Source organism: Meriones unguiculatus, chromosome 4 (genome assembly GCF_030254825.1).
Source record: "Meriones unguiculatus strain TT.TT164.6M chromosome 4, Bangor_MerUng_6.1, whole genome shotgun sequence".
Lineage (NCBI taxonomy): Eukaryota > Metazoa > Chordata > Mammalia > Rodentia > Muridae > Meriones > Meriones unguiculatus.
The window spans coordinates 68,465,154-68,537,242 of NC_083352.1; the positions used below are offsets into that span (position 1 = coordinate 68,465,154).

Consider the following 72,089-nt stretch of genomic DNA (forward strand, 5'->3'; position numbering starts at 1 on the left):
CCCTAACCCTGCCTAACACTAACCCTAACTCTAAAACCCTAACCTTAACCCTAACCCTATTCCTAAACCTGACTAACCTTAACCCTAAAGGTAACCCTACACCCTAAACCCCAATCCCAAACTCTAACCCTAACCCTTTACCTAAACCACACCCTAACCTTAATCATAACCCTAACCCTAACCCTAAAACCCTAACAGTAACCCTAATCCTGCCTAACCCTAACTCTAACTCTAAAACCTAACAATAACCATAGCCCTATGCCTAATCAACCCTAACAATAACCCTAACACTAACCCTAAACCCTAAACCCTAACTCCAACCCCTAACCCTAACCCTATCCCTAACCGAAACCTTAACCTTAACCATAACCCTAACAATAAACTGAACCATAACCATAATCCTATCTCTAAACTTGCCTAACTAACCCTAATGGTAACTCTAACCCTAACCTTAAACCCTAAACCCCAAACCCTAAACCCTAACCCCAACCTCTAACCCTAACACTATCCCTAACCCAAACCCTAACCTTAACCATAACCCTAACCCTAACTCTAACCCTAACACTAACCCTAACACTAACCCTACCTAACCCTAACTCTATCTCTAACCCTAACTCTGACACTAACCCTAACAATAACCTTAACCCTAACCCTAACCCTAAATTCCTAACCCTAACCCTGCCTAACCTTAACCCTAAACCTAAAACTAACCCTAACCTTAAGCCCTAACCCTCACCCTAACCCTAACCTTAACCCTAACTACCCTAACCCTAACCTTAATCCTGGCTAACCCTAATCCTAACCCCAACCTTTACTCCAACCCTAACTCTAACCCTAATCTAACCCTGACCCTAAAACCCTAACACTAACTCTAACTCCTAACCCTAACCCTAAAACCCTAACCCTAAGGCTGCCTAACCTTAACTCTAACCCTAACCCCTAGCCCTAACCCTAACTTTAACCCTAACCCTAAACCAAACCCTAACTATAACCCTAACAAACCCTAACCCTAATCCTAACCCTAAACATAACCCTTCTGGCTTTCATAGTCTCTGTTGAGAAGTCGGGTGTGATTCTCATGTGTTTGCCATTATATGTTACTTGACCTTTATTCCTTTTAGCTTTTACTATTTTTTTCTTTGTTCTGTATACTTACTGTTTTGATTATATGTTTCAGGAGGATTTTCTTTTCTGGTCTAATTTATTGGGTGTTCTGTAAGCTTCTTGTATGCTTGTGGGCCTTTCCTTTAAATTGGATAAATTTTCTTCTATGATTTTTGGAAAATATTCTGGGCCTTGGAGATGGTAATCTTTTTCCTCTATTCTTATTATTCTTAGATTTTTGTCTTTTCATGTTGTCTTGGATTTCTTGGATAATTTGTGTCAGGAATTTTTTAGATTTATTATTTTCTTTGACAGATACATCAATTTCTTCCATTGTATCTTCCACACCTGAGATTCTTTCTTCCATCTCTTGTAGTCTGTTATGCTTACCTCTGTAGTTCCTTTTTTCTTCCCTAAGTTCTTCCTCTCCATGATTGCCTCTCCATTTGTGTTTTCTTTAATTTTTTCAATTCTATCTTCAGATCTTGAACCACTTTGTTGATTTCCTTCACCTGTCTGTATTTTCCTGCTTTTCCTTCAATTCCTTCACCTATTTGTTTGAACATTTCTGTTTCTTTTATTTCTTTCAGTGATTTAATTATTTTCACTATGAAGGCTACAAACTGGCTGCATCTTCCTGTGTGTCTTTACAGATGGCCATAATCTGTTTGACTTTATCTTCTTCTATTTCTTTATGCATTTTATTTGTTTCCTCTATTGTCCTCTTCATAAGCAGAGTTGTAAGATTATCTTCTTGTATTTCAGTTATGATAGGGTGTCCAGGGCTAATTGCCCCTGGATAACTGGGTTCTGGAAATGTCATATTGCTTTGGCTTTTGTTGGTTGTTTACACTGGCCTCTACCCATCTGGATATCTCAGATATTGGCTGTTAGTTTCTGGTGCCTGCTGGAATCCTGGGGTGGGGAGAATCACCCTGGAAGGAAGATGGCTGTTCCTGAAGGAAGCTCCCTTAGTCTTTTGGGTATGGTCACCAAGTTGCTGGTGCTTCTCAGGGAATTGCCACAGCTCACCTCAGGTATATGGACTTGTGGTGTTCTGGGGTTGTTGGTAGTCCGGGGGCTTCTCTTCTCACCAGAAGTCCTGGAGACAGCTGCTCTGACACTGTGTTTCTTCCTCTGAATTTAATGAGCTGCTGCTGTCTGTCTTACACTGTGTTTGTTGTACGCTGCCCTCTTGAAGAACCAGGGAGTCCCAAGGCTTGGTCAGTTTAGTTAGGGAGACAGGTTGCACTTTTGAATGTTATGCCAGGATCACGAGGCCCTCTGAAACCACCAAGAGATGACTCAATGCAAGAGCAAGAGAGCTTTATTACGAGAGTGATCAAACTCGGAACCCAAGTCTCATTTACGCAGCAGTAGAGAAGTGGGACCTCGAGCCCTGGGTGAACAGGGATTTTAATGGGAAAAAATCGCAAGCAGGGGATTTCCATGACTGCAAGCAAGGAGGTTCATGCCTTAGCATTACAGGATTGGGTAAAAGTCATAGAGGCGAGGTAACCCTCTAGCTAAGGCACATAATCGCAATTACCATTCTTCTAAACTACATCTGGAACTTTGGGGAGAATTTTCCCAACTGATTCTCATTGATTGTTGACCACGTCTGGGATTAACTGAAACCCAAACCTAGAGAACATATCTGTGAGGGACTTCTCCTTAATTTGAAGTAGGCAGATCTACATCTAATCTGGATTTTTGAGCAGGAAATCTCACTTTAATCCAGGCCTTAATCTAGGTAGAATCTGCACCATGCCTTCTGCTGGAAGCCTATATAAGGACATGGAAGAAGGAAGCTGTTACTTTTTGCCTTCTTGCTCTCACCTTGCTAACAAGTCTATTTTCATTGGTATGAGAGCCAAGAACAACTGAGACATCCAGCCTAGTGGACTGAGCAACTTCTCGGTTCCATTCAGTCAGCCATTGTTGAATTAGTTGCATCACAACCTGTAAGTCATTCTAACAAATCCTTTTCTATATATAAAATGATTCATTCTGTAAGTTCTATTAGGGAACCCTAATACACCAGGCAGGTAGAAAAGACCTCTTAGAGCAGTTTGGGGCTCATAATAGTCTCAGCTCAGTTAAAAATTCCTAATAAAATGTAACTAATAAAAAAAATAAAATAAAAATTCCCAATAGCCACATTTCCTTAACCTGTTTCTCAGGTGATGCTCTGATGATAGAGGACTTAGTTTCTACAGCTTCTTGGAAACAAAATTAAAATAACAAAAGAAATTTCTCAAGTGAAATACACAGTAATATATTTATATGAGTTCATCAGATGGAGAGATTTTAGCATAACTGAAGAATGAGAAACTACATGAAAATCAGATGGCAATTTGTGGGTAGTTTATTCTCTCTTTTAACCATGTTGGTCCCAGGTTTGTAGTCTTGCGAAGAAGTTTCTTTACCTGTTGAGCCATCTCACCAGATGATCACTTCAGTCATAGAATTGAATAAACTCTATTGTCTGTATGGATGGTCAGTGTGTATATATATGTCCTTCATTTACAAAGAGTAGATTCTTTTTATTCTTGGTTTGACAGCAGGAGTCTCAGAAGTCAGATTCATTACAAGGAAGGTTCACAAGAATAAATCACTCATCTGGAAGAAACACTTCCTAATATACGCTAAGATCTGATGTTGTAAAAGGGCAGCATGAACTATCTGTCTCTCTTCTTAGCCCTGCACACACATTTTCTCCAGCAGAGACTCTGAAGCTTCTTTCCAACACTGCCTAACTGGAGCTTCAAGAGGGAGGCTTTATTGCATCTCTACCCCCAGGAAGGTCCTCTCAATTGTGCATTTGATCAAGTGGGCCTACTCTGCATTGTCATCCAGGATGAGATGTGAGGTATTTGTTCTGACACTGATAGTAACAGATACTGAGGCATGATCCTGAACCCACAAATGCCCTGCATGGATGCCTGGTAGCCTAAGCAAGTTAGTATGCCTCCACTTGTATGTGTCTCTCTGGGTCTCCAGAAACTTATTTCTTTGGTTGGGGGTTGGGGATTGGTCTGATGTGTGTTACAGGCCTTCAAAATCTAGGCACACCTATCCTTGTTGTGTAAACCTACCTGTTTGGCTGATTAAATGGCCTACACCTAAGACAGGGCAGAAGGGTGTATGTGTGGCAAAGTTTCCTTCCTAGGCTTTTGAGGACAGGAGAACCACATGAGACAGACAGTTGGGAAAAGAGGGGAAAGGAGGATGCCACAATGGGTTAGCATGGAGAAGAAACCACATGGGCCAAGAGAAAGGGCTCCAACAATGATGTGGAAGAAATACAAGCAAAGTAACTTGGGGTTATGGATGGAAGGTAGCCCAGATTAGGATGATTAAGGCAGATGGCATTGGATGAGGACTGGTTATTGAGACAGCATAAGTGAAATATCGTCCAGCCAAAAGTAAATAAGGCAATTATAAAATCTAACAGGTATCTGTGTCTTATTATTTGTGATAGCAGTTTAGATAATACTGCCATGATAATCTTAGGGCTAATAAGACATCATATAGCCTAACATCTATTTTATTTTTAACAACTGTTCGGGATGATCCAGTCCAACTAATAAGGTCCAAAAAATGATGGAAGGACAAAATTCAAGCAGGGAGGTGGGGGAGATGTATCATACATTTTGACCATTTGTTTCTCAGAGAACCCACAGGAAGCTGTAAATTCAAATCCAGGTAGAATCCAGTGCCTTCTTTTGCCTCTGGAGGAATTGCATGTATGTGTTGCACAGCCCTAGAGAGGGAAAACACCCATACAAATAAAAGAACAATCTAAACAAACAAACAAACAAAAAACAAATGGTGCCAAATATATAGTCAATGCCAACAGCACAAAAATCATCATAAACAACAAAAATAAACATATGAAAAAACCTTGTGCCAACACATCTTGGAATTCATTGTCTCTGCTGTGCAGTTATCAGTGATAATATATTTCAAGGAAACCAGAGGCAGATAGCTCCAGGTTTCCTGATTTCTTTTATACTTCCTCAGTGCATGTTTTCATTTCCTGAGAGTCTTTAGAGCAATACTCCTGTGTTGCTCATTAATTTGCTCCACATGCTTATCTACAGAGTACCATATTTTAGGGGTAGCTAAATAAATGACCACTAGAAAACAGTGCAGATCCTTTTTCCATCTTGAAGTCGGCATTCACAACATTGTCCACAGTATCCACATCAAAATCACAATCCTCCTGTCTGGGCTTGGCTGGCTGGGAGCTCACTATATGGCCCTAAACCCCTGCAGCTTGCAGAGATCCATCTCTGCCTGTGAGTTCTTTAGTTCCAGGAATGTGACACCAAACTTGACTAACGAAGGGTCTTAAGAGTGAAAAGTTGAAGATCATATTTTTATTCAAAAACTACATTCATTTCAATCACTAGGTACATAAAAAGGGAGTTCATTAAAATCATGTATTAGCCTTAGCAAAATAGCAAATCAATAAGAACAAAAGAAATTACAAATAAATAACAAAATCTCAAAGCAAACACATTTCAAATAAAAGACCAAACAAAAAATTAAGCTAATCAGCATTATTTTGCTGCAGAATTAGCAGCACAGACCCACAGCCTGTGGCTGGCCTTGGAAACACGGTAGAAAGGCAGGCACTGATTGTAATAATCTTTTAAAAATGACAGAAGCCATGCCTCTTCTGGGACTTTGTACATCAAACCCTCCCAAGGCCCCCAAGGTCAAAGTCTTTCAAATTCTCTTGACTGATCTTCACTAAAGTATTCTTAATGACCCATCAGGACAAGGACCAGTTTACCAATTTGCTCCTGGATGCCCAGCAACTCTTGATGCGTCTCAGCACTTCTCTGAAGCTCTGTTAGTGCATGTTCAGCAAGAGGGAAATCCCAGCCTCTTCATGGAAATCCACTTCCCTTGCCTACCTGGACCACAGCATTTACTCAGCTCAAATCGTTCCAATGCTAAAGATATAAACATTTCAAGGTTCATCTCCTTGATGTGTACCAATCATTTTGTAGCATAAAATTTCTAGCAGCCAAAGTCTTCCTGATGCCTTTTCCCAGAAGCCCAGGGCTTTTTCATTTTACTAACACAGCTGTGCATAGCAGTTCTTGTTTCTTATCTCTGAACCGAGCAGCTAAATCTTACCCACTTAACGCTTTATGCATTCTTAAGTCTGAGCTTTTAACTTAAGCTACTGACAGTGAAGTTTCTTCTGGTCTCAGCTTGAAGAATTGTCAAAGCTCTTACTGTCCCTACACAGGTATGTCCAATAACCTGGTCCAACTCTACAACCTTAACACCTGAGCAACTGCAGCCACACAGGGTCAAAACTGAGCCAGTAGACATCTCTGAAATGCTTTGTTACAGTGGGATTCACTTGTTACTGTTTTCAGGTCATGCCTCTTAAACTTTAAAATCATTCACAGAACACCTTATCAACAGAGGAATAGGAATCCTGAATTTTCTCTGTGATATTGAGTTTAACTTACTTGTGGAGTATAGAATTTACATCCCGGATAAACCCTGTATGCCACATAGAACAAAGAGCACTTCATGGATTTATAGGGTATATGTGGATGTATAGATGAGTCCATGGTAACTCATGTTCCTTGTGTTAGGAACACATATCTTTCACATAGTTACTGCCCAAAAATTACAGCATTTGCTCACAGCTCTGGGGTATAGGTTAACCAAATAATATCCGGCATTATTCTTCCACTGGGATTCAGTGCTGCATGTAGGGTCCTCAGTTATTTTTGCCCAAACTCAGCAAATGTTGATTGTTCTGAAAACTCAAATCTTGGTATTTAGGCCATCTGAGTGTCATGCGAAAACCTCATCAGCTGGAGGCACATCACTGATGACAGCTCAGGCCATGCTCACTGAAGGTCATGTTTACTTTTACTACATAGTTGTTGTATTGTCATACAATATACAAGTGATTCCCATATAGCTTTCTTTTATACTCAGAATCAATAGGCTGTGAGTGAAGGTCTTTGTGCAAGATGTAGGTCACCATACCACCCCTGGATAGTTTTGGAATGGCATCCTCTATACCCGTGCTTTTAGCTGATTTCACATTATCAAGCAACTTTTGACAAAGCTTTTGAGCATCACATCATCTGAAGTTTCCCAGACAAATGACTGTTAGTACCTACTGGCCATAGGCCTATCAGTGTGTGGTAGTTCCTAAAGCACTCTTTGTGGCCCTAAGAAATGCTTCTTGATAAATTATCACCCACTACTGGTGTAATATATACAGCCTATGATACACAGCCTTGACCTGTGAAAAAGAATAAAGTGTACAGCAGGCTGATCCAATTGGCCACTACGTGTGAGTGCTTATCCAAGATCCAACAAATCCATGGAGAGCATCTGCCTGCCCCAAAACATCAAGATGACTCAGACATCCACTATATAATTCCATTCTCCATTCTCAGGACCAGTCTCTTCAGTCCAGCCTTTGAAACTGAAGGAAACCCAGTCGTTTTCCCTATGGAAGAACAACTGACTAACACAAGGATTGAGGGACAGTTGTCATCTCTGTAGAGCATTAACTTAAGCATCACATGTGTGTGACATGTGTAGCTTCAACACTGCACTAGGGAAGGACTAAGATACTTTTCATTGGTCTGTCTGGATAACAGTGTGACATCTACACAGTCTTCCATAACGTATTTCTCACCACATATGGAGGGCTGAGGACTCAATCAGCTTTTCAAAGCCCCTAGCAGAGTAACTCTTTTTCACCAACATATTCTTCATGTTGTTGTGTTTCACACTGGGACCACGTGTTGATGGGTGTATGGATTCTAAGTAATCCTTTGTCTTATTTTTCTGCATCTCAATATTATTTTTGATGCTATCTTTTCTCCTGGAATAAAGTGAGTCAACAAACATTTTGATAAGATTGGAGCTGCATTACCTGAAGGTCAATTGGTATTTGCAATATAGGTGAGCACAGTTTAAAGGAGGTGTCTTTTTCTGAGGAGGCCTTGAACCTAGTGCAAAGAATGTTGTGTTCAGGTTGTCTGTGGCTTTTTTTGGCCTCCTCGGTTCTCTCAAGTGTGCTGTCAGTGAAGGAAAGGCAATCAGCCAGACCCAGAAGCACCCTTGCTGTGCCAGAGGCTAGACAAAATCAGGGCCTGTTTACATATAGGAAACCAAAGTCAAGGAAGAAACCCCACCCCAGGATTGCTATAGTTGCTGGGGATGGCATGGAATGCTGGCTCACTTGCCTGGAACACTCAGTGACCCTGCAGCAGCAGCTCTGTTTGCAGGGAGCTCACATCCTGGGTTGTGGCATGTTCCTACTCATTCTGGAGTTTTTGAGACCTAGGGGAGGATGGAACACAGGCTTGGTGAGTGTCTGCCATGTCAGTTGTTGAGCTCGCATGAGCTCTATTCACCTGGTCAATTAAGCATGATTTCTCCGCTGAGGTCATTCCATGAATCCCCAAGGGAGAAGGGTCAGAGAGCACCTGAGCCTAGAATTTTTTTCTCAGCTTTTAAAAACTGCAGGATGCTAGGCTAAGCACTGCACTCAGGGTCAGCCGCTTTGGACCCAGAGAAGAGCATGTCTGGTTGCATGCGGGTTGATGCCCCAGGTCCCGCCTCTGAGAAAAAGGTATCGGACGGGTCTGATGCTCTTTGGGTGGATGACACCCAAACGAACATCGGTACAAAGTCCCAATTTATTTCTAATATCAGAGATCAGACCTCTACTCTTGCCTGATGCATCTAAAACAAAAAGGGGGAACTGTAGAGAGCTGCAGAATGCTATGCCTTAAAGATGGAGCTGGTTTCCGCCTTCCACCTTCCCGATGGTGAGTGCTCTCTGTCACGAACAATTCCACATTTGGCTAAGGCTGAGGATCTGGCTTGCTTCCATGTATGTGGACCTATCTGCATTGCCCACATGGCATGCCTGGGTTGGCTACCCAGAGGCTAGCTGTGGGCTGGCTTTCCCCAGGGTCCGAGGATTGTTCAAGGTTTCTGAATAAACTGCATTGAAAAAAAAAAAAACTGCTGGAAGCTGAACTGAAAACTACACACTGTGAATGACTAGAAAAAAAAATGACACATTTCTCCAATAGTCCAGATGCATTATTTTGAAAAAAAAAATAGTTTACCAGCAATCTGGTAGACTATATAAAGCCCTGTAGGAAGCCTGCACAGGACTCAGTGAAAGCTCAGATTATTTCTTCAGGGCAGAGACCTGCTTGGATTCAACTTGTCAACCCCTAAACCTCCTTATAAACAGAGAATCCATCTCAAAGGAATTAGATGCACACCTCAGAGAACCTTTATCAGCAGGTGTGTCCTATATGCAAATCTGCCCAAGAGTAGGACCTGACCTTTAAAGGTGATGTTCCTGAAGGAAAACAAAGAGGCAGAGGACTCACTGTCTTCTACAAGTAATACTCCTCCTGCTAGGTTTGGGACAACCATAGGAGAGTTTGTGAGGAGACCTAAGGGACAAGGTACTTAGATCATACCAAAGAGCACAGAAGGTAGAAAGGGGTACATAATCCTCAGAAATACTAAAGATCAAACATTGTTTCCTGGACAGAAGTTCTTGGTGACTGAACCAGCACAATAATCTGAGGTGTTCTTTTCCTGGTTGTGGCTGAGAGCCAGGCAGATACCTAGAATCCCATAAAGGATAGAGATACAGGTACAGGGAGCCCACTTGGCTCCACCGCCTCCTCCCATCCTAGGCTCCAACTCATCTGAGAGACATTGAAGTGATGGTGCATCTTTTCTGCCAAGTCCCTTTGCTGGGTGACCAGTTGTTTCTGCTTCAGTGGGTCCTCCACTCTTTCCTCCAATCCTTCCTATTCCTGTTCATTAGAAGAGTGTGTTCTCAGTGGAGTGGTGAGGGTTTGTGTGCATGTTCATGCGCTCACATGTTCTCTCTCTCTCTCTTTCCTGGATGCACAAAAATACATGATGTTGACACACACACAAGCATCCTGCACTGCAGTAACTTGTTTAGCTTCCCAATTAATGCTAATATAAGAGATCACCAGGACACTATAGAGAAGAGATTTAACTTAATCTTGGATGGGATAAGGACATTGTGGTCATGAGATATAAACAGCTCAGTCAATGAAGTATACTTGTCCTGTAAACCTAATGGAGAGACAAGTGGAACCCCTAGTATCTTGGCCTGTTAGCCAAACCTGCTTAGCAAGTTCCCAGGGCTGTGCACTGGTTGGTAGTGGGCTAGCCATTTGTCCTGGCTCACTTTTTCCCAGTTGTTCCAACTTGAGCAGCTTTCTCCAATTGGAGCTTCCTTAACCACAGACTGCCACACTTCAGGCCTAGAGCAATGAGCCTGTGAAACTAGAAAATCTCCACAACAGAAACCAAAATAAATCCTTCTTCCTTGTAAGGTGATTGGGTCAAGTGTTTGTTTGTTTGTTTGTTTGTTTGTTTGTTTTTAGTAACAGAAGGCTAATTAACTTAAGGCCAAATGAATACATGTGTTATTTCATGAAGAACAATATTCCACTGAAGGGCTGGACAATTTTTTTTAATTTATTACAGTTTATTTACTTTATATCCCAGCTGTAGCCCCCTCCTTCGTCCCCTCCCAATGCTACCCTCCCTCTTCTTCTCCTAAGTCCCTTCCCCAGTCCAGTGATATGGCAGGTCCTCCTCCCCTTCCATCAGAACCTAGTCTATCAGGTCTCATCAGGAGTGGCCGCATTGTCTTCCTCTGTGGCCTGGTAAGGCTGCTCTCCCCTCAGGGGAGGTGTGAAGAATGGATACAGAAATTGTGGCACATTTACACAATGGAATACTACTCAGCAATTAAAAACAAGAAAATCATGAAATTTGCAGACAAATGGTGAGAACTAGAGAAGATCATCCTGATTGATGTATCCCAGAAGCAGAAAGACACACATACTTATAAGTAAGTATACTTATAAGTGAATGCACTTATACTCACTTATAAGTAGATAATAGACATATAATATAGGATAATCATACTAAAATCTGTACACCTAAAGAAACAAAGCAAGAAGGAGGATCCTGGGTAATATGAACAATCCTCACCCAGAAAGGCACACAGGATGGACATAGAAAGAGGGAGAAAACAGGGAACAGGACAGGAGCCTACCACAGAGGGACTCTGAAAGACCTCTATCCAGCAGGGTATCAAAGCAGATGCTGAAACTCATAGCCAAACTTTGGGCAGAGTGCAGGGAATCTTATGAAAGAAGGGGGAAATAGGAAGACCTAGAGGGGACAGGAGCTCCACAAATAGAGCAACAAAACCAAAAAATCTAGGCCCAGGGTTCTTTTCTAAGACTGATACTCCAAACAACGACAATGCATAGAGACAACCTAGAACCCCTGCTCAGATGTAGTCCATTGCAGCTCAGTATCCAAGAGGGTTCCCTAGTAATGGGAACAGGGACTGTCTCTGACATGAACGCAGGGGCTGGCTCTTTAATCACATTGTTCTTTTTTACCCATCAACTGATAAACATTTGGATACTCTCTACTTCAGGGATGCTTTGAGGAATGCTGCTATAATCCTGATGTCCCCTAGTTTCCCTGTGGAAACCTACTTCTTGTTCTGGAATTGCTGGGTCTCCTAAGGACTACCATTCAACTTTCTGAAAAATTGTGCATGGCTTCGCACAGGGCAACCCCCATATTACACCACCAGCAATGTCTGAGAGTCCTCATTTCTCCCAACCCTCCTTGAAGCTGAGTTTACCTCAGCGTGAATGAATTTGAATAAAAGCGTTTACTGAGTACTGCAGACACAGCACAGGGTGAGTGCTTTAGACCATCATGAGCTTAAGGGGGCTGTACTGAGACACACTGTTCTCACACTTCAGCATGTCTATGGGACTTCTGATAGACTGAGATGCAAACGCAAGTAACTCAGAATCTTGTAAAGAACAAAATCCAGGCCAAGGTCCAAGGCCACAGTTTACTGAACCAAGAATAGGCAAAGGTGGAAAGAAAATGGCTGCAGGCAATGATGATAACAAAACAGGATGCAGGAAAGACATATGGAGCCATCTGACTGAGCAGAAGCAGTCACTATTCACCAAGAGCAGAGCAGGGACACAGCCCCTTACCCAGCCTTTCCTGACTCTCAGGCACCATGATTTGCCACAGCAGCCTCCTCCTTCCTCGATGAACTCCATTCTTTTGGTTTCCTCCAAAGGACTTTTTTGAAAATAAATATTTTTGCCTCTATAAACACCTGAAAATCTTTGAGTTTCCAGCAAAATTTTGTGTTTTTTGTTCTAGAGAGTGAGGTGGTCAAGCAGAAAGATGGGCAGGTACATAAGATGTTTGATGGATTCAAATGAGCCGACACAGTACATTCTAAAGTAAGTCTCTATCATTGTTTAAGATAAGCAAGTGAACATACATACATGCAGAAACACATATACAAATGCACATATGCAAATGCATGCACACACTTGTACCGACAAACACCTACACTATCACTCACCACCCCTATACATACATGCAACGTTGGCACATACAATCACCCATACTTGGACACATGCACATACATACACACACAGTGACACTATTGTGTAAACAAGGGCCTGCATACATAAATAAGGACAGACACAAATATTCATACACATACATAAACACAAACACAAAGTACATATATAAGATCACACATAATCACACTTTCACACAGATGCACACAAATAACCACACACACATACACACTGCAGAAATCATTAGTGAGCAGAAAGCAATGAGGAGGACATCATACTGGATGGACAATTGAATTTTAGACAATGCAAACTTAAGTATTTCAAAGGTGACCCATGACTGCTATCCATCCCTTGGGGAGTAAAAATGCACACTGCTTAGTCAGCCAGGAGCAAGCCCCAGCCTGGGGTTAGGATATAGTTACTGCAGCAGAGGCAAACACACACAGAATCCTCTCCTGTATCTGCCTGACTCTTGTCACACTGATCTGCCATAGCAGACGACTCTACCTTAATGGCTTCCAAATACCCTGAAATACAGCACCTGCCTTCCACAATGCTTCATCTCAACCCACCCTTGACACATGGAGAGTGTTCAGGAAGGGAACTGGCCTATGAGACTTTGCCTAGCTGGTTCTCAAAGGTCAAGCTTGAGACTCCACCGCTATGGATGTCAAGTCTCCCATGTCTCTAGATGGAGGGAGTGTCTCAGTGGTCAGCTGTTTTCTTCTCCCTCCAGATACTTCAGTTGACCCATGAGACAGCCTCCTTAAACTTATACACAGCTGCACAGGATGTAGTTTTGCTTTAGGTCCTTCAAGTCTGGCCTCAGAAGCCAGGGAAAAATATCACTGTTTACTGAGATAATGTAGACATGCCAGGGCATTTCCTTCATGTCCTTGCATTCAAGTGCAGTCATGTATCATAGGTCATGCAAGTCTTTCTAGAAAGGGACCTTGTGGGAAGAACATTATGACTCTGCACCATTCAGAGTTCGCAGCTTTCTTACATAGACTTCCACAGGAGGTTATGAGCAAGGTGTCCCTAAACTTGTATGAAACTCTTCTCATTAACACACAGACACACACGCAAACACACACAGGCATATACATATGCACAAACATGCAAATGCACACACACAGGTTCACATACATGCACTCATACACACAAAGAAGGGAATGAGGAAGATGAGGAGATACAAGATGAAGAAAGGACAGGACAATGGACCTAGATGATAAGGTGTGAAAGATTGCCTTCAAATCTCAAAACTCAGACTCAAGGCTGGGAAAAAAAATTGTGTCCTTGTGCTTTCAGATAGGTTGGCTGTGTGAAAAATGAAGTGTGAGCACACATTCATGGCCTAACCTCCAGCTCAGAGAAGCACACAAAGATTCTTCTGCATGTAACTGCTGTTCAACACACTGCCCTGTCAGGAGAATGTTTAAGTGTCTCTCACAAACAGAGCTGTAGCAGCTGAGGAAAGCATCTTTTCCACACACTGCTTCATCACAGTCCAACCCTAGTGCACAAAAGGATGGTCAGGGAGTAAACTCACATTTGAGACATTGCTATGGCTGGTTCTGAAAGCTCAGAAAATGGTTGTCAACTTTTCTATATTTCTGTAGAGATGTGGATGCTGGTTTACTCTGACTCCCTTAGCACGTGCTTCAGGAGATCCAAGTGACATCCATTTTCACAGCTGCACAGGATGCAACTTGGTTTCAGAACACTGACTCCTGTCTTTTTAATTTTTTATTTTAATTTTTATTAATTACACTTATTCACTTTGTATCCCCCATAAACCCCTCCCTCATCCCCTTCTATTACTACCTTCCCTTCCCCTTCTCCACACATGACCTTCCCCAAGTCCACTGATAGGGGAGGTCTTCCTTTCCTTCCTTCTGCTCCTAGTCTATCAGATCTCATCAGGAGTGGCTGCATTGTCATTTTTTGTGGCCTCGAAAGGCTGCTCCCCCTTCAGGGGGAGGTGATCAAAGAGCAAGCCAATCAGTTTATGTCAGAGGCAGTCCCTCTTCCCATTACTATGGAACCCACTTGGACACTGAACTGCCACGGGCTACATCTGTGCAGGGGTTTTAGGTTATCTCCATGCATGGTACTTGGATGGAGTACGAGTCTCTGGAAAGATTCTTTGTTCAAATTTTTTGGTTCTGTTGCTCTCCTTGTGGAGCTCCTGTCCTCTCCAGATCTTACTATTTCCTACTTCTTTCCTAAGATTCCATCCACTCTGCCCAACAGTTGGCCATAAGTCTCAGCATCTGCTTTTGATAGTCTGCAAGGCAAAGCCTTTCAGAGGCCCTCTGTGGCAGGTTCCTAACTTGTTTCCTGTTTTTTTCTTCTTCTGATGTCCATCCTCTTTGCCTTTGAGGATGGGGATTGAGCATTTTAGCCAGAGTCCTCTCTCTTGATTAGTTTCTTTAGGTGTACAGATTTTAGTAGGTTTATCCTATATTATGTCTATATGAGTGAGTATATACCGTGTGTGTCTTTCTGCTTCTGGGATAGCTCACTCAGGATGATCCTTTCCAGGTCCCACCATTTACCTGAAAATTTCATGATTTCCTTGTTTTTCATTGTTGAGTAATATTCCATTGTGTAGATGTACCACAATTTCTGTATCCATTCTTCAGTTGAGGGGCATCTGGGTTGTTTTCATCTCCTGGCTATTACAAATAAAGCTACTACAAATATGATTGATCAAATGTTTTTATTGTGTACTTGAGTCTCTTTTGGATATATGCCTAGGAGTGGTATAGCTGGATCTTGAGGAAACGCTATTCCTACTTGTCTGAGAAAGTGCTAGATTGATTTCCAGAGTGGTTGTACAAGTTTATGTCGCGCGCAGCCTTTGCCGATAAGGATGACGCGGCAACAGAGGATTTGTCCAGCAGCAGTTTTATTGCGAAGCTCTTGAAAGTAGATGGAGAAGGACCCCAAACCCTGTGCGTGCTCTGCTTAAATAGCCAGCAGGGTGACTTGCTCGTCTGTGATTGGTGCTCTACACAAAACCCAATTAGCATGTGTTCTCCAATAGGGAGAACAACCAAACCTACATTAGCATAAAGTGGCGCATGCGTACATCACAAGACAACGTTTGGCAAGAAGAACCAGGAAGCAGGAAACCGGCGCCATCTTGTAATGGCAGGAGCGGCTCCCGACAAGTTTACATTCCCACCAGCAGTGGAAGAGGGTTCCCCTTTCTCCACAACCTCTCCAGCATGTGTTGTCACTTGAGTTTTTGACCTTGGCTGTTCTGATGGGTGTAAGGTGAAATCTCAGGGTCGTTTTGGTTTGCATTTCCCTGATGGCTAATGAGGTTGAGCATTTCCTTAAGTGTTTCTCTGCCATTCGATATTCCTCTATCGAGAATTCTCTGTTTAGCTCTGTTCCCCATTTTTTAATTGGATTACTTGGCTGGTTGCATTTTAGCTTCTTTAGTTCTTTATATATACTAGATATTATCCCTCTGTCAGTTTCATGAGGTCCCATTTATTGATTGTTGCTCTTAGACCCTGTTCTGTTCTGGAAGTTGTCTCCTGTACTAATGAGTTCTAGGGTCTTCTCCACTTTTTCTTCTAACCGATTTAATGTGTCTGGTTTTATGTTGAGTTCTTTGATCCACTTGGACTTTAGTTTTATGCAGGGTGAGAAGTATGGGTCTATTTACATTTTTCTACATGCAGACATCCAGTTAGACCAACACCGTTTGTTGAAGATGCTATCTTTTTTTTTTCCATTTTAAAACCATCTTTGGCATCTTTGTCAAAGATCAGGTATCCATAGGTGTGTGGGTTTATTTCTGGGTCTTCTGTTTGGTCCCATTGATCCACCATTCTGTTTCTATGCCAGTACCATGCAGTTTTTATTACTGTTGTTCAGCTTAAGATCAGGGTATTAAGATCAGGTATTAAGATCAGGTATCTATTACTGTTGTACACCTTAAAATCAGGGATGGAGATACCTCCAGAAGATCTTTTATTGTAGAGAATGGTTTTAGCAATTCTGGGTTTCTTATTATTCCATATGAAGTTGAGAATATTTCTTTCAAGGTTTGTAAAGAATTGTGTTGGTAATTTGATGGGAATTGCATTGATCTGTAGATTGCTTTTGGTAAGATGGCCATTTTTACTATGTTAATTCTGCCAAGCCATGAGCATGGGAGATATTTCCATCTTCTGATATCATCTTCTAATTCTTTCTTCAGAGACTGGCAATTTTTTTCATACATGTCTTTGACTTGCTTGGTTAGGGTTACACCAAGGTACTTTATGTCCTTTGTGGCTATTGTGAAGGGTGTTGTTTCCCTAATTTCTTTCTCAGCCATTTTGTCTTTTGTATACAAGAGTTAATTTTGTATCCAGCCACTTTGCTGAAGGTGTTTATCAGCTGTAGGAGTTCCCTGGTAGAGTTTTTGGGGTCACTCACGTCACTCATATCATCTGCAAATAGTGATAATTTGACTTCTTTCTTTCCAATTTGTATGGCCTTGATCTCCTTCAACTGTCTTATTGCTCTAGCAAGGACTTCCAGAACTATGTTGAAGAGATATGGAGAGAGTGGGCAGCCTTGCCTTGACCCTTATTTCAGTGGGATTTCTTTAAGTGTCTCTAACAGATGTCAAATAGACCTAACAGACATTTACAGAAACTAACACCCAAACACAAAAGAATTTACCTTCTTCTCAGCACCTCATGAAACCTTCTTCAAAATAGACCATATGGCTGGTCCCAAAGTGAGCCTCAACAGATACAAAGAAGATTGAAATAATGCCTTGTATCCTATCTGATTACCATGGAATAAAGCTGGACCTCAACAACAACAGAAATAACAAAAAGCCTACATACACATGGAAACTGAACAACTTGCTACTAAATGACAGCTGGGTCAGGGAAGAAATAAAGAAAGAAATTAAAGTCTTCCTACAATTCAATGAAAATGAAGGCACAACATACCTAAACTTGTGGGACACAATGAAAGCAGTGCCAAGAGGAAAGTTCATAGCACTAAGTGCCTTCAAGAAGAAATTCGAGACAGCTCATTCAAGCAACTTAATGGCTCACTTAAAAACCCTAGAAAAAAAAGAAGCAGACACACCAAAAAGGAGTAGACGGCTGGAAATAATCAAACTAAGGGCTGAAATCAATAAATTAGAAACAAATAAAACAATTCAAAGAACCAATGAAACCAAGAGCTAGTTCTTTGAGAAAATCAACAAGATAGACAAACCCTTAGCCAAGCTAAATAAAAGGCAACAAGACACCATCCAAATCAACAAAATCAGAAATGAAAAGGGGGACATAACTACAGATACTGAGGAAACCCAAACAATCATTAGGACTTACTTAAAAAGTCTCTATGCCACAAAATTTGAAAATTTAAATGAAATGGACAATTTTCTTCATTGATTCCATTTACCAAAGCTGAATCAAGACCAGGTAAATCAATTAAATAGTCCTATATCCTTTAAGGAAATAGAAGAGGTCATCAAAATCTCCCATCCAAAAAAAATCCCTGGACCAGATAGTTTCAGTGCAGAATTCTACCAGACCTTCAAAGAAGAGCTAACTCCAGTTCTCTTCAAACCATTCCACAAAATAGAAACAGAAGGAACACTACCAAACTCATTCTATGAAGCCACAGTCACCTTGGTACCTAAACCTCACAAAGACCCAACAAAGAAAGAGAATTTCAGGCCAATCTCCTTTATGAACATTGATGCAAAAATATTCAACAAAATACTTGCAAACCGAATACAAGAACACATCAAAGATATCATCCACTATGACCAAGTAGGCTTTATCCCAGGTATGCAGGGGTGGTTCAATATACAGAAATCCATCAATGTGATTCACCATATTAACAAACTGGAAGAAAAAAACCCACATGATAATCTCCTTAGATGATGAAAAAGCATTTGAAAATCCAACATCCATTCATATTTAAAGTATTGGAGAGATTAGGGATACAAGGCACATATCTAAATATAGTAAAGGCAATATACAGCAAGCCTATAGCCGACATCAAACTGAACGGAGAGAAACTTAAAGCAATCCCACTGACCCCGGTCTTTTTAGAAGCCAGGAGAAAACCAGTAAAGTTCACAAGCACTCAGGTGCTGCAGAGATGCTCAGATCCCCTGCTAGGCCATTGTAGGCAAATGCCTGTGGACAGAGAAGCCATGTAGTGGTAGAATATGGTCAGTAGGTTCATCAAGTCACTCCACTGACAGCCTGGGACACCCAGAGATGGTAGAAAAAAGTCAGTCTCTGTCCTTTTAAACTGGCTATAACAGTTAAAAAAAACTGCCAACAACTACACCTGCTAACTCAAAAATCTATGGTGGCACTGTTAGGGAACGGTAGTCAGAGCAATTCTGCTGTACAGTCTGAGAACATAATGTCATGGCCAGGAGCACTTTTCTCTCCATGTTCGTAGTGTCAGATAGCCACTGTGCCTAAAGGATTTCACTAGGGCTGAAATGCAGTGATGCCTTGTCCTGTGCTGGGGACTTCCCTAGTCCTTGCATTCTTTCTGATCTTTCTTATGCCCCCAACTATAAGAGTAAAAGACACAAATTCCCAGGACAACAGCAGTGCCCTTTCCAGCTCCTGGCATATTAGCCAGACAAACTAATGTTCAAGAGTCTTTGACTTTCAGAAATATATAACAGAAAGAGAAGTTCAGTTGTTTCACAGAGGTTCCCATTTCCTGAGTCCCATTCCTGGAAAGCCCAGCTCAACTCTCCTCCTGCCCATTCACTGTCCAGTTCTCACTTCACCTTCTCAAGGATCATTTATTTCTTATTGTTTTGAATCAAGACCAAAGGCCAGATTCCTTCTGGCTCTCTCTGGTCTTTCCATCCCCTCCATTCTCTCTCTCAAAAAGCTTGCTTATCCTTAACAACATGTCTATAGTTGAACTCTATATTCATAGAAAGAATACCCCACAGGCACTTAATATTCCTATAGCACTAGTGACATTACAGAAGATGCTAAGACTCTCCAGGATATAAGCATTTGTGCAGAGAAGGAACTGCTGCCTATGGCACTGGGAGCTGCTCTAGCCTGCCTGCTAATTAGCTCTCCAACTTGACCAGAAGCCATAGCAGTCTTTCCTGGAGCCTCTACTGTGAAACAAGGGAAACCCTTCAGCACCTCCTCCTTCCAAAGCTAGAAGTTCTCTCTGCTTTATTAGAAGTCAAGTACTTTGTATGAATATAGGTGCTCAGTGCTTTGGCATGGGTAGACCTTTATTAAAACCCAAAGTCTGCCAAGAATGGTGGCATTTGCCAATAATCCCAGCACCCTGGGAGGTTGAGATGTAAAGATCTCTGTGAGTTTGAAGTCAGCCTTGTCTACAAAGAGAGTCCAGGGTAACCAATGCTGCCTTGAAAAACAAAAGCAACAAACAAAACAAAATAACATAAAACAAAACCCAAATATCTAGGGACCTGGGGGTGTGAGGTTCTTCTGGTTAGTAAATCTATCCCCCAGGTCCATACCTTTGACATACATAAAAAGCATACTATTAATAAGAACAGCAATGAAGTACCCAGGAGGAATCCTAAATACATACAAGACCTTTGAAGCTGATATTCTGAAAGACCTTAAAGACTTAAAATGAGTGAAAGCTTTTAAAGTTTTATGGATAAGAAAATAAAGATAAGCAGGGAGGCATGTTATATTAGAGAGAAACAAGTCTTTCTCCATATATATATATATATATATATATATATACATATATATGCATGTATATATACATATATACATATATATATATGCATGTATAATGTATGTGGTTGGCATAGTAGATATTACAAGTACCCAGAAACTTTGTACATTTGTTGGGAAAAAAAAAAGAGGTTACAGACCTGCTTGAGAAGGATGGGCTATCAAAGCGTTTCTTCAGAATATGGAGAGTATTTAAGTTAGCTTTCTATTGTTGTGATAAAAAAAAAAGTCAATCCAGGCAAATAAAGGGTTTATTCACCTCACAGGTTACAGTCTACCATCAAAGGAAGCCAAAGCAACAACCCAAGGCAGAGGCTTGAAACCACAGAGGAATGCTGCTTGCTTGTCTGCTCAGCTACCTATCCTCCATGACCCAAGCTCATTGGTCTAGGGAATGGCACCACCAAAATGGGCAGAGTCCTACATCAATTAACAATCGAGAAAAGATCACAGAATCATGCCTGCAAGCCAGTCTGATGGAGTCAATTCCTTAACTATGTGGCAAGTAGACAGGCAAGATCACAGCAAGCCATGAAGGAGAAAACATAAACCTCACCTTACTATATATAAAATTAACCCTTCATGAATAAAATTTGAAATTTCAATTGTAGGAAAAATAATTTTTAAAGAATTTTTCAGAAAATGAAACTATATTTAAAATAGTGACAATAAGCCCAAGCCACAAAGGAAAATTTGGTAAATTTGACTTCTTGCAACCCCCTTTTAAAGGCTGCAGGGTGGACCTGGGGAGTAGTTGTTGGCTGCCAGCATCTTTGACCATTCAGTGTTTTAGTGGAGGAGTTCCCTTCAGCAGCCCTACCACTTGCTAAAGAGGCTAGGCCCCAAATGCAAACCTGAGTTGGTCAATTGGTTGCCAGAGCTTGTGTGCTAAAGAAATGGAGGAGTCCTTTCTTCCACGATCTGGGGAAGGCTGCATCTCATTTTCAGAGCCATAGATGCTGCAAGCTTCTAAAGCAGCACCAGGCCCATTGTCTAACTCCATTGTTCTTGGCAGTGCCCACATTCATCATAGTAATTTCAATGGTGAGCTCTGGAGTATGATTTGTCCCTATTTCCTGGTGTTATTGCCTCCAACCCCTGCCTCCCTGATCCTAGAAGAAACTTCAAATCTTATAAAAACTGCTTTTGCTTTGAAAGCGATTGCATGCTTCTAGTTGTTTACAATGAAAAGTCCAGAGCGGTCTTCCCAGGGTTCACCTCTTTTAGGAGGAGTTTTGTCCTTCTCAGGATTCGTGGAGTGAGCAAGAAGTGGTCTGGAGGAGTTCAACTCCAAATTCACATGGCCTGGGTCATGGCAGGTCCAGTGTGTTTCTGTATTAGGCCTTTTCTCCTTTTTCATTAACAAATAACCATTTCCCTTCTCTTGGAGCCCGTTTCTGCCCAAATTACAAGCAGATACATCATAATTATTTGGATTTTAATTCTCCAATTGTAGAGAAAAACAAGATCTTTTTTTAATGGGTTTCTAACTACTTTCCTTCTTACTCAGGAAACCAGAGACAGGTATTTAGTCCTATCCTAGCCATCCATGGTCATAAAGACAAAGTAACCATGACCATGAGATATAGAGTTGACACATATTTTCATTATACTCAGTACTTTCAAATGGTACTCTTTAGAGTAACCATTTGCTCAAAAACATTGTAAAGAGGGGAATACAGCTGGGATGGTTGTCAATTTAACTACATCTGGAATGAATTAAAACCCAAAACTTTAAAGCACATCTGTTAGAGATTTCTCCTTAATTTGAATTAGGAAGATTGGAATCTACTTCTAATCTGGATCTTTGAGAGAGAAAATCACATCATTTTTTTTCCTTTTTTTTTTAAATTTTTCATCAATTACACTTTATTCATTCTGCATCCCCCATAAGCCCCTCCCTCCTCCCCTTCCAATCCCACCCTCCCTCCCCTCTCTGCATGCATGCCACTCCCCAAATCCACTGATAGGGGAGGTTCTCCTCTCCTTTCTGATCTTAGTCCATCAGTTCACATCAAAAGTGGCTGCATTGTCCTCTACTATGGCCTGGTAAGGCTACTCCCCCCCCAGGGGGAGGTGATCAAAGAGCAGGCCAGTCAGATTATGTCAGAGGCAGTCCCTCTTCACATTACTATGTAACCCACTTAGACACTGAACTGCCCTGGGCTACATCTGTGCAGGGGTTCTGGGTTATCTCCATGAATAGTCCTTGGTTGGAGTATGAGTCTCTGGGAAGTTCGCTGTGTTCAAATTTTCTTGTTCTGTTGCTCTCTTTGTGGAGACCCTGTCCTCTCCAGCTCTTACTATTTCCCAGTTCTTACATAAAATTCCATTCACTCTGCCCAACAGTTGCCCATCAGGCTCAGCATCTGCTTTGATAGTCTGTAGGGCAGAGGCTTTCAGAGGCCCTCTGTGATAGGTTCCTAGGTTGTTTCCTGTTTTCTTCTTCTTCTTCGGATGTCCATCCTCTTTGCCTTTCAGGATGGGGATTGACCGTTTTAGGTAGGGTCCTCTCTCTTGCTTAGTTTCTTTAAATGCACAGATTTTAGTGGGTTTGTCCTATGTTGTATGGCTATATGAGTGAGTATATACCGTGTGTGTCTTTTTGCTTCTGGGACAACTCACTCAGGATGATCCTTTCCAGGTCCCACCATTTACCTGCAAATTTTATGATTTCCATATTTTTCATTGCTGAGTAATATTCCATTGTATAGATGTACCACAATTTCTGCATCCATTCTTCAGTTGAGGGGCATCTAGGTTGTTTCCAGCTTCTGGCTATTACAAATAAAGCTGCTATAAACATGGTTGAGCAAATGTCCTTTTTGTGTACTTGAGCCTCTTTTGGATATATGCCCAGTAGTGGTATGGCTGGATCTTGACGAAGCACTATTCCTAGTTGTCTGAGAAAGCACTAGATTGATTTCCAGAGTGGTTGTACAAGTTTACATTCCCACCAGCAGTGGAGAAGGGTTCCCCTTTCTCCACATCCTCTCCATTATGTGTTGTCACTTGAGTTTTTGATCTTGGCCATTCTGATGGGTGTAAGGTGAAATCTCAGGGTTGTTTTGATTTGCATTTCCCTAATGGCTAATGAGGTTGACCATTTCTTTAAGTGCTTCTCTGCCATTCGATATTCCTCTATCGAGAATTCTGTTTACCTCTGCTCCCCATTTTTTAAGTGGATTACTCGGTTTGCTGCTTTTCAGCTTCTTTAGTTCTTTATATATACTGGATATGAGTCCTCTGTCAGATAAAGGGTTGGTGATGATTCTTTCCCAATCTGTAGGCAGTTGCTTTGCATTGATGACTGTGTCCTTTGCTTTGCAGAGCTTTTCAGTTTCATGAGGTCGCATTTATTGATTGTTGTTCTTAGAGCCTGTGCTGTTGGTGTTCTGTTCAGGAAGTTTTCTCTTGTACCAATGAGTTCTAGGGTAATCCCCACTTTTTTTCTAGCTGATTTAATGTGTCTGGTTTTATGTTGAGGTCTTTGATCCACTTGGACTTCAGTTTTGTGCAGGGTGATAAGTGTGGATCTATTTTCATTTTTCTACATGTGGACATCCAATTGGACCAGCACCATTTGTTGAAGATGCTATCTTTTTTCCATTGTATGGTTTTGGCGTCTTTGTCAAAGATCAGGTGTCCATAAGTGTGTGGGTTTATTTCTGGGTCCTCTGTTCGGTTCCATTGATCCACCATTCTGTTTCTATGCCAGTACCATGCAGTTTTTAAAACTGTTGCTCTATAGTACAACTTAAGGTCAGGGATGGAGATACCTCCACAATACCTTTTATTGTAGAGGATTGTTTTAGCAATTCTGGGTTTCTTGTTATTCCATATGAAGTTGAGAATATTTCTTTCAAGGTCTGTAAAGAATTGTGTTGGTAATTTGATGGGAATTGCATTGAATCTGTAGATTGCTTTTGGCAAGATGGCCATCTTTACTATGTTAATCCTGCCAAGCCATGAGCATGGGAGATCTTTCCATCTTCTCATATCTTCTTCTAATTCTTTCTTCAGAGACTTGAAGTTTTTTCATACAAGTCTTTGACTTCCTTGGTTAGGGTTACTCCGAGGTACCTATGTAATTTGTGGCTATTGTGAAGGGTGTTGTTTCCCTAATTTCTTTCTCAGTCCTTTTCTCTTTTGTATACAGGAGGCCTACTGATTTTTTTGAGTTAATTTTGTATCCGGCCACTTTGCTGAAGGTGTTTATCAGCTGTAGGGGTTCCCTGGTAGAGTTTTTGGGGTCACTCACATATACTATCATATCATCTGCAAATAGTGATAATTTGACTTCTTTCTTTCCAATTTGTGTGCCCTTGATCTCCTTCAACTGTCTTATTGCTCTAGCAAGGACTTCCAGAACTATGTTGAAGAGATATGGAGAGAGTGGGCAGCCTTGTCTTGTGTCTGATTTCAGTGGGATTGCTTTAAGTTTCTCTCCGTTCAGTTTGATGTTGGCTATAGGTTTGCTGTATATTGCCTTTACTATGTTTAGATATGTGCCTTGTATCCCTGATCTCTCCAATACTTTAAACATGAATGGATGTTGGACTTTGTCAAATGGTTTTTCATCATCTAGAGAGATTATCATGTGGTATTTTTTCTTTCAATTTGTTAATATGGTGGATCACATTGATGGATTTCCGTATATTGAACCACCCCTGCATACCTGGGATGAAGCCTACTTGGTCATGGTGGATGATATCTTTGATGTGTTCTTGTATTCGGTTTGTGAGTATTTTGTTGAGTATTTTTGCATCAATGTTCATAAGGGAGATTGGCCTGAAGTTCTCTTTTTTTGTTGGGTCTTTGTGAGGTTTAGGTACCAGGGTGACTGTGGCTTCATAGAATGAGTTTGGTAATGTTGCTTCTGTTTCGATTTTGTGGAATAGTTTGAAGAGAACTGGAGTTAGCTCTTTTTTGAATGTCTGGTAGAATTCTGCGCTGAAACCATCAGGTCCTGGGCTTTTGTTGGATGGGAGACTTTCGATGACTGCTTCTATTTCCTTGGGGGATATAGGACTATTTAATTGATTTACCTGGTCCTGATTTAGCTTTGGTAAGTGGAATCGATCAAGAAAATTGTCCATTTCATTTAAATTTTCAAATTTTGTTGCAGATAGACTTTTGAAGTAAGTCCTAATGATTGCTTGGATTTCCTCAGTGTCTGTAGTTATGTCCCCCTTTTCATTTCTGATTTTGTTGATTTGGATGGTGTCTTGCTGCCTTTTAGTTAGCTTGGCTAAGGGTTTGTCTATCTTGTTGATTTTCTCAAAGAACCAGCTCTTGGTTTCATTGATTCTTTGAATTGTTTTATTTGTTTCCAATTTATTGATTTCAGCCCTGAGTTTGATTATTTCCAGCCATCTACTCCTTCTTGGTGTGTCTGCTTCTTCTTTTTCTAGGGTTTTTAAGTGAGCCATTAAGTTGCTTGAATGTGCTGTCTCAGATTTCTTCTTGAAGGCACTTAGTGCTATGAACTTTCCTCTTAGCACTGCCTTCATTGTGTCCCATAAGTTTGGGTATGTTGTGTCTTCATTTTCATTGAGTTCTAGGAGATTTTAATTTCTTTCTTTATTTCTTCCCTGACCCAGCTGTCATTTAGTAGCAAGTTGTTCAGTTTCCGTGTATGTGTAGGCTTTTGCTATTTCTGTTGTTACTGAGGTCCAGCTTTATTCCGTGGTGATCAGACAGGATACAAGGGATTATTTCAATCTTCTTGTATCTGTTGAGGCTTGCTTTGTGACCAACTATGTGGTCTATTTTGGAGAAGGTTCCATGAGGTGCTGAGAAGAAGGTAAATTCTTTTGTGTTTGGGTGTAAGGTTCTGTAAATGTCTGTTAGGTCCATTTGATTCATGACCTCTGTTAGAGATATTGTTTCTTTGTTTAATTTCTGTTTTGTTGATCTGTCCTTTGTTGAGAGTGGGGTGTTGAAGTCTCCCACTATTAGTGTGTGTGGATCTATGTGTGGTTTAAGTTTTATCAATGTTTCTTTCACAAATGTGGCTGCCGTTGTATTTGGGGCATAGATGTTCAGGATTGTGATGTCTTCTTGGTGGGATTTTCCCTTGATGAGTATGAAGTGTCCTTCCCCATCTCTTTTGATTAATTTTGGTTGAACGTTTATTTTTATCAGATATTAGAATGGCTACTCCTGCTTGCTTCTTGCATCCATTTGCTTGAAAAGCCGTCTTCCATCCCTTTACCCTCAGGTAATGTCTATCTTTGTGACTTAGGTGTGTTTCTTGTATACAACAGATTGCTGGGTTTTGTTTATGCATCCATTCTGTTAGTCTGTGTCTTTTTATTGGAGAATTAAGTCCATTGATATTGAGAGAGATTAATGACCAGTGGCTGTTAGATCCTTTGAATTTGATGTTGGCTGTGGTCATACGGTTGTATGCTTGGTTGCTTTTTGTTTTACTGTAGTGGGGTTATTTATTTCCTGTGTTTTCTTGAATGTAGCTAGTTTTCTTGGGTTGTATTTTCCTTCCAGTGTCTTCTGTAATGCTGGATTTGTATGTAGGTATTGTTGAAATTTGTTTTTGTCATTGAATATCTTGTTTTCTCCGTCTATGAGGACTGAGAGTTTTGCAGGGTATAGTAGCCTGGGCTGACATCTGTGTTCTCTTAGGGTCTGCATGATATCAGTCCAGGCCCTTCTGGCTTTCATAGTCTCTGTTGAAAAGTCAGGTGTAATTCTAATAACATTATATGTTAGTTGGCCTTTTTCTCTTGCAGCTTTTAGTATTTTTTCTTTGTTCTGCATACTTACGGTTTTGATTATTATGTGGCGGGAGGATTTTCTTTTCTGGTCTAATTTATTGGGTGTTCTATAGGCCTCTTGTATTCTTATTGGCCTCTCCTTTAAGTTGGGGATATTTTCTTCAATGATTTTGTTGAAAATATTTTCTGGGGGGGAGCCAAGATGGCGGCGCCGGGTGAGTACTGTGGCTGAGAAGCAGGACAGCACTCTCCATGCAGTGACCAGGAGACTGAACTCTGGGCCCTGAAACCACAGCGGTCGTGTTTCCCAGGTGAGAGGAGGCTCCCACGGCGTGGGAATCGGTCAGGTCCACTCTCGACTGCCCAGCCAGAACCGGGAAGAGATCCCGGGTGGCGCGGGCTTTGGGTCTCCGGGCTGGTGCCTTAAGCCTGCTTGTCCCCATCACTTTCCCAGGCTGATCCGTGGGCACAAGGGTGCCTGAGGCTGGGAGTCCCAGTCGCAGGGGTACCCCACGGGGAAGCAAGGTTGCCAGTCTGATCGCGGGTCATCCAATCTTTCCCCAGAAGGTCTCCAGGACGGCAGTTGCCCGCCGCCATTTCAGCTGATCTCGGAGAGCTGTGCGCCCAGCTCAGCGGTACAGACAAGCTGCGTGCCCCAGTACAACAGGGACTGGGAACCCCTGTCCAGGGAGGACCCCACAGGGAAGGAAGAAACTGTGCTGCTGGGGTCACCTAGGGAAAGTCTAGCAGCCTGCAGATCACAAACAGGTGAGTATGCACAGCCATCACAGATATGGGCCCAAACAGGAGCACAGAGTGATTGGAAACTCAGCTCCCACAGACTAGCAGGTGGGCGGGCGCACGCTCCGCCAGCCCAGAGGCCTGCTTGGAACCAACTACACCTTACAGGCAGAACTGTGTGCCCCAAGGCACCAGAGCAGTACTCACCTGCCACAGATTACCTCTTGGGTTCTGGAGCACAGAGCTCCAACCTCAGACCTACAAAAGACCAGGAACCCTGAGATCAACCCCCAGATACTGCTCCAAGGTACAACCAGTTATCCCTAACAAAACCTACCAAACCACGGGACACACAGGTTACAGCAGCTGATCACTAAATTTATAGCAAGAAACCCAGAAGGAGGACAGCTGTCTCCAGGACTTCTCCCCGTGAGAGGAGAGCCCTCTTGACTAATCAGAACCACAGTTACTACCCAGGTCTCTATGCCTGAGGTAAGCTGTAGCAACTCCTGAAAAATACCGGACATCCAGTGACTATACCCAAAAAGCTGGGAAGGCTTCCTTCAGGAAAAACCATCTTCCTGCCAAAGAGATTCTCTCCACTACAAGAGTCCAGGAACAACCAGAAACTAAATTCAAACAACTAAGATAGCCCAATGGGTAGAGGACAGCATAAAAGTTCAACCAACAAAAGCCAGAGCAATATAGCATCTCCAGAACCCAGTTATCCAGGGGCAAATAGCCCTAGACACCCCAGCATAAATGAAATTCAAGGAGATGACCTAACATCTATGCTCATGAAGAAGATAACAGAGGAAACAAATAAAATATGAAAAGAATTAGAGGAAGATAAAAACAAACAGATCATGGCTATCCGTAAAGAAATGAAGGAAATTAAAGACAAGGAGATTATGGCCATCCATGAAGAAATACGGGAAGCTGCAGCCAAACAGTCTGTGGCCCTTAGAGAGGAAATGCTTAAATCACTGAATGAAATAAAAGAAACAGTGGATTGTTCAAACAAACAGCTGAAGGAATTGACAGAAAAACATGAAAATACAGTCAGACAGGGGAAGGAAACCAACAAAATAGCTCAAGACCTGAAGATAGAATTGGAAAAATTTAAAAAAAATACAAATGGAAGAAATTGTGGAGAGAAAGAACTTAGGGAAGAAAGCAGGAACTACAGAGGTTAGCATAACCAATAGGCTACAAGAAATGGAAGAAAGAATCTCAGGGGTGGAAGATACAATGGAAGAAATTGATGTATCTGTCAAAGAAAATGTTAAATCTAAAAAATTCCTGACACAGAGTGTCCAAGAAATTCAAGACAACATAAAAAGACAAAACCTAAGAATAATAGGAATAGAGGAAAAAGAAGATTCCCTGCACCAAGGCCCAGAAAATATTTTCAACAAAATCATTGAAGAAAATTTCCCCAACTTAAAGGAGAGGCCAATAAGAATACAAGAGGCCTATATAACACCCAATAAATTAGACCAGAAAAGAAAATCCTCCCACCACATAATAATCAAAACCGTAAGTATGCAGAACAAAGAAAAAATACTAAAAGCTGCAAGAGAAAAAGGCCAACTAACATATAATGTTATTAGAATTACACCTGACTTTTCAACAGAGACTATGAAAGCCAGAAGGGCCTGGACTGATATCATGCAGACCCTAAGAGAACACAGATGTCAGCCCAGGCTACTATACCCTGCAAAACTCTCAGTCCTCATAGACGGAGAAAACAAGATATTCAATGACAAAAACAAATTTCAACAATACCTACATACAAATCCAGCATTACAGAAGACACTGGAAGGAAAATACAACCCAAGAAAACTAGCTACATTCAAGAAAACACAGGAAATAAATAACCCCACTACAGTAAAACAAAAAGCAACCAAGCATACAACCGTATGACCACAGCCAACATCAAATTCAAAGGATCTAACAGCCACTGGTCATTAATCTCTCTCAATATCAATGGACTTAATTCTCCAATAAAAAGACACAGACTAACAGAATGGATGCATAAACAAAACCCAGCAATCTGTTGTATACAAGAAACACACCTAAGTCACAAAGATAGACATTACCTGAGGGTAAAGGGATGGAAGACGGCTTTTCAAGCAAATGGATGCAAGAAGCAAGCAGGAGTAGCCATTCTAATATCTGATAAAAATAAACGTTCAACCAAAATTAATCAAAAGAGATGGGGAAGGACACTTCATACTCATCAAGGGAAAATCCCACCAAGAAGACATCACAATCCTGAACATCTATGCCCCAAATACAACGGCAGCCACATTTGTGAAAGAAACATTGATAAAACTTAAACCACACATAGATCCACACACACTAATAGTGGGAGACTTCAACACCCCACTCTCAACAAAGGACAGATCAACAAAACAGAAATTAAACAAAGAAACAATATCTCTAACAGAGGTCATGAATCAAATGGACCTAACAGACATTTACAGAACCTTACACCCAAACACAAAAGAATTTACCTTCTTCTCAGCACCTCATGGAACCTTCTCCAAAATAGACCACATAGTTGGTCACAAAGCAAGCCTCAACAGATACAAGAAGATTGAAATAATCCCTTGTATCCTGTCTGATCACCACGGAATAAAGCTGGACCTCAGTAACAACAGAAATAGCAAAAGCCTACACATACACGGAAACTGAACAACTTGCTACTAAATGACAGCTGGGTCAGGGAAGAAATAAAGAAAGAAATTAAAATCTCCTAGAACTCAATGAAAATGAAGACACAACATACCCAAACTTATGGGACACAATGAAGGCAGTGCTAAGAGGAAAGTTCATAGCACTAAGTGCCTTCAAGAAGAAATCTGAGACAGCACATTCAAGCAACTTAATGGCTCACTTAAAAACCCTAGAAAAAGAAGAAGCAGACACACCAAGAAGGAGTAGATGGCTGGAAATAATCAAACTCAGGGCTGAAATCAATAAATTGGAAACAAATAAAACAATTCAAAGAATCAATGAAACCAAGAGCTGGTTCTTTGAGAAAATCAACAAGATAGACAAACCCTTAGCCAAGCTAACTAAAAGGCAGCAAGACACCATCCAAATCAACAAAATCAGAAATGAAAAGGGGGACATAACTACAGACACTGAGGAAATCCAAGCAATCATTAGGACTTACTTCAAAAGTCTATCTGCAACAAAATTTGAAAATTTAAATGAAATGGACAATTTTCTTGATCGATTCCACTTACCAAAGCTAAATCAGGACCAGGTAAATCAATTAAATAGTCCTATATCCCCCAAGGAAATAGAAGCAGTCATCGAAAGTCTCCCATCCAACAAAAGCCCAGGACCTGATGGTTTCAGCGCAGAATTCTACCAGACATTCAAAAAAGAGCTAACTCCAGTTCTCTTCAAACTATTCCACAAAATCGAAACAGAAGCAACATTACCAAACTCATTCTATGAAGCCACAGTCACCCTGGTACCTAAACCTCACAAAGACCCAACAAAAAAAGAGAACTTCAGGCCAATCTCCCTTATGAACATTGATGCAAAAATACTCAACAAAATACTCACAAACCGAATACAAGAACACATCAAAGATATCATCCACCATGACCAAGTAGGCTTCATCCCAGGTATGCAGGGGTGGTTCAATATACGGAAATCCATCAATGTGATCCACCATATTAACAAATTGAAAGAAAAAATACCACATGATAATCTCTCTAGATGATGAAAAACCATTTGACAAAGTCCAACATCCATTCATGTTTAAAGTATTGGAGAGATCAGGGATACAAGGCACATATCTAAACATAGTAAAGGCAATATACAGCAAACCTATAGCCAACATCAAACTGAACGGAGAGAAACTTAAAGCAATCCCACTGAAATCAGACACAAGACAAGGCTGCCCACTCTCTCCATATCTCTTCAACATAGTTCTGGAAGTCCTTGCTAGAGCAATAAGACAGTTGAAGGAGATCAAGGGCACACAAATTGGAAAGAAAGAAGTCAAATTATCACTATTTGCAGATGATATGATAGTATACGTGAGTGACCCCAAAAACTCTACCAGGGAACCCCTACAGCTGATAAACACCTTCAGCAAAGTGGCCGGATACAAAATTAACACAAAAAAATCAGTAGGCCTCCTGTATAAAAAAGAGAAAAGGGCTGAGAAAGAAATTAGGGAAACAACACCCTTCACAATAGCCACAAATTACATAGGTACCTCGGAGTAACCCTAACCAAGGAAGTCAAAGACTTGTATGAAAAAAACTTCAAGTCTCTGAAGAAAGAATTAGAAGAAGATATGAGAAGATGGAAAGATCTCCCATGCTCATGGCTTGGCAGGATTAACATAGTAAAGATGGCCATCTTGCCAAAAGCAATCTACAGATTCAATGCAATTCCCATCAAATTACCAACACAATTCTTTACAGACCTGGAAAAAAAATTCTCAACTTCATATGGAATAACAAGAAACCCAGAATTGCTAAAACAATCCTCTACAATAAAAGGTCTCTGGAGGTATCTCCATCTCTGATCTTAAGTTGTACTATAGAGCAACAGTTTTAAAAACTGCATGGTACTGGCATAGAAACAGAATGGTGGATCAATGGAACCGAACAGAGGACCCAGAAATAAACCCACACACTTATGGACACCTGATCTTTGACAAAGACGCCAAAACCATACAATGGAAAAAAGAAAGCATATTCAACAAATGGTGCTGGTCCAACTGGATGTCCACATGTAGAAAAATGAAAATAGATCCACACTTATCACCCTGCACAAAACTGAAGTCCAAGAGGATTAAAGACCTCAACATGAAACCAGACACGTTAAATCGGCTAGAAAAAAAGTGGGGATTACCCTAGAACTCATTGGTACAGGAGAAAACTTTCTGAACAGAACACCAACAGCACAGGCTCTAAGAGCAACAATCAATAAATGCGACCTCATGAAACTGAAAAGCTTCTGTAAAGCAAAGGACACAGTCATCAAAACAAAGCAACTACCTACAGATTGGGAAAGAATCATCACCAACCCTTTATCTGACAAAGGACTCATATCCAGTATATATAAAGAACTAAAGAAGCTGAAAAGCAGCAAACCAAGTAATCCACTTAAAAAATGGGGAGCAGAGGTAAACATAGAATTCTCGACAGAGGAATATCGAATGGCAGAGAAGCACTTAAAGAAATGGTCAACCTCATTAGCCATTAGGGAAATGCAAATCAAAACAACCCTGAGATTTCACCTTACACCCATCAGAATGGCCAAGATCAAAAACTCAAGTGACAACACATGCTGGAGAGGTTGTGGAGAAAGGGGAAACCTCCTCCACTGCTGGTAGGAATGTAAACTTGTACAACCACTCTGGAAATCAATCTAGTGCTTTCTCAGACAACTAGGAATAGCGCTTCCTCAAGATCCAGCCATACCACTCCTGGGCATATATCCAAAAGAGGCTCAAGTACACAAAAAGGACATTTGCTCAACCATGTTTATAGCAGCTTTATTTGTAATAGCCAGAAGCTGGAAACAACCCAGATGCCCCTCAACTGAAGAATGGATGCAGAAATTGTGGTATATCTATACAATGGAATATTACTCAGCAGTGAAAAATATGGAAATCATGAAATTTGCAGGTAAATGGTGGGACCTGGAAAGGATCATCCTGAGTGAGTTGTCCCAGAAGCAAAAAGACACACACGGTATATACTCACTCATATAGCCATACAACATAGGACAAACCCACTAAAATCTGTGCATCTAAAGAAACTAAGCAAGAGAGAGGACCCTACCTAAAACGGTCAATCCCCATCCTGAAAGGCAAAGAGGATCCGAAGAAGAAGAAAACAGGAAACAACCTAGGAACCTACCACAGAGGGCCTCTGAAAGCCTCTGCCCTACAGACTACCAAAGCAGATGCTGAGCCTGATGGGCAACTGTTGGGCAGAGTGAATGGAATTTTATGTAAGAACTGGGAAATAGTAAGAGCTGGAGAGGACAGGGTCTCCACAAAGAGAGCAACAGAACAAGAAAATTTGAACACAGCGAACTTCCCAGAGACTCATACTCCAACCAAGGACTATTCATGGAGATAACCTAGAACCCCTGCACAGATGTAGCCCATGGCATCTCAGTCTCCAAGTGGGCTACATAGTAATGTGAAGAGGGACTGCCTCTGACATAATCTGACTGGCCTGCTCTTTGATCACCTCCCCCTGGGGGGGAGCAGCCTTACCAGGCCATAGTAGAGGACAATGCAGCCACTTTTGATGTGAACTGATGGACTAAGATCAGAAAGGAGAGGAGAACCTCCCCTATCAGTGGACTTGGGGAGTGGCATGCATGCAGAAAGGGGAGGGAGGGTAGGAGTGGGAGAGGAGGAGGAAAGGGCTTATGGGGGGATGCAGAATGAATAAAGTGTAATTGACAAAAAATTTAAAAAAAAAAAAGAAAAGATAATTTAAGAACCTTAAATGACTTTCAAAAGTGGAGGAAAACATGGAGTTAGTCAATTTACATGGAGCACGTCTCGCCCCTGGGGGCAATGGTCTCCTGAACCTACTCAGACCTCGGACACCACCACTGCTAGTTCTAGAACTGATGCAGGATGTTCCAACGAGGGGGTTAAGGCTTCTCATAATATATCCTATAAGTCCACACCTGTTTGTTTTTATTCCCCATTTTTATTCATTGATAGCCAGATAGAGCCAAGTAATTGTGGTAATGATACTTGCTTTTTTGCCCAATGCTAGAATGCTAACGAATTTAGGTATGCCCTGGTTACTCGCATACCTCGCTGGGTGCCTGTGCCAGTGGATACCCCTCCTGCTATGACTTTCTTCAGACAGAAAAGGGATCTTGGAACTACAGCCACCATTGTTACTGCCATCTCATTGGCGGCTATTGGAGCTACCACCGCGGTATTAGCCGTGAGTCATACTGTGCAGACTGCTCAGACCCTGAATAATCTTTTAGCCAATGTAGCTCATGCCTTAGATGTACAAAAAGGAATTAATGCTCAACTAAAAGGAGGCTTGATGGTGTTCAATCAGAGGATTGACCTCGTGCAGGAGCAAATTGATACCCTATGGCAAATCTGGCAAATCGCTCAACTTGGCTGTCAATGGAAGTATGCTGGACTTTGAGTCACTAGCATACAACATGAGAATTTTTCCCGTGCTGCAAATCTGTCTAAACAATTGTCAAGCTATATTTTAGGTAATTGGACTGGAGAATTCGATACTACGATGGAGCAGCTGAGAGTGGCCATTGTCACAGTAAATTCTACCAGAGTGGACGCAGGACTAGCCACAGGATTATCAACATGGATTGCTGCAGCCATGAATCATCTGAAGGAATGGGCGGGCATGGGAGCGTTAGCAGGCCTTCTGGTGTTGGTCTCCTTGGTTTGCCTGTGGTATATATGCAAGATTAGAGTCTCACAACAGCGTAATGCAGCCATGATCATTCAGGCCTTTACAGCCATTGAAGCAGGACAGTCTCCCCAAGCATGGTTGGCTACCATAAAAAGCTAAAATGTTACGCTCAGGATGCGAGGCTAAGCACTGCACTCAGGGTCAGCTGCTTTGGACCCAGAGAAGAGCATGTCTGATTGCATGCGGGTTGATGCCCCAGGTCCCGCCTCTGAGAAAAAGGTATCGGACGGGTCTGATGCTCTTTGGGTGGATGACACCTAAATGAACATCGGTACAAATTTATTTCTAATATCAGAGATCAGACCTCTACTCTTGCCTGATGCATCTAAAACAAAAAGGGGAAACTGTAGAGAGCTGCGGAATGCTATGCCTTAAAGATGGAGCTGGTTTCCGCCTTCCACCTTCCCGATGGTGAGTGCTCTCTGTCACGAACAACTCCACATTTGGCTAAGGCCGAGGATCTGGCTTGCTTCCATGTATGTGGACCTATCTGCATTGCCCACGTGGCACGCTGAGGTTGGCTACCCAGAGGCTATTTAAGCTGTGGGCTGGCTTTCCCCAGGGTCCGAGGATTGTTCAAGGTTCCTGAATAAACTGAATTGAAAAAAAAAAAAAGAAAGAAAATATTTTCTGGGCCTTGGTGCAGGGAATCTTCTTTTTCCTCTTCCTATTATTCTTAGGTTTTGTCTTTTTATGTTGTCTTGAATTTCTTGGACACTCTGTGTCAGGAATTTTTTAGATTTAACATTTTCTTTGACAGATACATCAATTTCTTCCATTGTATCTTCCACACCTGAGATTCTTTCTTCCATTTCTTGTAGCCTATTGGTTATGCTAACCTCTGTAGTTCCTGCTTTCTTCCCTAAGTTCTCTCTCTCCACAATTTCTTCCATTTGTGTTTTTTTTTTAATTTTTCCAATTCTATCTTCAGGTCTTGAGCTATTTTGTTGGTTTCCTTCACCTGTCTGACTGTATTTTCATGTTTTTCTGTCAATTCCTTCAGCTGTTTGTTCGAACAATCCACTGTTTCTTTTATTTCATTCAGTGATTTAAGCATTTCCTCTCTAAAGGCCACAGACTGTTTGGCTGCAGCTTCCTCTATTTCTTTTCATATTTTATTTGTTTCCTCTGTTATCTTCTTCATGAGCATAGATGTTAGGTCATCTCCTTGAATTTCATTTATGCTGGGGTGTCTAGGGCTATTTGCCCCTGGATAACTGGGTTCTGGAGATGCTATATTGCTCTGGCTTTTGTTGGTTGAACTTTTACGCTGTCCTCTACCCATTGGGCTATCTTAGTTGTTTGAATTTAGTTTCTGGTTGTTCCTGGACTCTTGTAGTGGAGAGAATCTCTTTGGCAGGAGGATGGTTTTTCCTGAAGGAAGCCTTCCCAGCTTTTTGGGTATAGTCACTGGATGTCTGGTGTTTTTCAGGAGCTGCTACAGCTCACCTCAGGCATAGAGACCTGGGTTGTAACTGTGGTCCTGATTAGTCAAGAGGGCTCTCCTCTCATGGGGAGAAGTCCTGGAGACAGCTGCCCTCCTTCTGGGTTTCTTGCTGTAAATTTAGTGATCAACTGCTGTAACCTGTGTGTCCCGTGGTTTGGTCGGTTTTGTTAGGGATAACTGGTTGCCCCTTGGAGCAGTATCTGGGGGTTGATCTCAGGGTTCCCGGTCTTTTGTAGGTCTGAGGTTGGGGCTCTGTGCCCCAGAACCCAAGAGGTAATCTGTGGCGGGTGAGTACTGCTCTGGTGTTTTGGGGCAAACAGTTCTGTCTGTAAGGAGTAGTTGGTACAAAGCAGGCCTCTGGGCTGGCGGAGCATGCGCCCACCTGTGGGAGCTGAGTTTCTAATCACTCTGTGCTCCCTGTTTGGGCCCAGATCTGTGGTGGCTGGGCATACTCACCTGTTTGTGATCTGCAGGCTGCTAGACTTTCCCTAGGTGGCCCCAGCAGCACAGTTTCTTCCTTCCCTGTGGGGTCCTCTTTGGACAGGGGTTTCCAGTCCCTGTTGTACTGGGGCGCACAGCTTGTCTGTACCGCTGAGCTGAGCGTGCAGATCTCTGCGCGGCAGGAGCTCAGTTGTGTTGGCGGTGGGTACCTGCCGTCCTAGAGACCTTCCGGGGAAAGACTGGGTGACCCGTAATCAGACTGGCAACTTTGCTTCCCCGTGGGGTTTTCTCGCAACTGGGACTCCCAGCCTCAGGCACCCTTGTGCCCACGGATCAGCCTGGGAAAGTGATGGGGACACGCACGCTTGCGACTCCAGCCTGGAGACCCAAAGCCCGAGTTACCCGGGATTTCTTCCGGGTTCTGGCTGGGTAGCCGTGAGTGGACCGGACTGATTCCCATGCTGTAGGAGCCTCCCCTCACCTGGGAAACACAATCGATGTAGTTTCAGGGCCCAGAGTTCAGTCTCCTGGTCACTGCACGGAGAGTGCTGTCCTGCTTCTTAGACATGGTGCTCCCCCGGCGCTGCCATCTTGGCTCCCCCTCAAGATGGTTCTTTAATACACTTCAGGAAGTCACATCTTTAATCCAGCTATAATCTGGACCATGTCCTGTGCTAGAAGCCTAAATAAGGACATGAAAGAAGGAAGCTGTTACTTTTTGCCTTCTTGTTCTCACCATGCTAGCAAGTCTATTTTCATTGGCATTATAGCCAAGACAAGCTGAGACACCCAGCCTAGTGGACTGAGCAATGTCTGGATTCTTGAACTTTCTATTCCTAGCCGGACCACTGTCCCGACCCAAGGGAGTTCAACAGGTTCCCAATGGGGTGTGTGTGTGTGTGAAAAGAATGGGTAGGACAAAGAGACACGAAGAAGGAAGCCAAGTCTGTTTGTCTGATCAAGGCCTCATTTATTAGAAATTTTTACCCAACTTATATAGGGAGAAGGCAAGAAAGGGGGAAGGCTTAATTACTGCTACAGGAGATAGCAAGAGTGCTTTTATGGCTTGAATATCGCACCTGCAAGACACCGTAAGGATGTTTTCTTAAGCTATCTCATGGATGCTCTAAAACTAACAGACGGATGTCCTCACAAATCTATCACCCATGACTTAGGGTCCTAGATAACTCTCTCACTAAATAGCTTTAGGTCTCCACTAAATGACCTTTGCTCACTATTTGGCTTAGGCTTCAGTAAATAGCTTTGGCTCCCAGCATCTCCTCCCTTCTTAAACAATTTAAGAGGCTAGCAGGTAGGTTTTGAACATGAGGTCTTTTGAAGACAGAGGGGGAGAAGTAGTGATCTGATCCTCCCAAGCGTTTTACAGCCTTTTTGGGTGTCTTTTTGGGGAGGAGAAGAAGACCCCATCAAAACCTGAGGGCATCCCCAGCAGGTTGTGGTTAGGGGTAATCAGACACCAACCTCTATGCAATCAGGTTTGCTTCTCGGGGGAGGGGACTCAGAAGCAGGCAACTGGGCCCTCCCCCTGTGGTACTTTGTCTTACACCCCGCTGGTGCTCATGCCGTATAGGCAAGCATTTATCAGAGTTTCATGCTGTTCTCATGAGAGTCAAATGCAAGCAGTCAAGACCCATGTGATGGACTGTCAGCAGTCTTCCTTGGGCTCACCTAGTCCTGTCAGCCAAATCAAGTCTGTGATAATGAACCTGTATGGGTTTAGATGCCAGGGAGTCAATTTACTGTTTTACAAAGCTAGTAAGTCTTTTAATGGCCCATGGGCTGAAAGATATGAGGAGAAGGAAACCCACCATGGGTCCCACGATTGAAGGAAGGAGGGTGGTGAGCCAGGGAAAAGTTGAAAACCAATTATGAAACCAATTTTCCTCTTGTTCTCTCTGTCTCTTTTTCTCTTCTAGGCCTTCCCTAACCTTAGCCATGCTGTCCCTTACAATTCCAGTATAATCTGTGTAAAAGCAGCACTCTTCCTTAAGGGCAGTACAGAGTCCCCCTTGCTGGAGGAAAAGCAAGTCTAGCCCTCTTCAATTTTGTAGGACAACTTCAGACAGTGAGATGAGGGAGTTCTCCAAGTTGGTGATGCTAGTCTCCAATCTCTCAACATCCTTGTCAATTGTCCAGCGAAGGTCAGAGTAATGCTTATTGGAGAGAACGAAAGAGGTTATACCTGTCCCAGCACCCGTAGCTCCGAAGCCAAGGAAGACAGTTAGTGTAACAGCTGTTATGGCCTCTCTTTTTGTTTAAGCAATGCATGGTCATTAACCGGGTCCCAAAACTGGGCAAAATCTTCCCCAGAATAATAAGTCAGATGAGGAATTAATTGGACAAGGACACAGAAGGTAGTAAAATTGCTTTTGAGGCGAGGGGTGTATATACAAGAAGTAAGGCCATCACTGAAAGTCCACCAGCTATTATTGCCTGGAAGGATATAATTGGGAAGGTAGCTTGACAGTGTAATGGTTATATTACAAAGATGTCTGTATTTCTGAGGAATACTATTGCCTATGCATAACTCAAGGCCAGAAACAGAAGTCAGCGTCAATCTAGCCTCAGCTTGTTGTGACCATCTGTATTTAGAATGGTCAGAGGAGCAGAAGATTTCCTCAGTGACAGCAATGCCTTCATAAAAGGGAGGGGCAGAATCATAACAAAGCCAACAAGACTCAGTAAGCCTGGGGCGTGTATGATTCAGGGCTAAAAAGATATGATTAACAAGGTCTAAAATAATATGGCGTGTATCAATCCCATCTTCAATTAAGGAGGGGATAGGCTTATCAGGAAAGGAAGGAGTCAAGGAGGCAGGGACATTTTGCTTAGGCTCTGTCTGTGAGGGAAAATCATGTTTCCTGGGTTCTATCTGTGTGGGAGAGGCGAGGACAGGATTGGGTCCAATAGCTATGGGTAGAATAGCTGATTCTTTCCTTAGTGTGAGGTAAATGATAACTCCTGGACCATTCTTGGCCCATCCGCAGTATAGGTGTAGGCCCCAAGTGAGGCCCTTATGCAAGGGAACTGATTTTTTTTTTCCTTTAGAAGTGAAAGACAGCTTTAAGATAGGGAGCTGGAGTTGTTGCCAGCTTGAGGACCATCTTAGCCTGTCACAGGTATTTGTCAAATAATAATGTGATTTCCAGGAGTTAATATCAATCTTAGATGTAATAGTTATCACAATGTAATCATCACTTTTAAGGTGTCCCCTGCTTCCTGTGGCAATTACAGCTGAAGTTTCACATCCCCAGGAGGCACAGTAAAAGACTCCAGCACCTCCACATCCATCAGTCCTCTTATAACCTGGGCAGGCATAAAGCCCAATTGCCGGTTCCCATTGCTCACAGGTGAAGAGTGACTCAGGAGCACGAAAGGACATGTCTGGGTACCACTCGGTATCAGAAGTGACTTGTGATTGTGTATATACCTCACCATATTCTCTGGAAACTTCCCAAGTATATTTATAGAGTTGGTGGACATTGATCTTCTGGTCTTTAATCACCTTCTGGCCTTCCATCATCACTTCGAGGAATATTATCCAAAGTGGTCTCATCTGTAAAGAAAAGAGAAGGATCTCAGGGGGTCTCACCACCCTGGATATCAGGAGTACATGGTTTGTCTCCAGGTGGTTCTATTTTTTTCTGCTGTCTAGAGGGGGGGCTGTTGATTTGTTTTACTAGCCTTTCTGGCAGCCACCTGGCTGCCCACCTCCTTGGTGTCAAACAGGCACACTGATCCTCTACCCCAGATAAGGACTGGGTCTGGGCCATTCCATTTGGAAGTGAGGGGGTCTTTCCACATGACTGTGGCATAATTTTTATTTGTTTCAGGGTGCCAAAGGCGATCAGCAGTGGACTTGCCATAGGCATCTAAGGTTAAGAAATTAAGAACAAACAGTGTATGATGAATATTTCTTGGGGATCCTTTCATGGGCTATAACTCCCCCTTCTTTAACTTGTGAAGGGTTTTTTTTTTTTTGGTTTTTTTGTTTTGTTTTGTTTTGTTTTTTGTTTTTTTTTTTTTTATGCAGGTATATTGGTAAGTCTTTTTTTTTCTTTATTTCTTTTTTTTTTTTCAATGCAGTTTATTCAGGAACATTGAACAATCCTCGGACCCTGGGGAAAGCCAGCCCACAGCTTAAATAGCCTCTGGGCAGCCAACCCAGGCGTGCCACGTGGGCAATGCAGATAGGTCCACATACATGGAAGCAAGCCATATCCTCAGCCTTAGCCAAATGTGGAATTGTTCGTGACAGAGAGCACTCACCATCGGGAAGGTGGAAGGCGGAAACCAGCTCCATCTTTAAGGCATAGCATTCCGCAGCTCTCTACAGTTCCCCCTTTTTGTTTTAGACGCATCAGGCAAGAGTAGAGGTCTGATCTCTGATATTAGAAATAAATTTGTACCGATGTTCATTTAGGTGTCATCCACCCAAAGAGCATCAGACCCGTCCGATACCTTTTTCTCAGAGGCGGGACCTGGGGCATCAACCCGCATGCAATCAGACATGCTCTTCTCTGGGTCCAAAGCAGCTGACCCTGAGTGCAGTGCTTAGCCTCGCATCCTGAGCGTAACATTTTAGCTTTTTATGGTAGCCAACCATGCTTGGGGAGACTGTCCTGCTTCAATGGCTGTAAAGGCCTGAATGATCATGGCTGCATTACGCTGTTGTGAGACTCTAATCTTGCATATATACCACAGGCAAACCAAGGAGACCAACACCAGAAGGCCTGCTAACGCTCCCATGCCCGCCCATTCCTTCAGATGATTCATGGCTGCAGCAATCCATGTTGATAATCCTGTGGCTAGTCCTGCGTCCACTCTGGTAGAATTTACTGTGACAATGGCCACTCTCAGCTGCTCCATCGTAGTATCGAATTCTCCAGTCCAATTACCTAAAATATAGCTTGACAATTGTTTAGACAGATTTGCAGCACGGGAAAAATTCTCATGTTGTATGCTAGTGACACAAAGTCCAGCATACTTTCATTGACAGCCAGGTTGAGCGATTTGCCATAGGGTATCAATTTGCTCCTGCACGAGGTCAATCCTCTGATTGAACACCATCAAGCTTCCTTTTAGTTGAGCATTAATTCCTTTATGTACAACTAAGGCATGAGCTACATTGGCTAAATGATTATTCAGGGTCTGAGCAGTCTGCCCAGTATGACTCATGGCTAATGCCCTGGTGGTAGCTCCAACAGCCGCCAATGAGATGGTAGTAACAATGGTGGCTGTAGTTCCAAGATCTGTGAAGGGTGTTTTTAATAGTTTGATGGGCACACTCAACAATGCCTTGTCCTTGAGGATTATAAGGAATGCCAGTGATGTTTTTAATTTGTAATTGATGGCAAAATTCCTGAAAGTTTTTTCCAGTGTAACCAGGACCATTATCTGTTTTTAAAACCTTAGGTTTGCCCATAACCAAGAGACAATTTAAAACATGTGCTATAACATTTTTTTGAGGCTTCTCTGGTATGTAAACTCGCAAAAATGAATCCACTAAAGGTATCTATTGTTACATGAAGATATTTAAGATTGCCAAATTCAGGTAAGTGAGTAACATCCATCTGCCAGATGTCATTTGGGACAAGGCCTCTGGGATTAACTCCCAAATGGGGAGTGGGCAAGAGAGTGACACAGCTAGGACATTGTTTGACAATTTGGAGTGCCTGCTCCCTGGTGATTTTAAAAAGCAGTTGAAGTGTTTGGGCATTTAAATGATGCAGGGCATGGTTTTTTTCTGGCCTGCTCAACAGGGTCTACTAAAATGGGGAATGCCAAGCGTGTAGCAGCATCGGCACACACATTTCCCGCAGAGAGACAACCTGGAAGGTCTGAATGCACGCAGAGGTGACCAAGATAAAAGGGTTGACTTCTAGAGTTAAGTAACTCCTGGAGCTTGACAAAAAGAGGTACAGCGTTTGTAGAAGGTCTAATATAGGGGACCGTTTCAAGAAGCGGAACAGAGTGGGCAATATAGGCATTGTCAGTATATAGATTAAAAGGGAAATTTCCTAGAACCTGAAAAACCTTAACTACAACAAAAAGCTCTACAAGCTGTGCCAATTTAAAAGGAGATTGGATAGAATTAGTTTTTCCATTAATAGTATAGGCGGTGACCCCATTAGAGGAGCCATCTGTAAACGATAAATGTGCCTCTGATAACGGTTGAGGGGAAGTAATTTTTTGGAAGATGAAAGGGTGATTTTAATAAATTAAAGTAACTTATTAGCAGGATAATGGTTATCAACTATCCCAGAAAAGGAAAAACAGACAATGGGCCAAATATTGATAGTTTGCATGAGCCATTCTAACTGATATTTAGATAGGGCAGTATTATTTTATCAGGATCTTTGCCAAAAAATTGATGGCTTTGTCTGCACCCCAAAAGGATGAGCTCTGCAACCAAGGTACTATAGGGGGCAAGAACCTTAGTGGGAGAGGCGGAGAGATGAGTCCACAGCAGGGGATTATGTTGCCAAAACACTCCAGTGGGTGTATGGGATAAGGTACACACAACAAAGAGAAGGGGTTCCTTAGAGGAAATAAATGTAACTCCCTGATTTTGGATAGCTGTTTCCACAACCTGAAGGGCCTGTGTCGCTGCAGGGGTTAATGAGTGACGGGAGGAGGGGTTAGAGTCTCCCTTGAGAATATCAAAGAGAGGTTTAAGTTCCCCTGTGGTGAGTTTAAGATAAGGTCTTGTTCAATTGATATCTCCTAGGAGCTTTTGAAAATCATTTAAAGTCTTTAAATGGCTAGTTTTTAACTGGATTTTTTTTTGTGTAATAATTTTTTGATGATGGAGCTCAAATCCTAAATAAAAATATGGGTCTTTTAATTGCATTTTATCTGTTGCAATTTGTAAACCATAATCTATTAGTTTTTGTGAAAGCTTTTGACAGGAAGCAACAGTGAGCCATCAGGCCCAGCCAAAAGGATATCATCCATTTAATGTATTATGTAAATAGAAGGCCAGAGTGTTCTAAAAGGATCAATAATCTGGGCTACAAACTTTTGACACAGAGTCAGAATATTAGCCATGCCTTGGGGCAAAACTTTCCATTGGAAATGAGGCATAGGCCCTTTGAAGTTTGTTACTGGCAGGCTAAAAGCAAAGCGCTTTTTATCCTGGGGGTGCAGGGGAATGGTAAAAAAAAGCAGTCTTTAAGATCTATAACTATCTTATAAAAGCCAGCAGAGATGGCCACAGGGGTAGGCAGTCCTGGTTGTAAAGCACCCATGGTAAGCATAGTTTTATTAACTTCTCTTAGGTCTTGTAATAACCTCCATTTGCCAGACCTTTTTTTTAATAATAAAAATAGGGGTGTTCCAAGCAGAAGTAGTAAGTTCAATGGGACCAGCGGCAAGCTGTTCCTTTACTAATGCCATAGCCACTGCTAACTTTTCTGAGGTTAAAGGCCATTGGTCAACCCAAACAGCTTCATCAGATTTCCAAGTGATTTTATCTGCATGGGGTACAGGGATGCCAACAGCCATTAGGGTAAATTTGTCGTGCCTAATCCTATGCGGTCAATATTTTCAATTACCTGGATAGGTTCTTTTATTCCCTGTGAATGTTTTCCTAAGCCTTGTCCGGGAAGGAAGCCCTGTTTTAGCATTTGGTGGGTAACAATTTCATTTGGACTACATATAATGAGATTTAACTGGGAAAGAATATTCCGACCCCAGAGAGTAACAGGTAGGCCAGGCACAATATAAGGTTGAACGGAACCTGTTTTACCTTCCTCATCTGTCCATGTGAGGACTTTAGAATTTTGCTGGGGATTGGACCTGGCACCCCAACTACATGAAAATCAGAGGACCATTTGAGGGAGGTTTGTTCTATCCCTCAAACATGTGGGTCTTAGATAGGGAACTCAGGTTTGTAGACTTGGCAAGAGGTACCTTTATTCACTGAGCCACCTCACCTACTAATCACCTGAATCATGGAATTGAATAAGCTCTGTATTTATATGGATTTTTAGTGTGTATATCTGTCCATAATTCATTAGGAATAGATTCTTTTGACCCTTGGTTTGACAGCACAAGTTTAGAGATCCACAGTGTTAGTACTTTGGAACACAACCTGTGTTAGTTACCCAGAGATCTATGACGTGATCGTGTTGTGGCCACACCTGGAAGGTGTGGTTACCTTCTGACTTAAAGGGCCCACCCCGACACGTGGGCCCTCTCTTGCCCCCTCTCTCTCTTACTCACTTTCTCTCTCTCTCTCTCTCTCTGGCGCCCCCCCTTTCCCTTTCCCTTTTCCCCTCTCTTCCCCCACCATGTCCCGCTACCCACATTCTCCATATCCCTCCTAATAAACCTCTCGCAGAGAATATCAGTTGTCCCCTGCTTCTTCTATTTTTAATTTTTAACACACAGTATTATATCTTCCACACAAAACTGAATGAGTTGAAGAGTTTAAGTTAGCCTGGGTATAACTCCATTTTGAAATAGAGAGCTATCTTGACTGGGAGCTGAACTCAGGTACCAGGAAATATCACAGAATGTACACTTGGCAGACAACAAAGTTAACTCTCCTAGCAACATCCTCCAGGAAATATCACAGAATAAATACTTCATAGAAAATAGAGACAATCTCCCTGGCAATAATTGTTGGGAGCTGCTGTTCTAACAGCTGCTGTGATATTTAAATCTCAGCAGAAAGACTGCTTTTACCAGGCCTTCACTGGAGTCAGGGAAGAATTTCCAAGTCTATCTCCTTTTGTTTGTGGCAGCAGGTAGGATAGCTTGTCAAAATCACACCTCTTGTTTCACCTCCTTGTGAATTTAACTCATTGTGCTGAACTGCTTTTACTCTGGCTTAAAAGCAGTCTGAAATAAAGCAAGGTGTCTAGTCACTACTAGAGCCTCTCGGAAAGGTTCCATGTGTTGTGTGTTAGTTTATTTATTTTAATTCTCACTCCCAACTCAAGAACTGTTCGACTCTGCTGGTGGGCTCCAGCAAATAATCAATGAGAATTGGTTTGGAATCAGCTGGAAAAATTCTCCCCAATGTTTCAGATACAGTTTAGAAGAATAGCAATTGTGATCATATACCTTAGGCAATTATGATTATGTGCCACCGAAAAAATCACCTTGCCCCTCTAACTTTTACCTAATCCTGTAACGTCAAACCATGTTCCCCCCCCTTGCCATTTGCTGTCATGGAAACATGTGCCCCCCTGCTTTCTGTCATGGAAACCCCCTGCTCACAGGCTTTCACTTTAAAAACCTTGCTCACTCAGAGCTCAGGGTCCCACTTCTCTACTGCTGTGTCAGTGAGACTTGGAGTTTGATCACTCTTGTAATAAAGCTCTCTTGCTCTTGCATCAAGTCATCTCCTGGTGGTCTCTGAGAGTCCCGTGATCCTGGCATTACAGAATCATGGTCAGTCTCAGAAGTCAAACATATTCCAGGTGAGCTTCACAAGAATAAATTACTCATCTGGAAGAAACACTTTCTAACACTCTGAGATCTACTGTTGTAAAAGAGCACCATGAACCATTTGTTTCTCTTGCACACAAATTCTCTCCACAAGACACATGTGGCCTCTGCTGCAGGCTCCTTCCACATGGCTGGAGCATCAAGAAGAGTCGTTATCACCTCCATCCTCTCAGTTGTGCATTTGATCAGATTGGCCTGATCTGCATTATCATCCAGGATGAGAGGTGAGAGATCTGTCCCAATCCTGACAATAAGAGAAGCTGAGAGATGACACTGAACCCACAAAGGCCCTATATACATGCCTAGCAGCCAAAGACTATTAGCATGGGTTCCTCGTGTATGTGTCCCTACAGGTCTCCAGATACTTCTCTCTTTGGTTGGGTGTGATCCAGTCTAACTAATATAGCACACAAGGCTGGAAGTACAAAAGTCAAGTGCAAGGGGTGGGATGCATTTTGAGCATTTGATTCTCAGAGGACCAACAGGGCAGGTGAAATCCAATCCTTTCTTCTGGCTTCTAGGGGAATTACATGTATGTGGTGTACAGCCATTCATTAGGCAAAATACCCATACCATTAAGAGAAAAACAAGATAAATAATAATAATAATAATAATAATAAAACCACCACAAACCAAAAAGGGTGCCAAATACTTAGTCAATGCCAACAGCCAAATATCATCAGCATCAAGCAAATAAACAAACAAACAAAACAAAACAAAACAAAAAAAAAAAAAACCTGCCCCAACATGGCTTGGAATTCATTGCCTCTGCAGTGCAGCTGTTACTGCTGTTATATTTCAAGGAAACAAGGGGGAGATAGTTCGTGGTTTCCTGATTTCTTTTATAATTCCTCAGTGAATATTTTCATTTCCTGAGATTCATTACAGCAATAACTGCTGTGTTTCTCATTAATTTGTTCCACATGCTCATCCACAGACTAGCATATTTTAGGGGTAGCTAAATACATGACCACAAGGATTCAGTCTGGATGTTTTTTCCATCATGAACTCCATATCCATAGCATTGTCCACAGTATCCACATCAAAATCACAGTCCCACTATGCGGGCTTGGATGCCTGGGAGCTCAATATGTGGCCCAAGCCCCCTGCAGCTCATAGAGATTCTAATTTCCTAGTAATCTTTATTTTTAAATTATTGATAAGAGAGCTTAAGAATAGGAATAGCCTTTTCAGACCTAATTAGAAAGTGCATCTGAAACAACCCACAGATGAAGTAGTGATATTATTCTAATGCATCAGAGATATCGCATGCTTTGAAAAGGGGAAGAGTTTAAGGTCCCCCCGTGTGGGTTACAAAAGGCTGCTGGAAAGGGGGAACTGTAGAGAGCTGCGGAATGCTATGCCTTAAAGATGGAGCTGGTTTCTGCCTTCCACCTTCCCGATGGTGAGTGCTCTCTGTCACGAACAATTCCACATTTGGCTAAGGCTGAGGATCTGGCTTGCTTCCATGTATGTGGACCTATCTGCATTGCCCACGTGGCACGCTGGGGTTGGCTACCCAGAGGCTATTTAAGCTGTGGGCTGGATTTCCCCAGGGTCAGATGACTGTTCAAGGTTCCTGAATAAACTGCATTGAAAAAAAAAAAAGGCTGCTGGAAGAGGCTACAGGCTTTCTGGTGATTTGAGGAAGAGCTAGTGAGCAGGTAGGTACAGGCTGCTAGAGAAGACCATAATAGTCCATTCTCTGGACATTCTACTGTATCCTGGAGAGCCTGTCATATTCTCTGTGATGTCAGCAGTGTTGTGGTAATGCCAACTGCTCTTGGGGGCATTTGGTCAGTGCTTATACATTTTGGCCACAGGCATGTTGTCAAGGCTGAGCAGGCAATTTGGAAGAGCATAGAGAGTGTGGAGAGGCCAGGAAGAGGAAGAAAGAAGATGGCCTTCAGCCTTAGAGTGAAACAGGAAGAAAGAAATGGTTGTGGAGAATGCACAGTGAGTCCTGGGCAGGGCTTGTGAGCTCCCAGAAAAGGAGGGGCTTGACTAGTCCTTCTAGTAGTGTGGCTCAGCAGCTGGGAGCCTCTGGGACTATGCTGCTTTTCTGTTTCCTAAAGAGTAGACCTAGGTTAAGGATATGTGATGGTTAATGTGGCAGAGAGGTAGGATTTAATAAGACTACAATTGCTGTGCTGGTAGCCCCATTACTTCAATCTGAGTGGAAACAAGGGTCAGCAGGAGGCAAAAAAAAGGGGGGGAGGTGTCCCTCTAAGGAGAGGGTGTTGATTTTCCTCATTCTCATGGAATAGATTCCTGTAAGTTCCTTAGGGATCTGAGACCAACAGAAAGGAAAGATACTTCCCTGGATATGTACCAGGCTCTCAGACATTCAAGTGCTTTGCTTTTGGACACATGTGAACAGGACTTGGGGTGCTAAGAACAGAGACTTCAGGACTTAGCTGCATCACATTAGTTATGAGCTCACCTTGACCTCTAAATCTTCATGTATGGACTAGCTTATGTCCTCCATGACCAAGGAAACTGCAGTAGGGACTGAGGCACTCATTCAGTCATGTGTTTGAAGACAGAGACATGGCTTACAGGCCCCAGCTGGAGGATAACTTCCCTGCTCTTTCTGGACTTCACTGGGTCTCTAGCATTCCCTCTCACCCAGAGTTCTTGTGACTCAGCATGATCTCTCCTGGCCCTGTGCTGTTCAGCTATGCAAGTTCACCTGCATTTATGTACCTACAGGATCTACTGGGAAGGCATCATCCCAGCCCTCCACCATCACTAAGCAGAAGCAGCAGGTGACAAATTTGGAGGAAATATCTGTCTAGCTACAGAGGATGACATGACCTATGAGAGGGATGAACTGGGTCTAATCCTGGATCTTTATATTGACAAGGATTTGAACAACAGGTAGTCATTAGACCCAATTCTCTGTTGACTGCCTTGTCCCCTCTGTGTCAATCCCATCATTCCTCACATTACAGGAGGCTGCACCTCCAGGGTGTCATCATGTCAAAACTGATTTTACTGAGTGCATCTGAGAAGAACTTGAAGTCTGGGTAGGAGTGAGGTGGTGACACAGGCTGTTCTGCTTCCTTCAATGTAAAGCAGAGCTTGTGGCCTGAATCACACTCTGGGGATAGGTATAGTTGTGTGTGAGCTCCCGTCATGCATATTAAGAAGACTTGACATCTGTTGGCTTGTGAGAGATGATAGGTGCTGTGAGTTTATGGTGAGGTTGCATAATTGAGCAGCAGGTGCTTGGAGGTCTTGTTACTCCTGTTACTGTGTGCCTGAAAGGCCTGGAGCTCATCACTGCTCCTCTCTGGTCTTGTCCATCATATTCTGAGAGAATGCCACCTCCATGTATTTCTTTGGCATCCTAAGTGTGTGTGTGTGTGTGTGTGTGTGTGTGTGTGTGTGTGTGTGTGTGTTTCATGCACACACACGCATTGGGGCAGGGGGAAGAGAGGGAAAGGGAGCAGGAAGGAGAGGGAGAGCTAGAAAGAGCACTCTGTCTATTGTGTGGACAATGTGTGGACTCCCTCCAGATCCTGGGAGTCCAGGGTCAGTGATGGTCCTGAGCATTTTTCTCACAGTTTTCAGGTGATGCCAGTGCTGAGGCCAGAGAGCCCCTCTGTGCAACACAGCTCTTGGACTCAATGCTCATCCTTGTGGCACATTGAAATCTCCTGGGTAATTTATAAAGCCACTTCCATGGAAATATTAATTACGTATCTACGTAACATTAGGAACCCAGGATCAAAAATCTCTGCTCTGAAGACAGGTGAAATGTCATTACACGTTTTTCATGAACACAGGCCTGTGGCACAGACTCCTGGGAATTTCTTAGAGAGATAGTGAATTCCTTCAGCCCTACTGAAGGAGTTCATGCAGCTCAGCTCCCTGTGTTTGGTCGCCCTGCCTTTGGTCGCCCTGCCTCTGCTGGCCTGGAGCCAGGATAATAAGTTCAATAAGCACAGGAAGTCCCAGGACCTAGGAGTCAGGATGAGGACTCTTCTGGGCCTCGGTAGTACAGGACACAACCTGAATTCATATGATCCTTGGGCCTGTGTTCATGGGGTTTAGCCCTACCACAGGCTGAATTTTGAATTCAAGATATTGAAAATGCAATATCAGAAGGTGATGTCAGAGCTACGGACATTGCCCAAGGAGTTAAGTGAGGCCTTGCTGAGATGCAAGAAGCTGACTGAGGAGACCAAATCCTGCCAGCGAGTGACTGACTTGGCTGGGACCACAGCACTTGGCAGGGACTGCTTCTGCCCTTCTTGCCTTTAAACCAAACTGAGGGCTCTGGTTCTAGCTTGTCTGCCTCTTAGCAAGCAGCCTGACTTGGAGCTCTTGGACTTGTCCATCTTGGACTCAGTTTTGCTCGGCGGGGAAGAGACTACATGCACCTCTGAGCACTGTACTGCCATCCTTTTAGCTTCTAGATAGAAAAGAGGTTTGCTCCAGGAGGGGGTTGTCAGGCAGACCAGGCCCACTTGGACTTTGGCAGGCGAATTACAGACCTGATTTCATTGGGACTCATACATGGACTGTATTCCTTTTAAGGTAACCTGTCCTCAATCAGAGGGTATTTGCCCTCAGTCTGATATGTTTTTCTAATACCATTGACTGAAAGCACAGGTCGGGGTTAATTCCTGTTCTGGGAAGTGTAAGGATCTCTTTGGTGTCCGGGTTCTTGGTAGAACTTTGAGTCTCTCAGGAATTTGACTATTCTCTGAATTTGGCCTGCCTCTAGGTGCTCTGGCATTGTTACTGTTGACTCCAGTCTGGGGCTCTCTGGAGACCAGGGACCTTGCAGGGATGATGATACTTGTTTGTGGGGAGGCACATAATTGCTGGCTGCTGTTTTGGTTGTGGTTCAGCATTTGGTTGTGGTTCAGCATTTGGTTGTGGTTCAGCATTTGGTTGCAGTTCAGCATTTGGTTGTGGTTCAGCATTTGTCACAGCCAGCTTCTTAGTGAGTGGACTCAGCTGAAGCATGAAGTGAACACGTTGAGGAAGGAGAACAGAACACTGCTGAGGAAACAAATTGCTCTGCAACAGTGCTGTGGGGAGGCAAAGAGGGTCTGTGAGGCCAGTGAGAAGATCAATGGCCACTGTGCTAAGCAGCAACAGGTGGGTTGAAGCAGTAGGCTATATGGAGCAACCACTAAAAGAGTAGCACAGAGCTTTGAGTGATGAGGTCAGGGGTCTGTAGATCTTTTGCTTTGCAAGGGTCATGCAAGGTCACAGATAGGAAGCAACATGCAAGGATTATAGCCCAATGCAAATACCACTTGAGTGGTTCTCATTGGTATCTTTTTTGGTGCGATGTGTGTTGTATTTGGCCATTAGTATTTTTTTAATTTATTTATTTTATGTATATGAGTGTTCTATCTGCGTTTACACCTGCCAGAAGAAAGAATCAGTTCACATTATAGATGGTTGTGAGCCACCATGTGGTTGCTGGGAATTGAACTCATGACCTTTGGAAGAGCAGACAGTGCTCTTAACCATTGAGCCTTCTCTCCAGCCCCTGGCCATTAGTATTTACTATTGATTTCTCTTTTAGTAAAGCTGCGGTTAATCCTAAACGGGTATATAACTAAATCACCACACAGAGACTAGAATTTATTTAATTAACCTAGAACACAATGCTGGGCAATAGTTACTCCATCCTAAACCTCCAAGCCCACATAGTTTCCTACCATTCAGATTCCCCCATTATACTTGCTTTTAGTGCTATCTTAGGTCCAGTTCATTTCTCCACGTGGTTCCAAGACCTCTCCTCCAGCTTCTCCTCCTCTACTCCCTCCTACTTCCTTCCTCTTTCTCCCACTCCAGACCAGGATGTCCCACCCTCTCCTCTCCATTGCTCAGCAATGTAGCTGGTTGTTTTAATTAACAATTTAGAGAACAAATGGTGGCATGTTACACAAACTTGAGACAGGCGATGCTTAGAATAAGCATCACAATGCAATGTCCGGATTGAAACCAGATAGTAGGGGAGATAAATCAGCATTTGAATGAACAAGGGTAAAATGTATACATTCCAAAAGGACATTATACCAACAGTTGTGGCCTTTCTCCCTCTTGTTTTCTGCATCCCAAGGTGGTCTCTCTATTTTTTTTATTAAATTTTTATTTTTTATATTAATTACAGTTTATTTACTTTGTATCCCAGCTGTAGCCCCCTCCCTCATTCCCTCCCAGTCCCACCCTCTCTCCCTTATCTCCTCCCTGCCCCTAAGTCCACCAATAGGGGAGGTCCTCCTCCCCTTCCATCTCACCCTAGCTTATCAGGTCTCATCAAGACTGGCTGCAATGTCCTCCCCTGTGGCCTAGCAAGACTGCTCCTCTGGGGGGGGGGGTGTCAAAGAGCCAGCCACTGAGTTCATGTTAGAGACAGTCCCTGCTCCCCTTACTAGGGAACTCACTTGGATACTGAGCTGCCATGGGCTACATCAGAACAGGAGTTCTAGGTTAGATCCCTGCATGGTCCTTGGTTAGAGAATCAGTCTCAGAAAAAAACCTTGTGCCCAGATATATTTGGTCCTTTTGGAGATCCTGTCCTCTCTAGGTCTTTCCAACTCCCCCTTCTTTCATATGATTCCCTGCACTCTGCCTAAGGTTTGACTGCAGATTGCTCTGCAACAGTGCTGTGGGGAGGCAAAGAGGGTCTGTGAGGCCAGTGGGAAGATCAATGGCCACTGTGCTAAGCAGCAACAGGTGGGTTGAAGCAATAGACTATATGGAGCAACCACTAAAAGAGTAGCACAGAGCTTTGAGTGGTGAGGTCAGGGGTCTGTCGATCTTTTGCTTTGCAAGGGTCATGCAAGGTCACAGATAGGACCTCAGCATCTGCTTTGATGAAATACACTGCTTGCTAGGCAGAGTATTTCAGGCAGAGGCCCTCTATGATAGGCTCTGTCCTGTTTCTCGTTTTCTCCTACTTCCAATGTCCATCCCATTTGTCTTTCTAAGTGAGGATTGATCATCTTACCCCGGGGCCTACTCCTTGTTTGGCTTCTTTCACTTAAAGTATGTTTATTTAGGATAAATAATTTAGCACTAAATACAGGTCTAGTATCCACTAATAAGTGAGTATATACCATGTGTGTCTTTCTGCTTCTGGGCTACCTCACTCAGGATGATCTTTTCTAGATCCCACCATTTGCCTGCAAATTTCATGATTTCCTTCTTTTTAATTGCTGAGTAGTATTCCATTGTGTAAATGTACCACAATTTCTGTATCCATTACTCAACTGAGGGACATCTGGGTTGTTTCCAGGTTCTGGCTATTACAAATAAAGTTGCTATGAACATGGCTGAACAAATGTCCTTGTTGTGTACTTGAGTATATTTTGGATATATGCCTAGGAGTGGTATAGCTGGATCTTGAGGAAGCACTATTCCTAATTGTCTGAGAAAGCACTAGATTGATTTCCAAAGTGGTTGTACAAGTTTACATTCCCACCAGCAATGGAGGAGGGTTCCCCTTTCTCCACAACCTCCACAACCATGTGTTGTCACTTGAGTTTTTTATCTTAGCTAGTCTGATGGGTGTAAGGTAAAATCTCAGGGTCATTTTGATTTGCATCTTCCTGATGGCTAAGGACTTTGAACATTTCTTTAAGTGTTTCTCTACCATTCTGTATTCCTCTACAGAGAATTCTCTGTTTAGCTCTGTACCCCATTTTTAATTGGATTACTTGATTTGCTGCTTTTTAACTTCTTGAGTTCTTTATATATTCTGGATATTAGCCCTCTGTCAGATATAGGATTGGTGAGGATCCTTTCCCAATCTGTAGGCTGTTGTTTTGTTCTGATGACAGTGTCCTTTGCTTTACAGAAGCTTTTCAGTTTCATGAGGTCCCATTTACTGATTGTTGATCTTAGCGCCTGTGCTGTTGGTATTCTGTTCAGGAAGTTGTCTCCTGTGCCAATGAGTCCAAGGCTCTTCCCCCTCAAGGTGGTCTCTTGACCCGCCCAGATCTTGGGTCACACTAACAAAAGCCTGAGTCAGCACTCTTTTCACTGAGCGCTACTGGATAGTTCTCTTCCGAAGCTTAGAGTCTGTATTCAACTGGATGACCACAGATGTGGGAAAAGCTTTTGACAGGGCTGGATTTGGTGTGACGTAGTGGAGACTTCAAGAGAAATAGTTCTCCCACTACCTCATCATTAGCTGACTAAGCAGTACCTTCTGCTAGGCATTTCTAGTCCCAAAAGGATGGAGAGCAGTCATGGATCTCCCTTGAAACAACTCTATAAAATCCAACAGTTTATCCAATACGGTTTTCTTCTCATTGCTTTCTGTACAGTTATTATTTCTGTGGTGTGTGCATGCATGTGTATGTGTTTACATGTGCTTGCATGTGTGTCTGTGTTTGTGTGTGTGGAGTATGCATGTCTGTGCAGATATGTATCTTGCTTAGTGTATTGGAAGGCCAGATAATGATATCCTGTATTCTGTTCTCTCCATTATTGCCTTGAGCCCAGTTCTCTCACTAAACCTCAAACTTTCTGTTGGCTAAGCTGGATGGCCAGCACTCTTTGTACCTCTTGTCCCCTCCCAGGTGGAGCTTCTTGTCTTGTTTAGTCTCATCTAAACAAGACAAGGTTTACTTGCTCAAAGAGAGAAAGGACATGGTGGCTTTCTCTTCATTTTTACATGTTTTTATTTTTTGTAATTAACTATTTTAATAAACAAAAAAATCAAACAATACAGCCATTTTAAAAATAAAATGTAACTTCTCTATATTACCTGCACAGAGTAAATCTGAGAATTTTTGTTTTTTCTCATCGGTTTCACAGCATGACATCCCTCAGTGGACATCCCTTTGCGGACATTTTGTTGCTGACTGTATCATGTGCATGGCTGTGTCTCAGGACAAATTCATCCTCCTAGCTGTACAGAACGTTACATTTCAGGAAAGCAAAGCACATTCCCTCACTAGCCTTATACATTGACCTGGGTGCTGTTCTCATTCTGTATGAGCTGCCATCTGTTGACAAGTCCCTGTGTAATAACCCTGAGTCACTGTCTTCCCCTGGTCCTAACAAAGTCTTCTTTTCAGGAGCCAGGGTAGGTTAACTAAGGAGACTTTGATGGGTCAACTTGGATCTAACTGAAAGCTTTGCTTGGAGCTCTTCTTCCTAGGAATTTGGTCTTGTGTGGCCCAGCTTGGCTGGACCAGTGCAGAGGTTGTAAGTTACCTGTAGGGTCAGAGAGTCTCAGGATGAAAAATGTCCTGGCAGAGGAAGTACAAACAAGGGCAGCAAAACCTGGGTGTGTCTAAGAGCCTTGTACACAGATGACAAGTCCCACTACCTCCTCGTGCAGCAGAAAGGTGTTCCAACACAGCAGATCTCTCTCACTGGCATGTGTGTGTGTGTGTGTATGTGTGTGTGTATGTTTGTGTGGTTGTGTGTTTTGTGTGTGTGTGATGCACTTTTGGGTATCTGTTTGAATATGTGATTGTGTGTGAGCGTTTTTGTGTGCTTATGTTTGTGTGTGTTCATGTATATGTGTGAATATTTGTGTGTGTGCTTTTGCATGTGTGTAGGTCCTTGTTTACACAGTAGTATCTATGTATGTGTATGTGTGTTTGCACATGTTGCCTTTTTGTGTAGTTAAGAGTGCTTGTGTAGGTGTTTGCATATAGAGGGGTGCTTCTATGTGCGAGTGTTTGTGGGAATATGCATGGGTGCATTTGTATGTGTGTTTCTGCATATGTGCATACTCACTTGTCCGTGGAACATCTTAAGCGATGATAAAGACCGACTCTAATGTGTTTACTGAGAAAGTACTGTGTCAACTCTCTTGCCTGCTGGTCTTTCTGCTTGCCCACCTAGCTGCCTAGAATAAAAGGACACAAAAACTCAGATAAGAGACATTCAGGTAAACACCTGAGTTAAAATATCTATAAAAAGTGCTTTGGAGAAACCACGGGAATGGAGTCCATGGAAGAGAGGAGGAGGCTGCTGTGGCAAATCACAGTGCCTGAGAGTCAGGAAAGGCTGGCTAAGGAGTCATGTCCCTGCTCTGCTCTTAGTGAATAGTGACTGCTCACTGGTCAGTCAGGTGGGTCCATATGTCTTCTGCATCCTGTTTTGTTATCATCATTGCCTGCAGCTGATTTCTTTCCACCTTTGCCTAGCCTTGGCTCAGTACACTGTGGCCTTGGACCTTGCCCTGGATTTTATTCTTTGAGAGATTCTGCATTGTGTGCGGGTGTATCTCAGTCTTGCAGACGTCTGATAGCCATGCTGAAGTGTGAGAACTGGCTGTCTCAGTGCAGCCCCCTTAGGCTCACAATGCATCTGCAGCACTCAGTAAATGCTTTTATTCCAATCAAATTCAAAATCAGCCTCAAGGAGGGTTGGGGAAAAAAGAGGACCCTCAGACATTGCTGGTGGTGTTTAATTGGATAGCCCTGTGAGAAGCCATGCATAATTTTTCACAAAGTTAAACTGCAGTCCCAAGATGACCCAACAATTCCAGAACAAGAAGTAGGTGTCTGCAGAAAAACTAGGGGACATCAGGACATATCAGCCTTCTTTGAACAGCCTGAAGCAGAAACAATATAGATGTCCCTCAGCTGATGAGAAAATAAATATGTGGCCCAGCTCCTCCATGGACTATTGTTCAGCATGAACAGTGGTGCAATTATTCAAGCTTGAGTTAGCCAGCCTTCTGTTACTCAAAAACTCCCAGACACAGTGACCTTACAGGGAGGAGTTATTTTGGCTCCTGGTTGTGGAGATCTTCTCGTTTCCAATGCTCATTGTTTGGGGCCCTAAGTGAGGAAGGCTATGATTAAGGGAGCTTCAATTTGGAAAAACTGCTCACCTGGGCATCTGGAAAGAATGAGCCAGAGCAAGTGTCTGATCTGCCTTCATCCAGTGGCCCTGTTCTGGAGAACAAGCCAATACTGCACAGCCTTGGGAACTTGTTAAGCATGCTTGGCTAACAGGCTAAGCGTCCAGGGGTCCAAATGTCTATCTATTAGGTTTACACAGCAAGTACTTCATTGATCAAGCTGTCTATATTCCCTGCCCACTATGTTCATATCCCATCCAAGGAAGTTTAAATTTCTTCTCCATAGTATCCTGGTTGATTTATTATATTAACATTAACTGGAAACTGAACATGTTCCTGCAATACAGTATGTTTGAATGTGTGCGCACACGAACCTGTGTGTGTTCAGGAGGTATGTGTGTGTATGTGTCTGAATGTGTGTGCACGCACATGCACCACTCCACTGAGAACACTCTCTTTTAATAAATGGGAACAAGAAGGATTGGAGGAAAGACTGGAGGACCCACTGAAGCAGAAAGAGCTCTTCACCCAGCAAAGGGACTTGGCAGAAAAGATCCAGCATCACTGGATCCCTGGAGGGGTCCAGGCTGGGAAGAGGGTGGGAGCTGAGTGGGTTCCCTGTACCTATGTCTCTGGCCTAGGGTTTCTGGCCACCAGAACGACTCTCAACCAGGGCAAAAAAACACCTCCAAGTATCATGCTGGTCCACTCACCAAGATTCTGTGCAGGAAACAATGTTTGATCCTTATCGTTTCTGGGAACTGTGCACCCCCTTCCTCTTTCTTGAACTCTCTGGTATGATCTCAGTACCTTGTCCCTTAGGTCTCCCCACAAACTCTCCTGTGGTTGTCCCAAACCTAACAGGAGGAGCATTACTTGTGGAAGACAGTCAGTCTTCTATCCCTTTGTTTTCCTTCAAGAACATCACCTGTAGATTCAGTTCCTACCCTTGGGCAAATGTGCATGCAGCACCCTCCTGCTGATGGTACAGGCTCTCTGCAGTGTGCATTGGTTTCCTGTGAGATAGTTTCTCTGTTTGTAAACAGGTTTAGGGGGTGACAAGTTAACCCAGGCATGTTTCTGTGCTGGAGAAAAGAATCACAGCTTTCCTTCAGTCCTGTGCAGGATCTCTAGAAGGCCTGCTTATAGTTTACCAGTTTGCTCACACCTCTCCTGAACTGTGACTCAGACATTGCTACACTGTTACTTTTTCAAAAGAATGCATCTGGACTAATGGAAAATTGTGCTGGGTTTTTCTTTTTCTAGTCCAACACAGTGTGTGTAGTCATTGGTTCAGCTTCCAGCAGTTTTTAAAATCTCAGAAAAACTCTAGGCCCTAGAACTCTCTGACCCTTCTCCCTTGGGGATTCATGAAATGACCTCAGCGGAGAAATCATGCTTAATTGACCAGGTGAATAGAGCTCATGCGAGCTCAACAACTGACATGGCAGACACTCACCAAGCCTGTGTTCCATCCTCCCCTAGGTCTCAAAAACTCCAGTATGAGTAGGAACATGCCACAACCCAGGATGAGAGCTCCCTGCAAACAGAGCTGCTGCTGCAGGGTCACTGAGTGTTCCAGGCAAGTGAGCCAGCATTCCATGCCATCCCCAGCAACTATAGCAATCCTGGGGTGGGGTTTCTTCCTTGACTTTGGTTTCCTATATGTAAACAGGCCCTGATTTTGTCTAGCCTCTGGCACAGCAAGGGTGCTTCTGGGTCTGACTGATTGCCTTTCCTTCACTGACAGCACCCTTGAGAGATCTGTGGATGGTGAACAAAGCCACAGACAATTTGAACACAGCATTCTCTAAACTAGGATCAAGGCCTCCTCAGAAAACACATACACACTTTGAGCTGTGAACTCACTCTGAATCCAGTACCACCCAACCTCCATATGATACAGCCTAATCTCATCCACATGTGTGTTGGCTCCCTATTCCAGGACAAAAAAAACATCAACAATAACCTTGAGATACTGAAAATCTGAGACAGAGATTACTCAGAACCCTGACACCCACCAGGAAGTAGCCCCAGTGAGGGACAAAACATGTATGATATGTTGGTGAGCAAGAGTTACTCTGTCAGGGGCTTTGGACTGCTGACTGAGTCCTCAGCCCTCCATATGCAGTGAGAAATACATTATAGAAGACTGTTAATGTCACACTGTTATCCAGACAGACCAACCAAAAGCATCCTATCTTTCCCCAGTGCAGTGTTGAAGCTACAAATGTCACACACATGTGATGCTTAAGTTAATGCTCTACAGAGATGACAACTGTCCCTTAATCCTTGTGTTAGTCAGTTGTTCTTCCATAGGGAAAACGACTGGGTTTCCTTCAGTTTCAAAGCCTGGACTGAAGAGACTGGTCCTGAGAATGGATTTATGCAGGACATCTGAGACATCTTTGACACTCTTTGGGTATGCAAAGGCTCTTGAATAAGTACTCACAGGCATATGTTGGCTAAAAGAGTCACAGAGTGGCTAACACATCACAGGATCAGCCTGCTATAGACTTTCTTCGTTTTCACAGTTCAAAGGTTGTGTATCATAGGCTGTGTGTATTACACATCAGTAGGTGATAGTTTATCAAGAAGTATCTCTTAGAGCCACAAAGAGTGCTCTAGGAACTACAACACAAAGTTAACCCAGTAGGAACTAACAGTCATTTGGCTGGGAAACTTCAGATAATGTGATGCTCAAGAGCTATGTCCAGTGTTGCTGGATAACGTGAAATCAAGTATAAAGCATCATATAGAAAATGCCATTCCAAAATTATCCAGAGGTAGTATGGCATCCTACATCTAGCACAAGGAGATTGACTCCCAGTCACACAGATTCTAATCAGATCCAGCTGTGTAGAAAGGTAAACTACAGGGGAATCACTTGTATATCATGTGACAGTAAAACAAGTAGGTAGTAAGAGTAAATATGACCTTCAGGAACATGGCCTGAGCTGTCACCCGTGTTCTGCCTGTAGCTGATGAGGTTTGGGCGAGACCCTCAGATGGCTGAAACATCAAGATCAAAGATATTCTGAGTTTTCAGAACAATCAAAACTTGATGACTTTTGTGGAGAAAAAAAAAAGTGAGAGCCCCACAGTTTATTCACCATGCAGCCCTGAATTCCAGTGGAAAGAATATTATGTGGTTATTCTGTACTCCAGAGGTGTCAGTAAATGTTGTAATTTTGGGGTGATTAGGTATACTAAAAAACTATGTAAAAGATATTGTTTCCTAATACATGGAGCATAAGTTACCACAGACTCATCTAGACACCCACAAATATCTTATAAATCTGTGCAGTGCTCTCTGCTGCATGTGCCATGCAAGATTTATCCAAGATATGAAGAGCATCCTCCACAAGTTAGTTCTACCCAATGTCACAGAGAGAATTCATGATTCCTATTCCTCTCTTGATAAAGCAGACTGTGGATGATGAATGCTTACATTTCAAAGTTTAAGAGGAATGACCTGAAAACAGTAACAAGTGAATCCCACAGTAACAAAGCATTTCGGAGATGTCTATTGGCTCACAAACTTGTGAACAGATAAACCATTAAGTGCCTAAGACTGAGCACCTCAGAGCCCGGGAAGAAACACTATATGTAGACAAGCACTGCTATACGAAGGATGTGTTAGTAAAATGGGAAAATCTATGGGCTTTAGGGGAAAAGCATCAGGAAGACTTTGTCTGCTAGAAGCTGTATGCTACCAAATGATTACTACACCTCAAAAGATGAATGTTGAAATGTTTATCTCCTTAGGAATGGAGTTGAGCTGAGTAAGTGTTGTAGACCAAGTAAACAAGGGACGTGGCCTTCCAGCCAGGGACGAAGGCTTCCCTCTTGTTGAATATGCATCTGAGAGGTCTTCAGAGAAGTGCTGAGGCACGTCAAGAGTTGCTGGGCATCCAGGAGAGGACTGTGAATATAAATTGGTGCTTGATCTGATGGATCATCAAGGTTACTTTAATGGAGCGCAGTCAAGAGAATTTGAAAGACTTTGAGCCAAAGGCTGTAACATGTCTCATCCAAGACTTGTTGTACAAAGCCCCCAAGGAGGCAGGGCTACACTCATCTTGAATAGGTTATTAGAGTCACTGAGTGCCTTCCTGCCATGTTTCCAAGGCCAGCCACAAGCTGTAGCTCTCTACTGCTAAACCTGTAGCAAGAGAATGCTGCTTAGCTTTTTGTTTTGTTTTGTTTTTTGTTTTTGTTTTTGGTTTGTTTTTGGTTTGAGTTTTGCTTGCTTTGATTTTTGGTTGTCTTTCTTTTTGATAGAGATTTTGTTATTTCTTTTGTTCTTATTGACTTGCTAGTTGTTCTTATTGACTTGCTAAGGCTATACACTGTATATAATGACTGCCCTTTTTAAACCACTCCTGAGTAAAATGAATGTATTTTTATGAATTAAAAAAAAAGTGATCTCCAACTCATCCTACTTAAGAACCTTCTTTATTCAGGTGTGGTTATCCCAGTCCTATAACCTTAAAACCCACAGAAAGAGATGTATCTCTGCAAGCTGCAGGGGTATTGGGTCACATCGTGAGCTCCCAGCCAGAGAGTTGAATTTTGATGTGGATACTATGGATATCGACTTCATGATGGAAAAAGTATCCACATTGTATCCTGGTGGTCATATATTTAGCCTAAAATATGGTACTCTGTGGATGATCATGTGGACCAAATTAATGAGAAACACAATGGTCTTTCTCTAATGACTTTCAGAAAATAAAAACATTCACCAAGGGAGTATATAAAAATCAGGAAACCTGGAGCTATCTGCCACTGTTTTACAGAATTGCACAGCAAAAATAATGGATTCCAAGATGTGTTTTTCTTTCTTTTGTTTTTGTTTTTTTTGTTGTTGTTTTTTTTTGTTTTTTGTTTGTTTGTTTGTTTTTGCACTTCACCTTTACTGCTTATTTGACCCCTTTGATATTTATTTATTTATTTTAACATTCATTTAACAAATGTGAGCGCTGTGTTTTCATGCACACCAGAAGAGGGAATCAGATTTCATTACAGATGGTTGTGAGGCACCATGTTTTTGCTGGGAATTGAAATCAGTACCTTTGGAAGAGCAACTAGTGCTCTTAACCTCTGAGCCATCACTCCAGGCCCAGATTTATTTTTTTATTTGTTTGTTTTGCCAGCCAAAGTGCTGTGGACCACATACATGCAATCCCTCAGAGGCCAGAAGAGGGTATTGGATACCACCTGGAACTGAAGTTACAGAGCATTGTTAAACAACTGCTCAAAATGGATGAACCATTTTCCAGCCCATGCACTTGACTTTTGTCCGTCTATCCTTGTGTGCTGTATTAGACGGCTGGATCACACCCAACCAAAGAAAGATTTTGGAAACCTGTAGGGACACAAACTCGAGGAAAGCATGTTAATTGTCTTAGGCTGCCTTGCATTCATGCAGGGCATTTGAGGGTTCAGTATCCTGCCTCAGCATCTCTTATTGTCAGGGTTGGAGAAGATCTCTCACTTCTCATCCTGGATGACAATGCAAAGTAGGCCCATCTGATTAAATAATCACCCTCCTGGGGGTGGAGGTGATAAGAACTTCCTCTTGATGCTCCAGCTAAGCAGTGTTGGGAAGAAGCTTCAAACAGGCTGGGGTGGATGGAGATTGCAGCAGAGGCCACATGACTCTAATGGTGAACATGTCTGTGCAAGGCTAGGAAGGGAAACTGGTTCACGTTTCTCTTCCACCACATCAGATCTCAGAGTATATTAGGAAGTGTTTCTTCCAGATGAGTGAAGCTCCCTGGAATGGCTCTGACTTCTGAGACAGTGAGTCAGAGAGTTAATGTGTGGAAGATGTAGTCCTGTGGATCCCCAAACTTGTCCGTAAATGATGGACAAATATACACACCGAACATTCATACAGACACAGAGCTTATTCAGTTCCACGACTGAGGTGATCAGTTAGTGAGATGGTTCGGCGAGTAAAGGTACTTGTTGCCAAATCTACAAACCTGAGTTCCTTTCCTGGGAGAGAACAAACCACCCATAAATTGTCCTCTGATTTTCATGTAGTTTGAGGTGCCAAGTCCTAGTTCACAGAAGTTAGGACATCTGGTTTCCCATTTCTTGCTTATGCTACAATCTCTCCATCTGACGCACTCATGTAGACATAGTACTGTATATTCCATTTGAGATTTTTTTTAAAATTTTGTTGCCAAGAAGGTATAGAAACTAAGAAGACTTAGCAGCAAGTCATAGCCTGATAAAGAGGTTAGGTAAATGTGGCAATTAGAAATTTGTAGCTGAGCTGAGATTGTCATGAGACCCAACCTGCTCATACATACATACACATGTATATATATGCGTTAAAGATTTGAATTGTGTGTCTTTCTACCTCACAGATTCAGATTAAAAATAGGTCTTCTCACTTTAAATTAAGCAGATATTCCTCACTGTGCCATTTATTTTTGGGTTTTAATTTATTCCATATGTAGTCAGATTGACAACCAAGAATAGACATCACAAGTCGACTCCTTGTCAACTTGACACACAATTATAACTTCTTGTGCTGTGATTAATTTACAAATGAAGACAGTAACCAGACTATAATAATGCCTAAACATAATATAACTATCCCATGTATAATCATAAATACATTATATATTTAACCAGGTCATAATTACACCTAACATGATATAATTATTCCTCATACAACCTCAAACACATTATAGGTGACAATGTCCCTTTAGGGACATAATTTCAGTATCTCAAACTTGAGTGGCTATGATAACAATTGATATTATCTGAATTGATATTATATCCATTATTTTAAAAATGAGGAAAGAAAACACAAATATCTGTACAAATGTGTCCTTAACAAATTATGACAAAAACACTCATATCATAATCCTCTTTTCTGCAACTGGTCATGTGGCCTTAGGTGGCATTTATAAATACCTTCCTCCGCTGTTCTTTCTGTATCTACTTCACCCATTACAAGCATGTCAGCAGATAATGGCACTTTTCCTGGAGGAATGAACAAACCTTCAACCATGGTGGGTTGTGTCCTTTGTCAACCTGCCTAGATTAGGCTGTTGTAGTTTTCCATTGGCAAAGGTTTTTACATCTTGTCTCAGCAGAATCCGTCTTTGGTTTTTACCCCCTTCCCTGAAAAGTCTCTTGGGAAATCTAACTCTGTTCTAGAAACTCAGGGTCAAAATATCCCAGCTGAGTGAGTATTCTTGGCCCTTGTTAAACTGCTTGCTTGCTTTTCCCTGCATTTGCTACCAGGATGTAGTTTTTCTGTGTTCATGGTCTTTAAAAAAATATACTCACTCATATAGACATACAACGGAGGACAAACCCACCAAAATCTATGTATCTAAAGAAACTAAGCAAGAGAGAGGACCCTAACTAAAATGTTCAATCCCCACCTGAAAGGCAAAGAGGATGGACATCAGAAAAAGAAGAAAATAGAAAACAACCTAGAAACCTGCTACAGAGGGCCTCTGAAAGCCAGAAGAAGAAATTAGGAAACAAACTAGGAATATACCACAGAGGGCCTCTGAAAGCCTCTGCCCTGCAAACTATCAAAGCAGATGCTGAGCCTGATGGCCAGCTGTCGGGCAAAGTGAATGGAATTTTATGTAAGAAGTGGGAAATAGTAAGAGCTGGAGAGGACAGGAACTCCACAAGGAGAGCAACAGAACAAGAAAATTTGAACACAGCGAACTTCCCAGAGACCCATACTCCAACCAAGGACTATTCATGGAGATAACCCAGAACCCCTGCACAGATGTAGCCCATGGCAGGTCAGTGTCCAAGTGGGTTACCTAGTAATGGGAAGAGGGACTGCCTCTGACATAATCTGATTGGCCTGCTCTTTGATTACCTCCTCCTGAGGGGGAGCAGCTCTACCAGGCCACAGAAGAGGACAATGCAGCCATGTTTGATGAGAACTGATAGACTAAGATCAGAAAGGAGAGGAGAACCTCCCCTATCAGTGGACTTGGGGAGGCGCATGCATGCAGAAACGGGAGGGAGGGGCGTATGAAAAAAAAATGAACCTTGAACTTTTATTGCCTGACAACATTTCCTGTCTGCTTTCTACTTTCTGACAGCAGATATAATGTGACTCCTCTTCCCAATCCTTTCCCACTTAGATGAACTATATTCTTTCTTAAAGTATAATCAAAGTAAATTCTTCACCTCATGAATTAATAATTGTCAGGTATTAAACAACATAATGAAAAAAAAATATCCCTGTAATATGCACTTAGGTATGCTCTGTGAGAAGTGTTTCTCTCCAGGCTTTGGTCATGCTGAGTGGTCTTCAGGCCTTTACCCTGAAACATTGGGAGGCCAGAGTGAGATCTGTTTTGAAACCTCACCAGTTTGACTGACTTTCCAGTCTCATCATGGGTTGTGACCTGAGAGGGTGCAGACATCTTCTTAGGAGGTATGCAAACTCAGTCATTCCACAGGCCTCAGGAGAAATGGATTCAGCAGTGGACCAGGCCCCTCTGACACCTCTGTCTACATTTCCTATAGGGACAGTCATCTGTTCTTTTTCCTCTGGAGGTAAGTCTGGTTAAGGCACCTTCTCTTTGGACACATAGGAGAGATCATCTGTGGCCACTGATCCAGTGATCAGGATACAAGTCAGACATCACCAGATTCCCTCTGCCCAAGTGTGAGAGTGGATGGTAACCACCCCTAACTTGTCTCTTTATTGTCACTGTTCCTGTCTTGTCTGTCTCTGTCTTCTCTGCTCTGTTACTTGTTGGTGTGAATTGAGATCTAGAAAGGGAAACTATGGGCAGTCCTCCTTCTAAACAGCTCACTCGTTCCTTATTTCCAGGAATAGTACAAGATAGGGAAGCAGAGTATGAAGTCAGTTTAACTAAAGGTCCCTCTGGACTGTTTGGGAATTACAATGGCCCTGCTTTGACGTGAAATTACACTCAAAGGCCCAAGCAATGTGACGGGGTGTCACAAGAATTCCTGACCACCCTGTACATGGATGTTTTGGTAAGTTTATTATGGCAACCTTGACTTAGGACCTGTTCCCTTAAAGCTGGTATCAAGTTTCTGGTAACTAAGCCCCAAAGGTAAAAAGCACCAAACTTTCTATGCATTCACTCTGAGGAGGAAGAACTTCCCCAATTTCCCCAGAAGAATAGTGACCCTCACCTGAGGTGCCCTTTTCTCTTCCTCCCCTACATAGTCTCCCTGGCATATCTGCAGAGGCTCCAACTATGCTCCCTGTTTCCTGAATACCCCAATCTTGATTTAGACCTCTGCAGTTCCTGTCTTTATTCCCCTACAGTAAGCTCCTAGACTCACCTCTTTTGAGCCAAAGGATTTGAAAGAAGAGCTCTCATCCCCATTTATATGATTCCTCCTGAACCAATGACCAGTTCAACTGGAGCTCACAAAACCACCCATTCCTCTGAGAAACCCCAGACACTCATCTCTCTCCTGGAGATTGTTCTCAATACCCATAAGTGCACCTAGGAAGACTGTCAAGAGCACTGGCCACCCTATTCACACCAAGGAGAAAAAGTGGACTGCATAAAGGTGGGAACTAAGAAAGTTTTCCTGGGTCAGAAGGGGATCTAATTGCATTAGATTAGATCTAACACTAATTATATTGAGAGTATGTTTCTATCCAACCTACCCTTATTGGGATCCCAATACTAACCAAGGTAATGAGATACTAGACATCTATTGATGGACTTTCTGGCTGAGCTCCAAGCAGCAGCACAGAAGCCCACAAACATTCATCACCTCATGCTGTTAAGGATCTCCTCTGAGGATCAACAGAATTCTGGTCATCTAAAGCTCACATGACCCAGTACCAAGCCCCACTTTAGAACCATCCTTTAGTTTGGCTATCAATTCCATTACCCTCTTGCCTGATGACAAGCCACAGATACTCATCTACAACTGTCTTGAGGTAATAGCCATAGACCAGAGAATCTATCTAGAACTAATAGTTGGACCCCCTGAAAGATTCTTATTCAGTGCTCTACAGAAATAGGAGCAGCTTCATTAAAGATGTAACCAGGTACACAGAAGCTACAATAGTTACAGTAACTGAAATGATATGGACCCAAGCCTTAGGACCAGGTACCTTGGCTCAGAGAGCATAATTAATCACTCCAACCTAGACTGCCAGATGGGAAAGGAAAGTCTATCACCATACATATGGACAGTCACTATGCCTTTGCTACAACATATCCCCCTGGTATGATCTGTAGGGAAAGAGGTTTACTACCCAGAAAATCCTAGCACCCCCCCCAACCAGGTCCCTATGCCTTTGTGTTCTAATAGCACTCTCCTACCCATGCCAAGGCTCTGACCAACTCTCTCCATCCAAAGCACTTGACTTTAATGAAGCAGAGAGAATCTTTAGCTTTGGAAGGAGGAGATGCTGAATGGTTTCCCCTGTGTCACAGGAGAGGCTCTGGAAAAGGCCACCATTGCCTCTGGTCAAATTGGAGAGATATAGTTAAAAAGTAGGCCAGAGCACTTCCCAGTGACATCAACAAAAGTCCCTTCCCTGGACAATCCCTTGGATCCTGGAGAGTCCTAGCATCTTCTGTAATGTCACTAGTGTTTTGGGGATGTCAGATCCCTGTGGGGTATTCGTTCTGTGCTTATGGGGTTTATCCTTAGACATGTTGTCAAGGCTGAACAGGCTATTTGGAAGAGAGAGAGGAAAACATGGAAAGACCAGAGAGAGGCAGAAGGAATCTGGCCTCTGGTCTTGGTACAGAACAGTGAGAAATAAATGGTCCAGGGGAAGGCATAGTGAGTCCTGGGCAGAGGCTGAAGGGCTTCCTGGAGGAAATAGGTTGAGCTGGGCCTTCCAGGAATGAAATCAGGAGCTGGGAGCCTCTGGAAAACAACTCTACTTCTCTATTGTAGTTCCTGAAAGTCAAAGACTCTAGAACATAAGTTTGTCTGGCTCAAGTGGCAGGAGCTGGGAAGGGCATTGCTCTTGTTCTGGGGAGGTCCTGGCTTTTGCTCTTATGGTTGGGGGCACAAGAATTATCAGAAAGAAGAGAGGTACTAGTGAAGTGTCCCCAGCACAGGGTAGGGCATCACTGAACTTCATCCTCAGTGGATTCCTTTAGCAGTGGCTGTCTGTTCCTAGGACAGGGAGAGAAAAGTGCTCCTGGCCATGACCTTATGTTCTGAGGCTGTACAGCAGAACCACTCTGAATATCATTCCCTGACAGTGTCACCACAGATTTCTGAGTTAGCAGGTGTGACTGGAGGCAGTTTTCTAATGCAGCAAAGAATTGTTACAGCCAGTGAACCAGAACAGAGACTGGCTCTTTTCCGCCAGCTCCGGGTGTCCCAGGCCTCTCAGTGGGTGATTTGATAATCAATGTAGTGACCATGCTCTACCACTACATTGTTCATGTCTGTACAGCCATGCACCTTGAATGGCCTAGCAGGGGATCTAGGCATCTCCACATCACTTGAGTGCTGTGGATTTTGCTGGTTTTCTCCTGGCTTCTAAAACCACAGACTTCAGTGTTCTGAAAACAAGTTGCTTCCAGTGTAGCTGTGAATATGCATGGGAGACTGTCACTGGGGTCCTTTGAAGCACGTGCTAAGGGAGCCAGAGGAAACCAGCACCACCTCTCCACAGGACTATAGGAAAGTTGACATCCACAGCCTGAGCTTTCGGAGCCAGCCAGTCTCACTTGTCAGTTCACTTCCTGAACATCCTTCAGTGTACTAGGACTGTGATGAAGTAGTGTGTTGAGATGGTGCTGTTCTCAGCTGCTACACCTCAGTGTCTGTGGTAAAAACCTATCCTTTTTTTTCATGACAGGTAGGTGTGATGAACAGCAATCACATGCAGGAGGCTCATTGTTTGCTTCTCTGGACTGGACCTTAAGCCATGGATGTGTGTTTTCTCACACTCCATTGTTCACATGGCCAAGCTATCTGAAAGCACCAAGACACAAGTGTTTCTCAGCCTCCCTCCTTGGTTCTGAGATTTGAAGGCAATTCTTCACACCTTACCTTCTAGGTCCACTGTCCTGTCCTTTCTTCATCTTGTATATCCTCATCCCCTCACTCCCTTCCATGTGTGTTTCTGTGCTTGTGTGTGTGTGTGCGTGCGTGCACACATCTGTGTATCTGTGTTTTGCCGTGTGTATGACAGTTTCATACAAGCTTAGGGATATCGTGCTGCTAACCCCCTGTGGGAACCTATGGAAGAAAAACTGTGAACTCTGGATGGGGCAGAGTCAGAATGTTCTTCCCACAAGTTACCTTTCCAGAAAGAATTGCACTTGAATGCAGGAACATGAAGGAAATGCCCTGGCATGTCTACATTATCTCAGTGAACTGTGACATTTTTCTCCTGAACATCTTATCACATCTTCACTAACAGCCTCATGGCTGAAATGAGCTCTGTTGAGGCTCTAAGAAAATTTTTCATCACTGCATATGTGACTTCTCTTTGTTTTCGACTCCTTGACCTCTCCCACCCCCGAACTGTAACAGTCTGGGGATATCAATTTTGTATATTTAGTCATGAAAATTTTCTGTCAGCCGTGGGAAAAGCAGCCTGGACTTGGGACCTTAAAGGGACTCTTTCAAGTTGCGCCCTCTAGAGGGAGCCAAAGATCTTCTTCCGTCAGCCAGGGAGCGTTACCGCTGCGGAAAACCGAAGACCTGGTCCACATTGCTGACTTTAGTCTGTTTCATCTTAGTTTCAGGTAGAAGCAGACAGGCAGGACGAAATAACAAGAGAGACATGTATGCAGCCCAGGATTCTTCAGGGTTGAAGAGTTGTTTATGAGATCTGTCAGCAGAGTCTCTGCCTTTCGTCCTGTTTTCCTTTGGCACATCTCTGTAAAAAGTCGGTGATTTTAACAGGAGTTATATTCATTTCCAACAGATTTTCCCAAGTATTATGTCCAAGGGGCCTCGGGCTCCTGAGAAGCCTGCAGAGCAGAGGCAGTAATCTGCATTCTATTGGCAAGCAGGGTTGTTTTATTCGAGACACTGAGCTGGGAGGGTGGTGAAACTCCCCCCTCAGTCAACCCAGGATCAGCTCCACTCCCCAGACCAAGAAGCCAGTTTCTGAGTTATTTGCTTTGAGATGGAGCCTGAGAAGGAGCCTTCTCAACCGCCAGCCCCACATGCTACCAGTCCAGAAACTAAGAGCGGCTTGGACGCATACCACATGTTTGCTAATTTGCTCCACGCTCTGTCACTGGATGGGTGGCATCCATGCCTGGAGAGGGACTCACCTCAATGGCCAGTCTGTTAGGTTTAAATACCAGGTTCCGGGGCACACTGACGGAACCTGGTACTGTTCAGAGTCGGCCCAGGTCTTCTGCTGGTCAAGGCTGGTTCCTGAGACTAACCACTTTTCAGAAGTTTCTTCAGTATCAAGCAGAGATGCTTGGCGAGTGTTACTTGGAAAAATGTTTAATATTTAATGCAGGGGTGGGAGACCCTATAGCTGATTGACTGAATAGCTATGGGACTCACCCTATACAGTCATGTCATGATTTCCCTCCCGGGATTCATTGGTCCCCACCCCTGAAGCAACCTAGTAAAGCTTCTTCCACACAGACTGCTTAGGGAACGCTTTCATTTGAGCTTTCTTACTGTTTCTATACATGGAGCATAATGTAAGGAAACAGGAAAAGAGAACCCTTCCTGTTTTCATCTATGGCATGTGGTGGAGATAAAAATATCCTTGAGTGTACCTAAGGTTATCAGAGAAGAAACAGAAAATGCCAGTTTCGCCTCTTTAGAATTGTTTGTCTAAATGCTGTTGGATTTCCAAAAATAGTGGTGTTCAACCTGCTTTAACAGAACTTTTTTGTTGTTGTTTTGTTTTGTTTAACATTGTCTCAGTGAGTAACTGCTGGAGCTATAAATAAGATCCTGACTACAAATCCAGTCTCAGGCTTAAATGAATCTATGGTGAAGTGGGAAGAAGCAAAATGTTAAAAATTAACTACAGTATCATACCAGGCAAATGGAAGTCTACATACACAGTTCTGGGAGATGGGAGGGAGGAGGCCAGTTTTCACTTAGGGAGAATGGATGACAGCTACAGAGGAAGGGGCATCACCCTGTCTCTAAATGGTGGGAGGACCTTGTTTGTATAAGTCTTCCAGATAATGAAAGCCATGGAAGAAAACACAGAGGTAGGTTCGTTCCTTGTGTGAACTATGCAGAGCCTCTGAGTGCAGTGAGCTCCATAGACACATCACTGAGAACGGCAGAGCAGTTCTGAGCTGGGAAAGACCTGCATGTGGGTTGGAGAAGTGGCAAGACAGCTTTCAAGAAGTGAGAAGAGTGGGGAACAATAAGAAAGACACCACCCTCGGCTGAAGTGCTTAATAAGCTGTTTGGGGAACATGGCTGGCTGTCTCTGCAGTAACAGCTGGCTCTTTGGATTTGGTTTTCTCACCTCTGAAACAGTGGTTGGTGCTGGGTAGCTGGCACCCTTGTGTCCTCATGCTGTGATTATGAAAGCTTATGTTTGGCAAACATAACTCTGGATGGCTTAAGACATCTCCTTACCCTTGTATTTCTGCAAATGATGGGATTCTGGTTTGCGAGCAGGACTGAGAAGATAGAATTCTTG

At 42.8% G+C, this 72,089-nt stretch overlaps 1 protein-coding gene across 1 annotated transcript; it reads left to right on the top strand.

The window, feature by feature from the left end:
- Positions 1-27,289: 27,289 nt before the first annotated feature.
- LOC110543022 (disks large homolog 5-like) lies at positions 27,290-51,789 on the top strand. The gene is given in 5 exon segments (XM_060383223.1): positions 27,290-27,302; positions 49,378-49,469; positions 49,472-49,545; positions 50,736-50,871; positions 51,577-51,789. Coding segments are annotated over 5 exon segments (528 nt in total).
- Positions 51,790-72,089: the final 20,300 nt, after the last annotated feature.